The sequence below is a fragment of the Zingiber officinale genome, chromosome 8A (assembly GCF_018446385.1).
Source record: "Zingiber officinale cultivar Zhangliang chromosome 8A, Zo_v1.1, whole genome shotgun sequence".
Lineage (NCBI taxonomy): Eukaryota > Viridiplantae > Streptophyta > Magnoliopsida > Zingiberales > Zingiberaceae > Zingiber > Zingiber officinale.
The window spans coordinates 47,512,196-47,576,715 of NC_056000.1; the positions used below are offsets into that span (position 1 = coordinate 47,512,196).

A 64,520-nucleotide genomic window follows, 5' to 3' on the forward strand; every position below is an offset into this window, starting at 1 on the left:
TGTCGATGCATATAAATTTTAGGTTAAAATTCTTTCAAAGATTAAAAAAAAGAAATAGACTATACTGAAACCTCTAACAATTATAATAAAAAAAACAAGTTTAACAAACAACAATTTACAGGGAATTATTATCTGATCAATACTTTCAGCAGACTATACCGTGGGTCTGTTCATTAGCTCCAATTTGTAGTGCACTATTTTATGAAATGTAGATAGCGATTATAACCAATTCAATAGAAAAGAGGAAAGAGTGTAATTTTCCTTGAGGATTTCTTGGAATAAATTGTCGCATCTTCCTTCAATTTTTTGAGAGATATTCAATCATAATAATAGAGGTATGAGAGATATTCAATCATAATAATAGAGGTTAAAGCGGATCTTTATACTGGTCATGCCTTTTATATGGAAACCATGGCCAAGGAGCCATTCCCTTGACTTGTACTGATGATAATTTGACTCCATGAGAAATTAGCCTATTTCCGTATGAAAACATACCACGTTAATATAACAAACATAAAGGATATGCGGTGTCCATGCCAGGCTTTTATTGACACCTCTAACAATTCACATTGTCATATGATTCATCTATTGTTGTGAAAGACTAAAATTCTGTGTTCATATAGCTCAATAAAGGACGGAAAATAAGAGCAATGTTTCCAGTCTTAAATTGTGAGAATAATAGTGCAAAACTGTATCGATGTAGCAATTGAATTCTGACTTCAGCAAACCTACTGCACACTCACAATTACATAAACAGCTTACTGCTATAACACCTTCCACTACTTGGCTTAAACTGGGCTCTCTTAATGGTCCTTAGGGTATTCTCTTCGCCTAAAATTCTCTGCTCTAGTGTGGCGCCTGAATCTTGATCTATAGATGAAATGCCTCACCGAGGATCACATAGAGTTACTCATTACTCACCAGCAAATTGAAAATTTTAATTTTAAATTTTTTTTGCAAAGGCGAGCTTGATCACTCCCGTTTCCATTGGAAGTGCGAATGTGTATTATGTCTTTGAAAGGTACCCTTCTGTGACAAAGGATAGCATGATTGTGGAGCCTTCATAGCAGGCTGGGTTGGTACTGACCCTGAAGCCATTTCTGTTTTCCGCGATACCTGATCAGAGTACATGGACAGCCATTAACAAAGAGATCCACAGTTGTTCCCTTGATTGTTGCCAGTGTTATAAGATTTAATTCAGTGGAATAACCCATGTACTACTTAAAAATATAGGACGAAAATAACAAAAATATAATATTTTTTTAGCATATTACCGATATATTTTGCCAAAAATGATAGTGATGCAATTTATTCATAGATTTTAATTGGTGGAAGAGAATGAAAGAGTGAAATGGAAATGGTAATGGAAATGGAAATGAAAATGAAAATGAGAACAGAAAACAAATAAAATAATAAGTGAATGATCCTCCATGCTGTGTTGCATTTACGATACTTGGATTGTTCACCTACTTGCCTCCATACTCATCTCATGGACTGCCACTTTAACACTGAGCAAACACTTAATGTCCCTATTAATCGTGTGTTAAAAAAAAATCAAGAAATAGTCATGTCTGGCACTTGGATCCACACTAATATTCAGTATTCATTCCCAAGTAGCATAAGTTGCAATGATGGATAGAATGACAAGTGGAATGATTTATTCTATTACAACTTAGTCAATCTGTGCCACCTGGGCTAATAATCCTAGGTCAATTGCTTGCTGAGCTGACTTGGCTCATCTGGAACAAATTTCCCAATTTGCTCGGCCTACTAGCTTGGTAGAGGTTGCCCATTTGGCTCACCTAATCCACCCAGTCTGCTCAAACCATTGTATTGCTAGGACAATACAGCCCACATGACTGATCCATGGTCCAACACACCCATATTGCACAACCTAGCTTGCTTGAACTGCCTTGCCTGACTACCTATGTTACATCTCGCTTGTTTAGCCTATCTAATTTGTCCATCTTGCCTAGCTTATTTGATCTGCCTATCACACGCGGGTCCACATAATTCCCAAATCTCTAGGTCCATTTGATTTACTCAACTTAGTCATCTTGCTTGTCTAGTTCGGCCTGGACAACCTGTCCATTTTATATAGCTTAATTTCAGACTTCAAAATTTACAAGAAATATTGTAATTGGTAGAGATAGAAAGCTTCATTTCATCATTTAAGCTATTGAATAGATGGAAGAAACATTCCATCTTAAATTGGTCTACCCAATCCAAGAACGGAGTCATAGACAAAATGGTCCATTGCCATCCCATTATGTACCAACTTATAATACACTTCTCCACGTGGGCAATCATGCCACAAGTGTAATAAAGAAGCCCATAGTTCAAGGTTTATAGCATGGCATTTATAGTTTTTATGTGCCAGAAAGAATCACAAAGGTCAACAATAGTTTTCAATTTTCAGAAGAAAACTTAGGAAATGCCATGAAATATCTGATTTAATTGTATGCATTAGTGTAAATGTAGTTTCAACATACCGTCAGTATCCGAGAGAAGAATGAGGTTCCAGTTAATGATATTGCCTTGTCAATTGACTCTTTGTTGGCAAAGACAATATGTGCTTCTCTGGATTAGAAAAACAAGGGTCATTGTTCACTTCAGCATATTCAAATTGATTGATAGAAGATGTAGATCTTTTTAGAACAGGAATCAAAAGATGCAAAGGTTTTACCCTTTTGGATGGTTAGTTAACGCATCAGTTAGTAAGGTAACTTTAACAATAGCACCACACTTTGTAAAATGAGAGAATAGTGCTTCCCTTGATGCTGCAAAATGTACCTGCATCAGAAGCATCAGATACCTGAAGACATGCATTTTTCCCATGAACCTTGTGCTTTTATTCAAGAGCTTCATACCAACATACAAATTGCAACTCAGCCTTATCATCATACAACCATGGCTACTGCCAATATGGCTTATCAAAAAGCTAAATGACAAATTAAAAAAGAAAAAAAAAATCTATCTACAAGCAATCAAAAGATAAAATGAGAAAAATCAACATGTTACGGACATATATATTTCACATTTAAGCAAGTTGAATGAAGTATAATTGAAGGTGTAAAGAAGAAGATAAAGAAAACTAGCTTGATCGTACTTGTTATAAAAAGACTAGTTTAAACTGACTTGAATATTCCTAGTGCTGAACCTTACATAAAAAGATCGATCACAAAATAAGGTCAGTGTAACCAATCTAAAATAATTTGAATACGCAATTGATTTTCATTGTAGTATTGAGCTTAATGACCACTAACAATTTGTGTAAATTATTTTGAACATACTAGTTCTTGTTGTTGTTGTTGTTGTTCTAGCCTGATCATCTTCATGGTCAATGATGTACACTAAAGTCAATGGTCTTGGAAAGTGATTACACTGGAATTTTACAAACAGATTTACCATCCACAAAACCCTTAAGTTCTTTTATTAAAAAGAACAGAAAGGAAGCATGATTAATAAATTGGGGAATTAAATCCTCTACATCCATCAATTTCTCAAATTTGATGCTACACTAGCTGAGAACAGAAACCCAAGTCCATCTGAATCAGACATGCTGAAGAATCCAATGTGATTTGTGCAACAGAATTTCACGTTAATGATTGACAAGATATTTGGCTATTTACCGAATTGAAACTAAGCAATTAGAGAAGAAATATAAAAAGGCTACTTTCTAAATGTTTTGCTGACTTACATTAGAGACAACAACAGTTCTTGGCTCGAAATCTTCCTTTGTGTTATGGTGCTGACCTGCAAAACAAGGAACTCATTCTCAATGTTAGATTCTAAGAGTGACGGATGCCTCTAAGACTAAGAATGACAGATGCCAAGAGCTTAATAGACATCATATTATCATGCTAAGCCTGCCAAGGAGATACCATCAGCTGAATTAGCCAAAGATTCCTTTTGCTATATAGTTCAAAGAATGATGATAACTAAAGAGAAAGTAGTGCCCCATGGTAATCTAATAAGTTATTTTGAGTAAAAGCAATCCACCAAAACAAATCATGTACAAAATTTAAAACGTTAGAATAAACATGTAAAAGTAAGGACATTTAGCAAGAGAAAATATGACTGCTGCAATAACAAATCAGAATTAAAATCATTCGGCACCAAATATTGCCACATGCATAAATGTTGTCATTTTAGAGCGAGATTTTAAATTTGAAAAGGCAAAAACAATTTCAAAAAAAAGTCAAGAACATACAGTATGCCCTCACATAACATTGAAGTGCGATTACAACCAAGAAATAATGAACAGGAAAGTCAGTAAATTATGTAAAATATCAATAAGAATATTTAAAATGTTCACTTGGACTATGCTTGTTGAGTTTTATCACAGATCTATCCATGCGTTCATACAACCACAGACAAGTATGACAACAGCAGTACGGATGTAATGAGGTGCAACATGCATTCACAGAGCAAAACATACTCTGATGATGATGTATCAATACCTAAACAAAATCACTACTGATACTAAGACTTCCATTTGACTAGCACCAAAGCTTGCCAGTAAATCCACATAACATACAGAGAAACATTGATGAGAATAATGACTAGCCTACTGCAATATAAAGTGTGAGCTAATAATTGCAAGTACCTACGGCTTACCGTATCCAAAAAACAAACAACACATGTTATTTCAAGGTTTTAATGAAAGACATTTCATAGTGCATTAATGACCTGCTGGTAACTTGGATTTCGAGTTATTCAAATCTGCTTGTTTTGCCCGGAGCTTTTGCATATCCTTTTCCACTTGCTGCAGTTTTAATTTTACATCAGTTATTTCCTGCATCAGAAAATTTTTTAAAAAAATCAGTAATTTAAAATCTATCGTAAATTTCACATTACATGGTTGATTACTTACATTGTGGATGGGCCTGGATTCACTGTTTCTATTTGTAAACTTCAGGGGTTCAGGTTTATCTGATGTTAAACTATATGGAACTGAATTCTGTGCCATAGTTGTTTCTGAGGTATTCTTCTTTGATGCAGATTGAATTACTTTATCAGACTGTTTGTTCTTCTCATTTAAAGATGATGCTGAAGTACATGTTGGCTCCTTCACGGTATTATTTTTCACACAACGATCACTAAGAATGGGAAAATATTGACATTTAATGGAAACAGAGCCTTTTACCTCTTGTAATGCCTCTTTAGTTTGCAGAAGGCTTTCCTCACTGCCTGCAAATGAGGCATACATATTACCAGAAGTAATATCACCTTGTCTTATCTTTCTTGATTTATCCACCGGTTCAAATGCGTAATGTTTATTGTACTCCTGCACATCTTGTCTTTGAGAACTGTTAGCGGCAAGCCTCCTTTTATGACCTTTATCAAACACAGCACTATTTTCAGTCTTATTGCCACTATAAGTTGCATATGGCTCGACTACAACTAGCTTTGAGTCTTGACTTTCCTCAGTATGAAGGTTTAGTTTTTCTGTTGTAGTGATATAGTGTCTTTCACCTCTTAATAAGGACTCATTTTCTTTGCATTGCTTGCCTAGCCTATCCCAAACATTACCACGAGGCCTTGTGATCTGTGCCTCTATGGCAGCCACATCATTTGCAGAAGGCTCACTTGGAACAGTATTTCTATAGGAAAGAAACTCATGTTTAATATCTTCTGCATGAACAAAAGATAGAAGAACATTGTATAAGATACATATACATGGACAAATAGTTTGCACACACATTTTTTTTACTAAAAATTGTTTATCAAAGCAGAGAAGTGAGAGTTGTCTTAGCTTCTTCAAGAAAAAAAATGAAGGAAAAAGTATTTTAAAAGGAAAAAAGGAAAAGGAAAAGGAAAAAAGACTTGTCTCTACCAATTGGTTGTGAATTCCTCATGACTGTTTCTGTCTTTGGCATATGCAAAGGTTGAGAAGGCGATGCACTTGAGCTATTTTTGGTTATCTGCTCCACCATACGAATGATGAAGTTAGATAGGGGAGGCCCTTTTAGAAAGTAATGTGAGAACTAAGGAGGCATAGCCAATCAACCTTCCAGTGCTGATTCTGTCTTTCTAGGCAATGCTCACCCCCAGAAAAAAATTTAGTAGAGGATATCAGGCTAGCATCCACAAACATTGTGAATCCATTTTGAGTTTGATTAATATCGTCCAGACAGCTGAAGTTATTAATTGCATGTGTTTGTTCTTGTGGCCTATCAGCATGCACTTTGATAGAAGCAATTTCACTAGGACGCCAACCTTTAGGTCTCTCTACATCATCAATGTTGTTTGCATGGCTCAAGCTTTCTTTATCATTTGATGGATCAGAAAAACCACCCTTAGACTGAAATAAAGAATACCAACAATACCTAATTAATTATTGTCAAGTTGTATGATGAATTAAAGTTGAAAAAAAAAAGAGAAAGGGAAAGAGTAGCCTAACACTCCAGACAGTGCCATTATGGACCTATCACCTAACTAGCACCTCTGGGTGGACTGGGCACCTAGACAAAACAGCCCATGGAAAAAGCCTTATGCCAAGTTGTTTCATTGCTTTAAGCTTTATGCAAACTAAAAAATCAGCACTAATAAATGTTGCCATCACCAAACTCTTCCAACTTCTAGCTTTCTATAAGTCTTCATCTTAGGACTCAAATGCTTCTAGAATTTTCTGTAAATATGCAACAAAAGTTTCTTCACTAAACCTTCCTCCCCTGCTTATGTAAAGGCCCATCAGACCCCTTGGGCACAAGCAAGCAAAGGAAGTAAGCAAGAGCTAGAGTGGGTCGTCTTCCACCCATAGTAATCTACAGAATTTATAATACATTTGCTGCTAGAAATCAGTTTTTCCATTTTAATCAATTAGTAATTCATCTACTTGACCATCAAATGCTAACAAGCTTAAGTCTCTAATAGATGGAATATAGAGAAGAGAGATTCCACATTTCAAACAATAAAACTTGTTTGTCCAGCATGACATTTTGATGTTACATGTGAGATTTAGATTTTCCTAAAACAAGTTTAATTTACATGGTACACTGAACCATTATTGCTATGTGGCATTGCCTATCCACATATAATATACCCCAGTTAAGCATAGCTCGCCCCATGTGTTTACCACCGAAACAAGTAGCTCGAATGTCCATGTTTCTTCACCAATAGCTATAACCCAAATTGCAATAGTTATTCCATGACAAGTTATGGAGATTACCTTTGCTGTTTCATCTAAACAGTGAACAGGTGTATTTGAAACATTAGTTTGAAGTGATAGATAATTCCAAAGCCTGCACAAAATCATAGATGAATAAGCAATACCTGCATAAAACATCGATAGATTTGTTTATCAAAAAAATAAAATACCATGTTACAAAGTTTTCACTTTCATTGCCAAGAAATGCCTCCAGTTCATCTCGGGCTTGATTTTGATGTTTCCCATTGCAAACAAGAACAATAATGTATTCCTGGATAGGCAAATAAAACCTTATTCCAACCCACCACACTACAACACTTAGGAAATCAATTACAACAATTACAATAAACAATATGGATGGTTATTAAATGTGATCTAAGAGATCTAATCATCTGGATATTATTAATAAAAGAGCCTTGCAGAGTGAAGCAATCCATGTAGCGAAACCTAAATACTCAGGACAAACATGGCTTGATAATGATGAATCAAATAATCATTATAGTTTCACCAAATTGACAAATAAATGTTACAACTTTAAATCCATGTAGCCAAACCTAAATACTACTGGCAAACATGGCTTGATAATGATGAATCAAATAATCATTATAGTTTCACTTTCACATACTTGACAAAATAAAAGTTACAATTTTAAATTTAGATTGCGATTGAAATTACAGCTGTGAGTGACATTCAATTAGTTCCCACAATCCAGCATACTGATATACTAACGACTACCCTAGAGAAGAGCAACTACAATTCGAATGAGACTGAGGGGGCGTTTGGTTTAGAAGTTTGGGAATGAGGGAATGGATTCATTTCCAAACCTTATGTTTGGTTGATAGGAATGGAATCAAGATTTTGGAATGAAATCCAAAAATTTGAATATGGATGAAACCCACCCCCTCCCTTGGGTTTTGATGGAATGGGAATAAGAATTAATTTTGGACGAAAATACCCTTAGTATATTTGTTCAATTTTTCTTTCATTTCACTCTCTCTCCTTGTTCTCTCTCATCATACTTTCTTTTTCCTCATTCTATCATCACATTTTCTCTTTCAACATACTTTCTCTCTCCTCATTCTCTCTCATCACACATTCTCACCATTTGCTTTCTATATTCTCTCTCATCACACACTCTCTCATTATTTTCTCTCCTCGTTCTCTCCTCATTTTTTCATCATACTTTCTCTCTCATCATATTTTATCTCTCCTCAATCTCTATTACCATACTCTCTCTCCATATTTCCTCTCATCACACTTTCTCTCTCTTCATTCTCTCTCATCATAGATTCTCTACCATTTTCTTTCTGTATTCTCTCTCATCATACACTCTTTAATTATTTTCTCTCTCATCATTCTCTCCTTATTTTTTCATCATACTTTCTCTCTCTTCAATCTCTCTTACCATACTCTCTCTCCATATTTTCTCTCACCACACTTCCTCTCTCTTCATTCTCTTCCATCACATTCTCTCTCCTCATTTTCTCTCATCACACTTTCTCTCTTCATTTTCCCATCACACTTTCTCTCTCATCATATTTTCTCATCATACTTTCTCTCCTCAATCTCTCATTTTCTCTCATCTCACTCTCTCTCTTCATTTTTTCCTATCACTCTTTCTCTCTCAACATACTTCCTCTCTCTTCATACTTTTTCTCTTCTCAATCTCTCCTCTCATGCTCTCTCTCCTCATTTTCTCTCATCACACTTTCCCTCTTTTCATTTTTTTCCTATCACACTTTCTCTCTCATCATACTTTCTCTCTCATCACACTTTCTCTCTCATCATATGTTTCTCTCACATTCAACTTTCTCTTCCATCTAATTTTTTCTCTTATTTTCCTCTAAGGGTAAAAAAGGAAATATAGGTTCATTCTGATTGAAAATATTCAACTAACCAAACATTATTTTTAAGAATGATACCCAAGCTCATACCCATTCCCCCATTTCATAATATTATGATACTCATTCTCATTCCGATTCCTAGGAGAAAACCAAACGCCACCTGAATGACCAATCATATTAAGAGTTATAAGCATCGGAATTGCATTTCTGAACATCTAGATTCATTGTTTGGCCAGAGTAGGAGATGAATCTTAACATGATTGCCAAATTCAGTATGAGTAGCAGAATCGGACAATCAAAAATTTAGGTACTGATCAAATCAGATCAGTAGGATTGGTGAAATCAGAACTCATCAGAAAAAATATTTTGTTTACAAAACAGGAGAAAACAAAATAAAATTTGATGTCTGAGATAATAAAAGATACTTCAGAGTGATATATATTATGTTTCACTAAATACCAGATTTAACAAATAATATGAATATAAATTATATAATTCTAAAACATTAGATTACTAAAATATTGTATAATGTATTGACAAGTATGAAACTGCTATTATTAGCATTGGTTAAAAAAGCTTCCTCCTAAGCCACTTATGTGAATGCATAAGTTTACACAGTGTGGGGACAGCACGACATCTGCTAATAGCTACATATGGATCATTCAGGAAAAAAAGATTGCTAGCTTGTTAAAGTCCAAGTCATACTCAAGTTAAACAAAATGCATTAGGTTAAGCCAGGTTTACCAAATAGAGAAAAAAAACAAGAATATTTATAGCTTAGGAAAGTTTTTAGTATATGGATGATTAAGTTAATTAGTATGAATTGTTACATATTACGTGTTTTGTATCATGTATTTTTTAGATTCATGTATGAAATTATGAATTAGTTTGAATGATTAATTTAACCATTAAATTATAGACTTCAATTTTATTTATGTTCAATGCTTAGATTGAACAATTTAATGCACTAAAAGTAGATGCAAACTCATTTTATATTTGATGTCATACAATATTGTCAGTATAATGAATGTTAGGTTTTTCTTAAAGAAATGAACCACATATAAACCCTCATATATGCCTAAACACTGCACATTTGTTATCTAGTCATTCAACCGTGTGTCGTCTACATAGGCTTTTTAAATCATAATTATCAGACAAATAATATCCAATTATTACTTGATTAAATTGCATTGTAAAATAACTGGAGAATAAATACATTTACATTGTCAGTAGTTAATAAAGATGTTACATTGCCAATACATAATAAAGCAATATATATTAATATATAATTAACAAATACTAAAAGAGATTATGCTAATTAATAAAATCATATTTTATTAATATAAATTACTGAATAATATTGGATTACCAATATGGTGTTTAATAGAACTTGATTAGTGTTTAATTCATTTTATAGAGTCTAGTTGGGCATTAATTACATTCAAAACAATTTTAGAGGATATAGGATTTTGTGATCCTCTTGGTTGAGAGATATTATTGTCCTTTCTCTCAATCAACAATAACTTCTCTCTATCAACAACAAACTAGAGAGATGTGTAGGGTTCTAGGTAAAGCAAGTGGTGGATCACAAGCCACAATGTAGTTGAACAAGCAATAAGATTAATTCAAGAAGGGAGTCAAGCAAACAATGAAGACTCTCTCTCCCATACTTGTTTACTAAGAATCAAGTTGGAACTGATGTTCGTTCTCAAGATTGATCATGCATGTTCCAAATTCTGTTAATTAACCTATATTTTGATTGACCGTGTAATTTTCCTTATTCATTCCTTGCTAATTCTTTTAATAATTCCTTTTAAACTTGTAATCTTTATGAATTGTTCATATTATCTTTATATCTGTGTCAGTATAAAGCAAGACAGTTGAATTGAGTTTGTACAAATTACTATTTGCTTCATTTTACTAAAATAAATTGGATAATGGACAGTAAATGCTTAGAAAATTATCAGTCGAACTGTTGACTCTGATTACCAATAGGCAATAGCATCGATATTGATGTGGTGATTAGGGGGGAAGGCCCCACCCTGTTGCCACGATAGAGGTCAAAGTCAAGAGGGTCAATGAGTGGACGGTGTTGGCCGGTCGGGCGAGGCATATTCCGACCACGGGTTAAGCACCGACCCACTGTCTCCGACACGGAGTAATCAAACCAACGCTCAAGGGACGCGCAGAAGCCGAGCCGAGCGGCTCCTCCGCTTGGCCTAGCAGCAGACTCGACATCAGCTGAGAACGCAGACGGTGAACTATCCACCGAACGGCTATCGCGCTCGGCCCATCAATCGAGCATATGGACAGTGGGCTTCCGGCCGAGCGGCCATCCTGCTCGGCCTGGCAACGAGCGACACTTGAGCAGCGGACTTTTAGCCGACCGGTTATCCCGCTCGATGGGACAGCAGATAGCGTAAGGATAGCAGAATTCCGGTCGAGTGGCCATTCCGCTCGGCCAAGCAACAGACGCAGCGGGGTATCCTTCGACATCCTTTTGGGAGCTAGTACCGCTGACAGGCGGCATGGTCAGACAGAGGATCGTACGGTCGAAGCTTCTACTGTCACTTCAGAGATATGCTCGGCCCGTTAAGGTACTGTGTCAGGGACACTTTACTGACATGTCTTTTCAGGGAAAGCTTTGAAATGCGTGCTCTCCTTGGGAAGCATGCACAAGCGCTTCTGGGGCTCTATATAAAGGGGGGTCCAAGCATCGGCGGAGGTATGCTTTTCTCGCAATTTCTACTATTACGCTACAGTTCTTGCTTGTTTTTGCTTACTTGAGCGTTAGAGGGTCATCGTCGGGGACCCCTTCCCTGGCTCGGCACTGACGCTGCTTGTGTTGTAGGCGGGAGCGACGTCCACCGGAGGTTAGTAAGAGCGTCACGTCCCCAGCATCCGTCTCTTCGACTTTCGGACAAAGTCAGATATAATTGGAGAAGGGAAGAGGGAAGCAATCAGTGAACCACTATGCTACGTGAAGAGAAGAATGGAAAAGAAATTTAATAATATATGCTGATATTTCCCAGTTACCATTGTTTCTAACCTCATTATCATCTTCATGTCTCAATAAGCTTGTTTCAAACCACCCACACACACAAACCTTTCTTTCATCTGCAACTATTTATTTGTTGTGCTACTATTTACCCACCTTTGACTAGAATTTCCATTATTCAATGCACAATAATGAAATACGACACAGATTCTATCTATCCACCGCATCATAACTCAAAAACAAAAGTCAGATTGATGATGATGAAGCTCCAAGAAGAAATTTTGAAATACTGAAGAAAAGGAGTACTTATGCATCAAAGGCAGTAACTCTATGATTATTTGATCTATAAGGAAGTATGAGGCCCGATATTATATGAAGAGAATAGTCCAGAACAAATCCCGTCGCAACCCAACCATGATATCTTCTAGAGCTTGCTTGAAAATTATGATGTAAATAGGAGCTTATGCGGTATACTCTACTTGAAAGAAATCCAAGAATTCAACCAGTTTGATTGAGCATTTCCTAACTGCTCAGCATTAACCCAAACGTATCAAGTATCCTATTTGTTGCTCCGTAATCATGAAATAGTCAAAATCAAAGTTTGTTTCCCACAGGACAGGCGTTAAGATGATCCTTGGCCTCTCTTCGCGCTTGCCCATATTTAGTCATTAAAATAAAGCAACAATCGCTATTTTTAACTGGTAAGCATAATTCAGAACGAATTCCCCAAGATCCCAATTGCGATCTCTCCCAGAACTCGACCGACCAAGGGAAAACTCCCCAACTCAAAACAAAACCCTACCCGGGAAATTTCCATAATAAAGCAAGGCCATTGCCAGACGTACAGTATATACAATATCTAAGAGAAATTATAGAATCTTGTACCGTGAGGACGTCGTCGGAGTAAGCGCCAAGGAAGTCTAGGAGCTTGCGGGAGACGACGTCTCTGAGCGCGGCCGCCTCCGGCGACCTCCGATCCATCCTGAACGACCTCGGCTCATTCAATAATACATCAGCTTCCACCTTGCCCGCCGGAGACGCTTGATCGATTTGGCCTCGCTCCGCCATTTCCCTTCCCGTCCCTCCCCCGAGCCTTCTTGCTTTAACTTCGATTTCTCGGGTAATGGTGGACAGGTATATATCACAATAGTTCTCTTGAAACGGAAATTTTCAAAATGGCCCAAAACTTAGCATCTTTTTACAAAATACTTCTCATAGTTTTATTATTAGCAAAATACTTCACATGGTTTTTTCGCAGCTGCGTGACGAACATTTAGCGAATTATTCTTTTGCCTTCCCATGGTTTTATTATGAACAAAAGGGGTGCTTTTAAAAATACTAGCATTTTTAAAATACCTCCCTAAGTTTTCATTATTGTCAAAATGAATTCAAAGATTATATTTTGTTATTTTTCTTTATGCACTAAGAAAAGTATAACTTGACCAACTATAACAATCCGTTGTAGTCTAGTTGGTTAGGATACTCGGCTCTCACCCGAGAGACCCGGGTTCGAGTCCCGGCAACGGAAGTTTTTATGATTTTGCTTCATTAAAAAAAACTTGCTTATTAAATCACACATCATCTCGTAACTTTCCCATTATTAACAATCCGTTGTAGTCTAGTTGGTTAGGATAGTCGGCTCTCACCCGAGAGACCCGGGTTCGAGTCCCGGCAAAGGAATTTTTTATGATTTTGCTTCATTAAAAAAAACTTGCTTACGATATCACACATCATCTTGTAACTTTACCCTATATAGCAATCCGTTGTAGTCTAGTTGGTTAGGATACTCGGCTCTCACCCGAGAGACCCGGGTTCGAGTCCCGGCAACGGAATTTTTCATGTTTTGCTTCATTGAAAAAAACTTGCTTATCAAATCACGCATCATCTCGTAACTTTACCCATTTGTTAACCAGAATCAGTAACATTATCGGATCGGGTTTTTGTTAGTCCGATAACCGTACCCGGAATCGCTTTTCATTCCCGCGTGCTCCAAAAGAGAATAGATCAATAAAGTAGTGTGCTGAAACGTGAGCCTCTTCCTCCTCGCCGTTTACCTCTTCTCGGACAAGGCAAAACGAGCGGCTAGCGAGTAGCGAGCGCATCGATGGATCTCTTCGAGGCGCAGAGCAAGGTGATCTCGAGCGATCGGTCCGAGGTCGGATCCATGAAGAATTTGGAGGATGGTGCTCCAGATTTCGCCCTCAATGGCTCCGCTGCCGAGACTTGCGTCAGGTATTGAATGCTTGGATTTAGAAGATGATTGAGTTTTGTGTGTTTTTTTTTTACTCGAATTTAGAGAAAATAACTATTTTTGTGGTCAAGTTCATAATTTTGGAGAACTTGGGGAAATTAGGTTATGACTGCCGCTTTGTGGAATTTGTTCGGAAAATTAGGTTATTCCTGCTTCTTTGTGGAATTTGTATGATCCAGATTTCCTTTGGGATAAAGTACGATCGAATTAATGAGGATTTGACTTGTTAATTTGCTGGATCCCACAATTTTATGCGGTGTAGTCAGTAAATTAGTCTTGTTTAGTGCTTGTGCGGTGATGATGTTTACTCAAATATTTAGTTGAATGATTCTTTAGGAACTTTCCGATGATGGTGCCAAAGCAAAAACCACCAGCAGCCTCGCAGTTCATCATGTTTTATGGTGGATCCGTCAATGTATATGACGCTGTCTCTCCAGAAAAAGTAAGCCTTTTTGCTGTATTTATATGTAGACAAGAGTTTTGCACCGCTGCACTTTGCATCAGATTGCCTTGATCTAATTGTGCAGTTGGATTTTGTAACAGGCACAAGCTATCATGCTCATTGCTGCAGCCACAGCAGTGGCCTCAAGGGCTTCTGCCAATAAAGCTGCTTCTGCGTCTGCTTGCACAAAGGCCCCAGCCGTAGTTGGCCCTGGTGCTGTTATTACAGCTGCACCATCACCGGCTGCACCAGTGCTCACAAGAAGTCTGTCATTTCTCAGCTCTTCAGCTTCAGCAGAAGGTGTTCTAGTGAAACAACCTCAGCTTACTTTTAATTCGAGCAGTTCGCTCAGCAAGCTGCAAGATGGTCGGCTTCTTCTTCCTTAGTCAAAGACATTTTTTTTTATATGATTTAAATTAAACATTTGTTTATCAATTCCTTTCATTCTTTTTTAGAGCTCCCTATTGCCAGGAGGCACTCACTTCAGCGCTTCTTGGAGAAGCGTCGTGACAGGTAAAGGATAAAATAGACTGTTTCCTCTTCAAATGAAGACAGGAAATTTTGGAAAACCATTTCTTTTCTTCTTGTTCCTTTCATGCACTATACAAAATGACAGTTTTATCTTGCTTTCCTTCATTTTGTTTTGCTCATTACTTTTACATAAAAGTTTATCATGAAGAATTAGACAAATTTAGTTCAATAAATATGGAATCACTCTCTCATTGATTTAAGATGAATTGTTTGAAGTGCTCTAAGGCTGGTTTCCAACTTTTTCTAGTTAAGGTATTTTTCATATGTACTTCATTTTTTATACTGCTTTGACAATTTTTTATATATTTTGAAATATAGGTTTGGTTTATGGACTAATCAAATATTCTCTCTGAGCAAAGTTGGTAATAATTATTAGTGGATAATGTATCAGTAGACTCCTGCCAGTTTAGTCCCTTAATTGTGACTGTTAGTTAAAGAAATATAACTCAGTGAAAATTCTGATCTTAACTATTAGTTAAAATTTTGATTTTTAACTTTTTTAGGTCTTATTTTCTTCCTTCTTGATGTTTGCCTAATTTACTTGTCTATTTTTGGAACAATGACGGTTGATGCAACAATACCTCTAATGTCGATTCTATATCTCTTATCCTTTTAGATGTTTAACTCCTTTCTTAGGCTTTGCATTTGAAGATATCTTGAAGAGATTATGCATGATTTAGAGAAAACATTTTGAAAAATAATTTTGTAGTTGTTTTATATTCAAATTATTTTGTTTACTTATGAAGCACAATATGAAATTTTATTCGTGTGCACTACACTTCACATTGTCGTATTAAAGTGTGTATTTAATTTATCGCAACACAATAAGATTCCTTCCATATCAGTTGCTACATAGGATGGTCAATCTGCTTATATCTCGTTTTGCCAATGGTCTAGTATGGGACCATCAAAACAATAGGTATTGGTGAATCTTTGTTGGTTTTGAACTAGTGTGATTCACATCGTGCCCAAGCAACCCAATGGCTCAAGATAGATTAGGATGGGTGTTGTGTAACCCAAGAAAACCAAACAAAGTGATATTAAATTAGTATATGTATAAGTAGTAGATTAGTCCAAGCAAAACAAATTTAACAGAACTCATCAGTGCAAGTAGTTATTAGAATTTTGGGGGCATAATTGTAATTGTAAATGTCTAATGTCATCATCTAAATAAGTCATAAATCAATGTGGTTAAATTTAGAATTAATGATTGGCTTAAGGGCTTAATTGTTATGAATATAATAATGTGGATACCATGTGCAATTTGTGATTTATTGAGGGATTAAATTAGAAGTAAGCAAACTTAGGCTGCTATAAATAAGGGTTATGGTCCCAATTTGCAGAGAGACGATTATTTGTATCCCATCGGCAAAACTCTTTGGAGATTCAGAAATTTGCAAATTGAAGATCATTCCCTTAATTCGACTGTAAAACATGGATTCTGGGACGCTTCCGAAATTCTCATCATTATGTCTATTTTTTAAGAATTGAATAGAGTTTAGGATTTTATGTTGAAATTTCTAACTCATTTTCCATCAGTAGTCTCTTCTTATTCTCCGGTGACAACCACCTTTTGCCTCAAGATACCAGATTTGCAAATTCTGGTGGGCCAATTCCAGTGATCTTGTTTTTGAATTGGTCTAGACTGTTCCTTGGTTGTGCAATACACAGAACAAACAAATCTCATCGTGTCTTGGAGATAATTTGATTCCATTTGCACACTATTGGTCTGGATGATTTAAGACTTGAGGAAAACAACTACACATGCTTCAAGATCGTGATTGCTATGAATTGATAAGTCATCATTCCAATTCTAAAAAAGTTGTAAATTTTTTCCTCCATTTTTGAAGTATTTCAAGACCATGTGAGATTTTTGATATCTTTCTAACGCTTGCTCAGGGTGGTGAGCAAAGGCCCTTATACTTCATCGAAGCCTAAGGACACCGCAGAAGTGGCTTCTGAAGGACAGCCTCAGCTCATATGACCACTTTCAAATCCATGTCTACCGCCGACTGGTGTTTATATTGTTGTAATCTGCTGCTGCTGTTTTTAGTCTATCGAAGAACTGTGAATTCGTGCTGTTTCAGTTTGTTGTCTTATTGCTACCGAAAGGCGTAACGTTGTGCTAAAGCTTCTTCAAAACTCGGGTATATTAATTTGCCCCCGAACCTTTTATGTTGTAACATAAAACAACATCAATGTCATCTGCTTGTGGAAAATTCTGTTCATTTGGAGTTGGGAGTTCAGTTTGAGATCTCTAGTTTGTGATTTGTTGTGATAAACTTAGACAAATATTTAAATGCATTTGGGATGGTGTTTAAATCATATTGAGTCTCTAAATCATCTCGAACAATTACTTTTGGCTTCATTCTCTATGATACATCGATTTCGATGGAATGGTCCGGCTTGATCAGTTGGGAATTGGGATGGATCGAATGGTGAAGGGGATGGATTGTCGATTCGAGTAAACCGATGTCAAGATGGGTTGTCGACATGAGTTAGAATTGAGTGGATTATTAGGCTAAATGGCTAATGATATTGAAATAATACATATTTAAAAATATTTTTTAAAATTGTCATATCTATACAATTTTAAAGCTCACGTCCAAATAATCAGATTTGGTCAAATTTAGTCGATATTTTTCTTACCAATAAATATAAATAAACAACGCCGTGCAAGTCAAGGAGCCTCGCTAACTCATTACATTTTATTTTTATTTTTATTTTTTATTATTTTTATAATTTGTCGAGATGCTAAATTATGACGTTAGTTTATTTTCAAATAAAAATAGGCGGATCATTTATTTATTATTATTATAAAATTCGAATTTTGGAAAAAGAAAAACTCGAAAGTCTTGCTCGAAGCGAGAATTGGTAAGCCGAACCGGGCCGGATGGCGTGGCGTTATCCGGCTTATTTTGACCATGGCTGCCGAGTTCCTCATCTCGTTGCCCATCCCTTCTGCTTTTCGTCCTGCGAGGGCGGCGGCGGAGGAAGGGACGCGATGGAGTCGCTTTTGCTCTCCAAGGCGCCGAGCTGCTTCTCTCGCTTCTCAATTCGGCCGAGGAATCACGGTCGCCTCCCTGCGCGGTGACTCTCTCGTTCTTATTTGCTTGGCGGATGCCGGTTCTCGAGGAGATGCCGATTTATTTGCTGTTTTTCGCAGGAAGGAGCGGGAGGTGCGGATGGGGACTTGCGTGAATGCTCAAGGAGTCGCTAGGTGTTCGATGGATGCCGCTCTCGGCGGAGTCGATGGCGGCGGCTATGATTTGCGTAAGCCTAGTTTTAATTTTACTTTGTTATGTAATTTCTGGAGAGAAAAAAGATCAATCTTTAAATTTCCCGTCATAAGTTTACTATAAAATTCCTCTTTCTTTTGCCTGAAATGGATGATTATCTTTGTACTTTAGGCACATTTATCTTTTTCACATTAAAAATGAAGGTATGGAAGAGTAGGGATCGACGATAGTAGAGAGAGGATGGATAATTTTCTATAGTCAACAAGGTTTTAATCAGTTTGTCTATTTGGATGGATGTTATGAAGGATGATGTTCAAATTTATTCCTTCAAAATCCTTCTCCATACTTTATTTGTTGAATGAAACTAGAGATGATTGATCCATTCATTGATTTGTCCCTTGTTTATGATCTGCTTGGCGACTTATCCATTTAATGAAACAGGACCCCACGTAAATAACTCATTTTTTTGCCATGAAGCAAACAATTCATTTTTGTCGATGCCGCTTAAAAGGTGCCAAACTCTGTGAGAAAAGTTTTCAGACAAATATTGGTAGGCATTTTGTTCCCTTAAGCTTTGTTTTTTAAGCTATTTAGCAACTTGGTAAAGTGGATAAATTATAGAGGGCATGTTTTTTCATTCCAAATAAAAAAGAATGCACTTGGTAAATATGTAAACATTGGCATGAAACATGTATATTATAAGAATTCAAGTGTCCATTTTGCACAAATTAGCATTGGCATGAAACTTGTATATTATAGGAATTCGAGTGTCAATTTTGCACAAATTATCAATTACAGGTCACAGCAATGTTTTCATATTGAAGATAATTTAGGACAAATTCTTTTTTTGACTTTCCAAATTATGGGCGATCCTTTAGTGCGAGTAGGCTATCATCTCAGATTACTAGTTTCTTTGAGGCTGTCATCCAGAGCATATGCAGGTAGATAAAGCCAGCAAGTGTAAAAACTATGCCACATAATGTATTGAGCTTTTGAGTTTATGCTTTTCATAATTTGATCTTGATATTTAATATGAAGCCCATGATACCATTTCTCGAGGCATTCGAGTGTGAACTATCGAATCTTCCAGGTTAGAAACCCTCCATTCAATTCTAACAATAGGATCTTCTGTTCAGACCTTCAAACTCTTTCTTAAAAATGCTTACTTTGTAGATCGAATTTTTAAGATTTATATATGCACAAGTATGATCACTAGGTGTTTCAAGACAGATTTTATAAACTTCTGACTTGCATTTCTACTCAAATGTGCAGTATTTTACAAAATATCTAAACTAGATACCTTCTTGCAATTGCCATAAATATTGCATAGACTGAACTGATCATCATTTTGGATTGCAATTTCCTTATGCACACTTGAACCATATTTGTTTCCTGCAGGAAGCATTCCGAAATTTCCTCGAATGAAAGTCTGGGATCCTTATCAACGCCTTGGTGTAACGCGCGATGCTTCAGAAGAAGAAATCCTAGAGGCTCGAAATTTCCTAGCAAATCAATATGCTGGTCATGAGGGCAGTGTTGAGTCTATTGAGGCTGCTTATGAGAGGATACTTATGGCTAGTTTTTGGAAGCGTAAGAAGTCAAAGATCAATCTGAAAAGCAGGTTAAAAAAGCAAGTAGAAGAATCACCCCCATGGATAAAAAGATTACTTGACTATGTTGAAGTACCTGCAACTGATGTGATCCTTCGAAGACTGTTCCTCTTCACTTTCATGGGTGCATGGAGCATAATGAATTCAGTCGAGACTGGACCAGCATTTCAAGTACGTTGATGTTCTGTCTGATACTTTCCACTTGGCTTATTGCTGCTTTTGCTTCAATTTTAGTAGTGGAATTCTTTAACCTGCTAACAACTTTGATTTGTTCAACACATTTTAAGTACCCTTTAATGCAAGCCTGATATCTTCTTAATCTAAGTGTTACAACTCCTGATTCACTGTTGAAATCATTTCCGATGCAACTCCAGTTTATTTTACGAGACATGGTTATTATTCTACACATGCTAGATGCAGATCTTACTAAGAAAATGCTGTTGGTTTCCTGTTCCACAGGTTGCACTCTCACTTTTGTCTTGCATCTATTTCCTAAATGAGAAGATGAAGAGTGTGGTGAGAGCTTCGATAACTGGGTAAGTGGGATTTTTAATGCTTCGAATACTGTTGTGAAATTCTTATTGTCGATCATTCATTAGTTTCCTGTCTTCTACAGATTTGCAGCTCTGGTGATTGGCTGGACAGTTGGTTCCATTGTGGTTCCTGTGATTCCATCAGTTCTTCTTCAGCCAACATGGACACTTGAACTCCTGACCTCATTGATTTCCTATATTTTCTTATTCTTAGCATGTACTTTCCTCAAATGAGTGTGCTATTTTTTATTAGAATAGATGTTATTGTCATAGCATGTAATTGTGGTATAACAATTAACTATCATCCAAATGCTTATTTATTTATTTATTTTTGTTTGTGTTTTTCATCCTTCAAATAACTTTTGTTTCCAGCTTGAGAATTGAAAAAGATGCCTAAACCTTTCTGGATTGGTTTGATTATGTTTGTTTTCCTCATGGCAGAATAAATGTTGGATGATTGGGAAGAGCTATGAAGAAACAAGTGAAATAAAATTATTCTCATGTTGTAGGATAGATTGAAACATTTCCCACAGTTTTTCAAAGGAAAGAAAGAGGGAAAAGCCATTTTATTAATTTATTCTCACAATTAATCATTTGCAAATTCCTCTTTCCTCTCAATTGATGTGGACAAAAGTAACCCGGTAGAATGCAGTTGGGATCTTCTGGACCGCAATCTTTGATCCGTTCTTAGATCAAAGGTTGTTAATAGATGAGATCTCATGGATCTTACCTGTATAACAGGTTGGTCCAATCTTTGATCCGTTTTTAGATCAAAGGTTGTTAATAGATGAGATCTCATGGATTTTACCTGTATAATAGGTATAATAGGTGGGGTCTATGAGATCTTATCTATGAATGAAGTGATCCATTCTCTGAATTGTACTTTGCAGTCCACAAGATCCAGTTATGGTAGAATGGTGTAACGATAGAGTTTTTTTTTTTAAGTATTTAAAGATTAAGTTTTAATTTTGTGTATTAACAGATGAATTTTGGTTAATCTAAAGAAGGTTGTGCTGATTTATTTTAATGGTAAATGAAAATTTTATAGAACCGGTCAAATTCTATCTTTTCAAAGATAAAAAATAGATATTAAGAGAATATAATGAGTTTAATTACGTTAAATTAGGGAATAAAATGAAATTTTTTTCATAAATTACTGAACAGATACTTCAGAAATTCTCGCCCTTTTTTTTTCTATACATGAACGAGACTTATTGTGACGAACTGAAGAGATCTAATATAAATACGTGGATCGACCAACTGAATGAATCAATTCACAATGCATCAACTTATGCAGCAAGCCCTTGGTCTGTCTGATCTTCTTGTTGGATCATCTCCATGGAGCATTTTCAATGTAGGTTCGAATTTACTGCCGCGAAAATCAGAACTACCGAGACTCACAAGGATTCTTGGAGACATTCTTGGGGATTGGAGTAGAAGTAGTCCTCTTCCTTAGGTCTGTCAGGTATCATCACTCTTCTGGTAGGTCTTCCCATGCGATTAGCATGAGTTGCCTTAACTGATGAAGAGAAGTCTTCCCACCCTAGAGTTTCATTAGCATACTGATCGATCAGTTCCATTAAGACCTTTCGATCTATCGTGATGGTCTTCTTGAAGCCTAAGTGTCTGCAAATTGTAAACAGAGAGATCTCTCTTAGGCAAAACAAACTTTGGTTTGAATAACAAGAACAAGGACTTCTCCTTCTGTAAACTCAAGGGGTGAGTTCTCATTCATTCTTTAGGAAAAATAAAGAAATTCAGTAAATTTTCGATATCAAACGCGGTACCTGCGATGACCTTCAACAACTTTAGCCATATTTCCATCATATGTAGGAACAAAAGTATCACTGGCTAAAGAAACCATGTAATCTAATGCTGCCATTTGCGAAGAATGGTTCTGGAAATGTTGAAGATCTGATGGCTCGAGTAAAGTTTCCTTCCTTACCTATTCAATTATTTGAATTTAGAAAATCAAAGTAAGAACACGACTATAAATAAATATGAACATATATGCTCACCAAATTCGGAAAAACATTAGAAAGAGCTCTCATTCTCCGTTCACCACCATATATTTCTCCTGCAGCAATGTATACTTGGGTATGACGATCTACATCGAGGGCTCTTAAAACCAGAGCAGTCTCTTCTGGTGTTAGAGGGCAGAGACCATCCTTCCTTTTGAGTTCAGAATTGATAACTTTCTCTTTCCACCATGGATATGCATATCTGCACCAAATGGATAATAAAACCTAAAAAAGGGGCATTGGAGAAGTGCACAGACTTGCCCAAAAAAAAAAAAACTTGTACCTCATTCTCGTCAGCTCTTCTGCCTCTTCATCAGTGCAACCATGAGTACATCCAGAGAAAGCCAACATGTCCATCTCATATCGTAAATGCAGAACCAAAAAAGGGCCATTCTGTTGCAGAATTCTGATTACCCTTCTACCCAACTCCTCAATCTGAGAAGTAAATCTCAATGCAGCAAAATTCACACGACAACGCAACTTTTGAATCTCTAAAGGTAACCCATTGTTGGCAAGCCGTGTATCTGTTCTGTTGAAATGCACAATCTTATGCTTCTTTATCAAGAACAGAATCTGGTTACAAGGTAAAGATGACTGTTAACACATTCCTCTATTTTTTTCATGATTCGAAAAGCATACTGACCTGATTTTTGTAATACGATATGTCAGACCAGCTAACAGGTGGCATAGTGTACATCATTCCCTTCTCAGCTCTCCATTTTAGTCTAGGCGGTAGTTCTTTTAATATCCGGACCTCATCCCTCAGAGATGTGATAAAATGATCGATGTCAAATATATCTTGGAATTCACTGCCAAGTGAGCAATGACCTTTAGCTTTAAAACATCATGCAAAGTTGGATGTAAGGTCAAATGAGTGAAAAAAGATGTTTTAGAAACCGAGCTTTAAGCATTTAGATTAGAGGTGCGTGCACACCTGGGGTCAGACCAAAATGATGTTTTATCCAACTCTGGTACTATAAGTGTCACATTCAAATATCTTGCAATAGCAACCATATCGCAGATCTGGAAACGAGAGACAAATGTTCCATAAGTATTAAATCAACACAAAAGGAAGAAGGAACTGCTCGTGCCAAAGACCCAAAGATACTTTAAGTTTGATAAAATCCTTACAGCTGCTCGCATCTGGTTGAGCCCACCATTACATGAGACCATCATATACCCATTGTTCCTGTAGATCCCTAAAAGTAAAACACAATAAATTTTTCATATCAAAACTCAGGTTAGCGAATAAGACAAAGTCTCAATCAAGTAGCACAGATTTAAATTGGAATTGGGGCAGATGTTTCAAAGCCTATACAGAAGAATCTTGATCATATAGCAGCAAGAAAATTGAACAACCAGGAAGCTATTTAGTTTTGTCATATCTAGGACGATGATGTTGATACGCTAGATGAACATCAACTAAATAACAATGACACTGAAAATGCAGCACGAATTAGCCAAATTTCATTGAGGTCAATTAATCACAAGGGTGTCCTCCCAATCTATTTGATTCACAAGGAAGATTATACCTCAAAAAGGATTTAAACATGAACAATAAATCCTATCAAGCGACCAGGAATCGGTATTACACTTATTGATGAATCAACTTAAAGTAGAAAATGGAAATAGATACCACATCAGTGCCTTATATGGGCCAATTAGTGACAAAAGTAAGACACCAAATTATTAACAATGATCAAGCAACCTGAGTAATTGAAAGGTCATGCATTGCGCAAACAGCTAAGAGCAAACTCAAATAAGATAGTTCTAACTGCAACTGCATGGTCTCAAATAGTATCTTAGCAAAGAAAACTCAAAGGAACTATGTTTCCTCCAGCATATTCAACTACAGTGATAAAAGAACCCAAGTAATTAAAATTCAAGCAAAAAAAAAAAAGGGGGTCTAAAAATCCATAAAAGTTGAAAGAATACTCACTCTTGGGTGGAAGAACGGTCTTGTTAATGAAGATAGAGGTGGACTGTTTCCCATGGATTGGTACATCAGCGGGGGGTGGGCAAGATGACCAGCCACTCCAGACACTCGGCGCCCACGTCTGCCCCAGCGCCGTGAGCTGGAGGAGGCACGTCCAGAGCAGCACCGTAGTCGTCGTCCGGATCATCCACACCTTGAACTTGGATCTGCTCTTTAACCTCTCCGCCTTCGCCTCAGCATGAGGTTTCAGGCCGTGATGCCTCTCTCCTCTCCACTCAGATCCCATCGCCCTCTCAGGAAGGCGCAATCGATGAATCCAGATTGTGCCGCCACGGCCCCAAGAGCAACAGCAAACCGCCTCTGGTGCCAAACCCCAGTAATCCAGATAACAGACACACAAGCAATCTCCGATTTTCACTAAATGCAGCTTGGCACAAGGAATCACCAACCAAGAAACATCTAATAGACCTTTGAAGAAGCCCTAAGTTTCCATCTCAGGTTCAGAAATCAGGATCTAGACAGCTAATCCTCCAAAGTTGCATACCTTCCAGAATTAATTTTTTTTTTTTAAAAAAAAGGCAAAATGCGATCTTTCCCCACTTTAAGCCACCGCTCACGCAGCAAACATCAACCTTGGCCGCCAAAGGAAACCTCCTTCAACAAGAAGCCACGCTCGCCGCGGAGAGGTGGCCAAAAAGATCAAAATGTTTGGCAATTACGCGCCTGAACTCGGAGTGGTTCACAATGCGCGTCCGGCGGCGCCGCCCGGAGATTGCGAGGAAGAATGCGAGGAAGACGGAGAAGCGGAGGCGTTTTCTAGAGAATAAAAGCAGCAGCGGAGGAAGAATGCCTGAGACGAGTGACGTAAGAAAACAAAGAGATAAATTTTAAAAAGATAATTAATTCACAACAACAAAAAAAAAAAAAAAAAAAAAAAAAAAGATAATTACTGTAAAAAAAACTCTATTTATTTGTTAAATTTCTATTTTAATCAATTTGGTTTATACCACATTTTTCATGATTTGTTAATAACTTTTAGGATGTGTTTGATTGGAGGTTATACTTGATAACCTTAGTTATCCATCCAAGGTTATCAACAAAAACTCTGTTTGATTTAGGTAATCGATGATTCCCGAGTAATGTTTCATGTCCGACAAAAGAGACATACAACCAGGAATCGAAAAACCTCATAAAACTGAAGTTTTTTTTTATTCCAGGGTTATCCAATTTTTTTACTAAAATATCCTCGGATAAAAAAAAATTGTAAAGAAAAAAATGAAAAATATAAAAAATAAAATAAAATAATTTTAAAAATCGTAAAAAAAAATGGTAAAAAAACTTTTAAAAAATAGAAAAACCATTAAAAAATACAAAAAATATTAAAAAATTAGACAAAATGTAAAAAATTTTAAAAAGTAAAAAAATAATAAAAAAATGTTAAAAAACATTAAAAAATTTTAAAATAAAAAAATATTAAAAACCCTAAAAAATTAAAAATTAAAAATTAAAAAAAACATGAAAATATAGTAAAATATAATAGAGTTTAAATAATAATAATAATAATAATAATAATATTATTATTATTATTATTATTATTATTATTATTATATATAGTTGGTTCGTAACTAAACTAGGTTATTCATTAATAAGGGTAATCTAGTAAAATATTAAATTAGGTTATTCATTATTAAAAAATATTAAAAAAATTTTAAAATAAAAAATATTAAAAACCCTACAAAATTAAAAATTTTAAAAAAACATGAAAATATAGAAAAATATAATAGAGTTTAAATAATAATAATAATAATAATAATATTATTATTATTATTATTATTATTATTATTATTATGTATAGTTAGTTTGTAACTAAACTAGGTTATTCATTAATAAGGGTAATCTAGTAAAATACTAAACTAGGTTATTCATTAAAATCTTCAAATAAACATATTTTTATTGCATTATCTAGATTTAATCAAACAACATTTGGTTATATTTTATTTTTCATAACCTTGGTTATATATTTTTTTAATAATATACTTTATTTTTTTAATATTTTTTTTTCTCTCCTATGTCTTATTTTCCCGATAGTGAAATTAAAAAGACGAATTACAGACATTCTCCTCTTACTTATTAAAAAAATTAAATCTGTCTGTGAATTTTTATTTTTTTTTTATTTTTTTGTCGGTTTAAAATTTGTTAGACTACCATTATATATATTTTTTAATAATTTACGCATCGAGATTTCAAGATATGGATAATCTACGTGGTCCTATAAGGATTTCTCATCTGGCTATCCGAATAAATTTAAAAATATAAATGACAGTGATAATTATTCAGCCAAAAATTAAAAGATATAATTCTTATGATTAATCTAGTTAATTTTATTAATTATCTCTAGGCGGATTAGTTTGATCCAATAAATTTTTTTCAATTTTTTTCATTGGTTATTAAAATAAATTAATAAAAAAAAAATATTGATCATTAAAATAAATCGAAAAGTACATATCATAATCAATTTAGAAATGTAGCATCATTTGATTGTACTTTTATTTAGAGAAAAAAAATTTATAAACATGTCATAATTAAAAATCTAAATACTTGAATAACAATTTAAATATCTTATCGTGATATCGTAACCGCGAGACCATGAGAAGTCTTAAGAAATTATTAATTAAGTTGGGTAACATCGAACCTGGGATAACCGGCCCAACCCATGAAAGTTTTCCATAGATCATCAAAATAAATCAGGAAGCGTTCACAACGAATAATCTAGGAGCTCAATATCTTTTAGTTTTACTACCACATCATAGCGCTAAGGGCTATGTGGTCAACATTGTTTATTTGTCAGGCACTCAGAGTTTAGCGAAAAAAAGTGAGGTAAATTTCAGAGAGCCAATGTAATATTTAAGAACGTCAGGGGGCTAAACTATAATTGCACACACATAAATGTATTGTTTATTGCTTTATTTAACTTGGCCGTTGAAAATTTTCAAATCCCTTATTTTTCCGCCAATTCTGCTTCGTTCTCGATTAGGGTTTCGCCTTCCCAAATCCTCGCCGTCTCGTTCTCGATCTGCGCGGTGCGGCCGCCGGTCATGTAGAGGTGGAGAACAATCGGAATGACTCCAATGTCTCCGTCGTTGATCCCAGCGTCGTCTCGTTAGGGGTTCAAAGCTTGCATCTGTTCCCGATCTGCTGGATCTGAGGCCGAGATGGCGCCAATAGAGCAGCTATTCAAGAAGATCTTCGATAGGAAGTGCCAGATCGAGTCCCAGCTGAAGCAGCAGAGAGAGTCGTATGCTGAATCCCTCGTCTATAGCCTTCTCGCTGACGGCAAGCAGCCTCCTTCTTGGCTTTTGGAATCCCAGAATGGTAAATCCTTCTTTCACTGTCCAATTTTGGATGATATCTAATTTCGTGAGAAAAAGTATAAGTTAATCCAGTTATCCCAGCATAATTATAAATGATCTTATGAAAAAGGAAAAATGCCAACTGACTAAGGTAGTTGCCTTTGTCGTTGTTCCATGTTCAATTGATAACTATAGATTTGTAACATGTTCAGCTATTTGGAAAAAATTGGAATATTCACTTAATTTTTCGGAACAAGTCAAATTTGATTTGATACATTTATAATTTTGTTGGTCAAACTGATTGTCTTGGTAATTTGTTGATTCTTATGCTTTCAGACCGTTAATACCAACTCTGACTATAAATCTTCAAGATTGCTGCAGGGTAGTTATGGGCTACCAGAGCTCCAGAAATAGGTGAGGTATACTGGTGAAGATGGATAGGTACTGTAACCTTGTAAGGACATTTACTGTAAGAGAGAATTCTAGGAAGAGAATAATGTGATCCAAGGAGGTGGAGATGTAATAGGAGTATATATCATCAGTAGCAACTAGGCCATCCGGTTCCCATCTAGAGTCATCACTTTAAACTTCAGTAGTATCTGTAATCTTCTCAATTCTCAATTCTGTTGGTGCAATTAGCTTTCAGGGTTTTAATGTTTGACAATGTACCTAAGTCTGATCACTCTGAGCAAGGGTTGATCTAAATAAGACTTGATATTTAGAAGAGAAAAATTCAGGGTTTTAATGTTTGACAATGTACCTAAGTCTGATCACTCTGAGCAAGGGTTGATCTAAATAGGACTTGATATTTAGAAGAGAAAAATTTAGGCAGGACTAGATAGCTAGTAAGGAAAAGTCCTAATTGGAGGTTAGGCAATGGAAGCCCTAGTGAATGAAGCTAGGCCCTAATTAGTGAATATAGGTGGTGGAAGTCCTGATGAGTGAAGTCAGACAGTGGAAGTCTTAGTGAGTGAAGCTAGTTCCTAATGAGTGAAGCTAGACAATGGAAAATTCTAGGGGAAGGTAAGCCTAGGTAATGGAAAGTCTTAGAGGAGTGAACTTCAAGCATGAAGCATAGTAGGTTGGGTTGACTTACAGGAGTACAACTTGATCCTAAGGGATTGACCTTTAGGTGGTAGACTTGGAGGAGGGACCTCCAAGCAAAAGGTAAGCCTAGTAGGTCAGGTAGATTTACAGGAGTGCGCTTTGATTCCAAGGGATTGACTCTTAGGTGGTAGACTTGGAGGAGGGAACTCCAAGTAAAAGATAAGCCTAGTAGGTCAAGTAGACTTACAGATATAGGCTAGGTTACTTGTTTGTGTTTTGTATGGTTATTTTGCAGAAATTTGGATTTGGAAGCAAAATAGAGAGCAGACAAACGTAAATGGGTGAACCAGACTTGACTCGGGTTGAACTGGACCCAAACCTGTTCAGTAGACCGAACCAGCAGTTTGGTAGACTGATTGTGTTCGGTCCAAATTGTTGAGTTGTAAAATGTTGGCATGGAAGATGATGTGGCAAAATATCTAGTTCATCTTTATGATTTGGATGGAGAAAAGGATAAGTCAGATGATGTGGATAAAGATAAGGCTTGATCCAGATAAGGCTTGATCTAGATATGACTTCATCCTGATATGGCTTAATCCAGATAAGAGTTGATCCGGATAAAGATCTGATCTAACTCTATAAAAGGAGACAAAGGCTCTACGTTTAAGCAATCCATTCTTTATCCTACTGTTCATCTTTGCGCTCAGACGAACGTGTTACGAACTTTTGCGACCAGGGAAGCTCCAGGAAGGGTGTGCTGCGCTCAAGACTTCCAGATCGGCCATAATAATTCGTTTGTATTTTCTGTTTACAAGTTACGCTTATTTTTTATATCTTATTTGTGCTTGTACTCTAAACTGTAAGACGGCTTTCTCCGCCTCCGGAAAGTTCCGGAAAGAAGACCATTAGTGGACGGGCACTTCTCGTGATTAGGCCTTGGATGTACTGATCCTGGGGGGTTGGGAACCAAGTAAATCCCACGTGTTTTGTCTTATTATTTTATATATTCTGCTGCATATTAACTCTAATAGAACAAACACACGACGAAATGAAAAGAAAGCAATGAATCGAGATTCACCCTCCCTCTCTCGACCGCACCGATTGTACAAATTCGTGTTCAGTCTCTTCTCATAAATCTGTCATACGGTAGATGTGTACTACTTTCAGAGCAAATATTGTAAAGTTGCACATCAGACACATCAAATCACTCTCCATCTTTATGCCCTCATTTTAAATTACTGCTCATCCTTTTTTTCCTGGGCATGGCAAAATGTACAAAAATGGTGTAAAATTTGGGCAACTTATTTGGTTGTTTCTTAACCTCGGCACTTGTTTATTCCTCTACCAGTTTTCATCCTGTTGTTAGCATCAGGCTGCTTATTTCCACATTGAATAGAGAAGTTTATGGTTGTGGTATTCTGTTTTGGACTAAACTTTTGGAATATCATTAAGATTCTTAAACAACGGCACTGTGTGAAAGTAAGGTTTTATTCCTTTTAATCAATTTCATATTACAGTATTTTACAACTTCATATATTTCAGCTTTCAGTTTACCCTTTTCAGTAACTGGTTAGCAGGCCTGTCAATCCTACCTGTCAAACCTTTGGGAATAGATATATTTCTTGATGTCACTTTTTATTTTAGGAAAAGGCAAACTTGAGGATGCAATTTATAGGAAATTTCCCAGTTCACTTTGACTGAAAAGTATTGAAATATTTCGTCTTTTCATTGTCATGCAGATACCATATGTTGTGATTGACACAAATGCAATACTTGAATGGGCTCTTGGCATTTATGCGGTGATTGGTTCAGACCATGTATATTCATCTAGTTAAAGCCACATGGATTTTTACCTAGTAGTCTGTTTGGTGATGCACTAGCTTGAATGTTTTGTAATGCACCAACTTGAATGAGCTCTTGACATTAAGCATTGAGTTATCTGTTTGTAATTAACTTACGTAAGTACTTTTGTTTTGATACAGAGTTGAGCAGCAAGCATATTGCTCCAGGAATCTCATGTCCACTTCCCACTCCATCGGCAAGTGAAATTTGCATTTCTGAGTATATTCATAAAGAACATGCTAATGTGGCTACAATTATGGGTCACCAAAAAGATGATCAAAGAGATTGTAACATTATATGCTCTGATGTTGTTGAGGACTCACCAGTGTCTGACTCTGTTGTAAGAATCCAATGTGGCAAATCAAAGCAACAGGACCCTGATGGGTATTTTAATGTAACAGAACAGATTGCTAATTTTGGAGATGAGGTGATTGTTGAAGGAAACGCTAGGAGATTAACTAGATCAGTGGTTACACCTTTAATGTCTGATCATTCTATAGAGCCATCATTTACTAGGAACTTGCTTGATCTTCATAATAAAGTTGATGATAAAGCAGCTTCACCTGGATTACCTACAGAATGCAATCCACATAGAATAACTAGGTCAAAGCAAAAGGGATCTGAGGAATATCTTAACAGAACAAAACAGATTTCTAATTTTGGAGATGAGGTGACTGTTAAATGCAACTCTAGGAGAATAACTAGGTCAATGGCTAGATCTTTAGTGCCTGATCAAGCCATCGATCAGTCATTTACTAGGAACTCTCTTGCTCTTCATAGTAAAGTTGGTGATAAAGCAGCTTCATCTGGATCGTATGCAGAACACAATCCATGTAGCATAACTACGGCATTGGATTCATCTTTGATGTCTGATCATGCTCAAGATCCATTAGTCACTAGGAACTCGTTTGGTCTTCAAAATAAAGTTGCAGATGAAGTGTCTTCATCTAGATCACTTGATTGTATCAGGAACATACTACAACTATCAAGTCCTTCAGAAACTTTAAGTGCAAATCCTCATAATCATGAGGAAAAGATTCATTCTAGATCTTGTGAAACTTCACATGATCTGGTCATGGTTTCCTGTGGAACGGCATGCACTAGTGATTCTCGTTTGAAACAATCTGCTAGAAGCTTAATGAAGCACACAAGAGAAGAAAATTGCAAGACAATGACAGTGGATGAATCTGCCTGCAGCCTTAATCCAGCACTGCATGATCTTCAGATTGATAATTCTGTAAATACTTGCCCAGAATCTGAACAGACAGACTTTGCTGCACCTGCACCTAATCTTGGGAGTAGAACAGTTGCCAACTCCCCTTTGATTGTGCATGATACAGGAAATGTTACTGCAGGAAGGTTGACTTCAATTTCTGGCTCAACTCAACCAGAATCTGGTGTTCAATTGAAAAATCATTCATCAGAATCTAGATACTCACTAAGAAGCTTGAGTAGAAACAGCAAGGGACTTTCTTATTCAGGCCCTGATGGGACTAGTAACATAACTAGTTCAAAAAGATCAAGAAATTTAACAGCAAAAGTGTGTGAAATATCATGGCCAAAAAGGAGAAAATTGAATTGCTATTCAGACAGTATCCTGGCTACTACTCCAAGAATACGGCTTAATCAGTTTAGGCCTGCACAGGAGGGTAATTGTTGTAGCAGCAAGAGATGTTTAGAAAGTGCTTCTTTTGAAGAAATACAGAAGATATCTCCCTCTAGATCCATGTTGAATTGTGCAGTAGCAAAGGTTGTCACAGGCAGTCACTCAGAAGAACTTCATCAAAGGCAAAATCAGTGTGGGAGAGAGGTACTGAAATGTCCTTTTATAATACATAAACTAGAAAAACTCAAGTCTAAGTTATACTAATTATAATTTATTAGTGCAATAGTTTGTAGCTTAAGAGAAATTAGGGAGATCCAGAATCACTTATAAGAATAATCTTGTATGATTAATATCTGTTTGAATTTTTTTCTTAATCTACCAAAGCTTTTGCATGCTTAAAACTCTTCATTGGCTCTCTGGCTTGGGCTTCATATTTTATTTGATAAAATAAGTTCAATTAGACAGCTCCTTCCTAGCAATTTTTGCAACAACTAGTTGTAAATTTATAAAATTCATGATCATATCCTTGTTGCAGGCTTTCCATTTATGACTTCTCTTATTCTTCTTACATATTTAACCTTGTCAGGTGAACTCTTGCTCTCAAAATACAGACCAAGTCTCAGATACTAGTTTGCCGAATCAGTGCACAAATATTTTTCCTTCTCTGAATCTGGCAGATGAATCCAGTACTTTTAGGACAAATGAAATTTGCAACAGTGGATCACCACTCTGTGTATTAGAAGAACCAGGACCTTCTAGAAATGATACCTATGATGAATTGGATTGTTCAACAACTAATGTTGATTCCTGCAATCTACATACATATTCAAGTGTTAGGTATGATATGGAGGATATACATGAGTTCATGCCAGAATTTGAAGGATTTAGCATAGGCACATCCCCTACACTGGAAAATGATGTTTACTCCAATTCTGGGTTTCCACCTCTCTCTTTAAATGTTCAAAGAAGTAGTTTAATAAGTCTGGTTACACCTACAACCGCTGTGATAGGAAACTATAAAATCAATAAGCTTCCTGATGTTCTTCATTCATTGCCTGATGGATTCTTGGAGAATGTGAAATTAAATGATCCCCTTTATATTCATAATGATTATGGAGAGCAAGTTAGGACAAACGAACGTGCCAAAGCATCTCTACACAGTAGTTCAGAATCTGCTTTTGACTTTTCATTCATGGAGAGTTCTTATTCTCAGAGTGCACTGTCGTCTAGTGATTCATTTGATTGGGCATCCAGTAAACCTCCTCTAACACCACCAATTGGAAAGTTGAGCTCAAGAAGAGTTACAGGGAAAAGTGCTTCTAGTTCACAAAAATTGGCTACTAATCCTGAACTTGTGTGCTTCCGGATTGATGAGGATTCTACCACTTTGGAGGACAATGAGTGTTCAGATGAATTAGGCATTTCTGGTCATGGGACTTGCTCAAAACAAGTTAAAGCTCTTGATGATCGAGAGCCACTTAAAGATGTCTCTTCAAGATATAGAAATGCACAAAATTCCTGTCCTCTTAGCAAGTTTATTGCAGGAAGCACAAGTGTTCAATCCTTAGATACAAAATTCTCTTGTGCAACTGAAATTAATGTTCAATCATCCCTGGGAAGCTCTTATACTAGCAGCATGGATCAGATGGGAGACATTGAGAATCAATGTTTTTCAGTAAATGGAGATATAGATAGGAACATGGCTAAATCCTTAAGCAACAGGTCTAGTGAACCTGAAATTAACACTAAAAAAGGTGGGAGAAATCTAAGCCAGGCAAGCATTCAGAAGGGATATAAGCCAAGTAATATTGTCTCCAATGTATCCTCTTTCATCCCAATGATTAAGAAAAAGCAGCAAGCCACAACAACAAAAGGTAATCTTTCTATCTCTTTTTTTTTCTAGCTCTTGAATTGTTTATGTTCTAGCATCGCTAGACAATTTGTTTGGTATATGGTTGTGTATTTTTTACTATTTTAATAATCTTCTTAGATAAAATAAGTGAATATTGGGAGAGTCATGCCCCTATAACGGAGGGCTCTTTTAATACACTTGCTACAACTACCGAAAATGATGGTTTGAAATGTCTTGGTAAAAGTGTCTGTATTGGTATTGCATCAACTTCTTGAAATTATGCAAAACCGATTTATACAAGCAACAGCAATTACAACTTTTTATATTGTACATTGACGGTTTTGTGTGTTTAGAATAACGATTTGTGTGGGCAAGTGCAATGGTAACAATATACTAGATTTTGTGTACACATAGTACTGACCAGAGAATTCAAACACTGTGCTTTTAATAGTTATTAGTGCGCTATCATTTCTGTAATCATGCATCGGTAGAATAAGGTTATTTTGTTGAGCCCTAAGGAGAATAATAGATGAAGAAGTTACCATAAGGAAGAATTTTCCCAATGCTAAGCCTTAGTTTCATTGGTTGTAGAAAGGACAAAACTTCCTTTGTTGAGCCCTAGCTTTGCTAGTCAAAGGAAGAAGTACTAGGGATCTGTGTCTTGAGACAGGGTAGAGGAAGACAATGGAGTCTTGTCCCAGAACTAAGTGAAGAAAAAAAAATAGGAGAAAGGGCAGGACTGAAAATAACTGAAACCTTCGAGTTTTAATAATTCAGTAGTTTCTTTGGCGAATCTATGATACATTTTTCGTGCATGGGAGCCATGTGATTGCATTGCATATGCATTTGTTCAAGCCAGTTCCTCTGAGTTTAAGATAACTTGCAAACAATATACTGACACTGATGAGTTGTTCACTTTTGCCTCCTATTCCATGGGAGCTTCTTAAGAAAATTACTTATGTTTTTGGTATGAAAAGGCAATTGTTGAGAATTATTTTCTTTACCTATTTCGTTATATTATTTTGGCTAGCTCTTAGTAGGTAAGGTTATATTCCTAGATGGGCCAAGAAAAATTGTTCATAGTAGATTCTTTCAATTCTGTATTAAAAACAGTGATTGACATACATGCCAATACAATATACACATTATCCACATTTCTTTTGTCTGTGCTTTATTGAACAGAAGACCCTTCTCCTTGATGCTGCTATTACTCTCTGTAGGAAAGAAAGAAATTAAAGTGAAAGCGTTAGAGGCTGCTGAGGCTGCAAAGCGTCTTGAAGAAAAAAGGCAAAATGAACGGGAAGTAAGAAAAGCAGCAGCAAAGCTTGAGCGCGAAAGATTAGAGCACGAGAAGCAACTCAAGCAAAAACAACTGGAGGAAAAAAGAAGAAAGGAAGCAGAAAGGTTAGAGCACGAGAAGCAACTCAAGCAAAAACAAGAGGAGGAAAAAAGAAGAAAAGAATCAGAAAGGTTAGAGCACGAGAAACAAGTCAAGCAAAAACAAGAGGAGGAAAAAAGAAGAAAAGAAGCAGAAAGGGTGGAGCACGAGAAACAACTCAAGCAAAAACAAGAGGAGGAAAAAAGAAGAAAAGAAGCAGAGAGGTTGGAGCACGAGAAACAACTCAAGCAAAAACAAGAGGAAGAAAAAAGAAGAAAGGAGGCAGAAGTTGCAGCTAGGAAGAGGCAACGAGAAGAAGATCAAAAGGAAAAGGACAGAAAAAGAAGATGCAATGAAGAAGCTCGGAAGTTGCAGAGAGAGGAGGACGAAAAGTTACGTGCAAAGAAAGAGGAAAAAGAACTTCGATCAAAAGCCCCAGTAAGTTTTTTTTTTATTCAATGCTATGGTTGACTAGATTTTCCTGACAGATAGGTTGTTTTGTACTAAATTGTGTCATCGTCGTAGGTTGATGATGGAAAGAAGAAAGGTCTAACACAAGATGCCAAGCAGCCTTTGCCATTGAAGGAAGCTGCTGGGTCTAGAAAAACCAATGAAGTGGAAACAGCTGCCGCAAAGGTAATGCTTGAATAGAAATTTTCTTCAGTTAAACAATTGCAACATGATAATCCTTCAATTGAAATTTTAACATGCCTGGAAGTTGAAACCCATAATTCTCTTAACCTCGTGCTACTTATTCCCTAGAAAGTGTTTACCTATATATTTCAGTTTATGTTGCCTGATTTGTTGTTTTTTGTTTTTTTGGGTGAGAGATTGAAGGTACTTTAAGATAGTGAATTGGTACTTTGATTTTCCATAAAACTAAAAGTAGTTGGGATTCGGAAGCAATTTTCATATGATTAATAATGCTGCAAAATTTCTATTTCTCATATGCCGTACTATTCAAGCAACCACCCCTAGTTTTTCCTTTTTTCTCTATCGGGCTACTAGACTACTGAATAGAGTATCCAGCGTCTCATTAATTTGAGATATCTGACATTTTATCACTATTTCTTCCCACTTATTTCATCTAAATCATTTTATTGCAGGTAGCTGCTGCCAGTGCAGACATCATTAAAGGACTAATTCAAGATAGGTTGTCTACTAACAGAGAAAATCAAGATTTTGATTCATATGAAATATCCCCCTATAAGGATTCTGATGATGACGAGGATGGAGCAGATGAAAGCCTGCGGAGGAGGAAGAAGTACATTCCATCTTGGGCCAGGTAAGTAGTTAGTATAAAGTTTTAAATATAGTATGATAAAGAGAAAAATGTTGGCAAAGAGTTCACATAGCATGTAGGGAACCATGAGAACAGCAGCAATTCAAACTACTAATCTGGTTAAATTAGACAATGCTAAAAACCAACTCTCATGAGATGTAAAAATGGTGATGCAGATGCTACAACGTTTTTCTTTGCAGATCTGCTAGTTTTTTCATTTAGCCTTATATTGTGTATGTTGTTTTTTAAAACATGTGTTGCTGAAATAAATTCAAACTATCAACTTGATTGTTGCAGAGGAGAACCCCTTGAAAAAAATCTGCTCGGGCAACAAGATATAAATCCATTCGACATTTTTTCTCGTAAGAATTCCTTCAGCTTAAATCAAGGTAAAAAATTAGATGATCCTGCCTTAGCCAATGTCATAAAGTGAGTTTAAGCTAACTTGTGATATTGAATTTTACCTTATGCAGTCCTATGCCCTCCTGTTGCTCGACGGTGGCCTATGTGACGTAGAATATGATACATTCTTCACTTTGGTGAACAGAAAAATGATTCAAGTGTTGATGTACCTGGATGTAAACATTTCGACAAGAAATATTCTTAAAATGATAGATTGGTTAAAATTTATCTTGTAGTATCACATAGATTTATATAGATCTTTTATGTCAACTAAGCATGAGTTGACAATTTACCATTGATGAGTTTAAAAATACTGAATGGCACACTCATGGTGTAGTTAAAAAAATAGATTGTTTTGCTTTTTTTAAAAATAAAAAAAGATGTTTTTTTTTCTTAGATAAGCATTGATTAAAATATCACTTGAAATTTACATCAAAGGAAATATAAGATTGGTTAATTGTAATTCTACAAATTTAAATGATAAATCTTAAGATTACTAGATTTGTTACATTAATACGACCTATAGTTTATATCGATCTTCACTTATTGGAACTATCGGGTGTCGAAGAGTGGCCTTCGGATCCAACTCTTAGCTTCTGGAGTTGATGTGGTGGTGGAAGTTCGTTATTTGCTCCAAGATCTTTTTCTCCTTGACGGCTCGCTTCTCCCTTGGCAAAAAGAGTTAAAACCCTTATATAGCCTTAGGATTTGGCCGCGACGGCACGGTCGTGTAAGGGCGGCACGGCCGTGTAAGGGCGGCATGGCCGTGCCCTTCTTCGGTTCGGTGCGTGGCTACACGGCCGTGTAGCCCTTGGGCTCTGTCTTCTGGGGCACGGCCGTGCAAGGATGTACGGCCGTGCAAGTCTCCTTCTCCCCTGCACGGTCGTGCAAGTCTCCTTCTCTGTCTGGGGTGGCACAACCGTTTAGGGTTGCACGGTCATATGTTGACTGACTACTGTTGTGATCGCACGATCGTACAGGGTTGTACGATCTTATGCTCTTAATCTCCTATTTGACCACATGATCGTGCAAATCTTACCTTTTTTATTGTCCATGACTTTTCATTTTATTTGTTATACTTTATCATGAACTCATAGAAATTATTATTTTATTTTTATTTCTACCATTTATTTAATTAGTTAATTATTTACTTTTCATGGGTTTGTCCCCATTGTGGATTCTCTTTCCAACTTTATGGAACATCTTACTGGATCTGGGAAGTAGATTCTCTTAAACCTATTAAAAATCCACGACAGTTGGACTTAACAACTTCACCCCCTCAATTTCTTGAAATTCATTTCCCTTCCCCATATCACAAATTATGCATTCATTTATTATAAAAAAAATCCCCATAAAAGGGAGGAAGAGGCCTTCCTTTTTTCTAAAGAAGTAAGAATCAAAGAAGTTGATGGATAGAGAATGAATGATGCGCAAGGAGCTCCATAGTCAAACAATCCATTGAATTTGGGTGTTCCAAGCAACAACACTGGTGGAGGAGATGAGGCAAACGGTTGGCCTTCTTGGAGGATTGATACGATGTCAAGCGTCAATTTTTAGGTAGCATGGCGATCTCTAGCACTTGTAGGTGCAGCTTCGTATGAGTATAATAGCAGTGTGAGTTGGCAGGTGTGGTTGATGCAAATGAACATGAAACAACAGGAAGTCTTGAGGCACGGGGTTGAACAAGAACAATTGCGAGATCATAAGAAAGAGTGCTAGGAGGGTTCCATAAAGAGAGCAATAGAGTGAATCATTATGGTAACAGGCGAATATGTTCGTCCCAACATCTCTGTCAACTCATCCCAAGGTCAATACGGAGGAGATAAATCACGGACGACTACTAGCCTTTAGAATAGTGACTAGCACATAAGGAAGATATTTACTTTGATTTTATCGAGATTCGAACCCCACACCTGATTGTGGCAACACTTCATGCAGTAGCCACTAGATCCATCTGAGGGGACTGCAATAGAGTGAATCATGAAGTCAGATCTAGCTGCTTGATGAAGAAAACAAACTAAGGGAATTTAACTCTGGTATCACTAGTAGAAAATAAGGCCTAAATATCCCTTCCGCATAGTAATAGGTCCTCTATATCGAAAGTTGGCAAATATTCAATTCAGCTGAGAAGACAATAATATAAGCATGAATATCAACTTTTTTTTTTCACAATTAAAGAGAACATTAAGGTTTTTAAAGGAGTGCTCAAATGCCCTCAGTAAAAATTCTCAGCATATTTAGTTTGTGTAGGAAGTGACATTAGAGGAATCAAATTAATAGGTTGAAGTCTTATGGTTTAGAAGTGTAAATGGAGACATTAAATTATTGTCACAATTTTATCAATTGGTAAATATGAATTTCCAATTCCTAATTTCTCTTATCAAATCAACATAAAGGCAAATAGTAATGCAACTTTCGCTTTTACCCATTAATAAAATTGTTTTAACAAATCTATTAATATATCTGTGAGTGTTTGTTCATTACTTTGAAGTTAAAGTTTAATATTTACTCTGCAATCTATCAAGGTAAGTGCTCTACTACGTGAATAAGTCAATAAGAGACACGCATATGGATATTAGAAGCATTGCATTAATTACTTTTATAAAGAATATATACCCTTTAGGTTAAAAGAGCACACCATACCGATTAATTATGATTAGCCCAAGTCATCCTGGTGACTCCTGAATTTGCACCTTTCTTGTTGTGAGAAAACTGGTTCAGGGAGGCGCTTCGGGGGCCGCAGTGGAGCCCTGTGGGCGACCTGTTGGGCGCTGAGGTGGAGGAGCTGAGGCTGCGGGAACTCGACTTGTTGCAGAGTGCGTTGGAGTGGGTGCGAGCGGAGGCATTGAGCAGGATTAAGATAGCGGATCTACCTTTTTTAAAAGTGATTATCGGAAAAGAGACGAGCAGCGGAGGCTTTGCCGTCTATTCTGTCTCTGCAGCTGTACCGACCTCTATGTCGGATTTTAGCGTCAATTCTAACCGGAAAATACCTAATTTGTATTTTGATAGTTCATTTATTTTATTTTATTTTTGAACACGTAATTAAATAAAACATTAGCAGTTTTTTTTTATTCAAATGGACTGGGGGCTTTGACGGATCTGACTCATCTTGTATTTTTTGGGATAGCTCGTATTATCACTTTTCAAATTATGAGTGAGCAAAAGTTCGGTTAAACCGAAAAACCCGATTAAATCGATCGAATTTAAAAATTCGGTTCGGTTTATTCGAAAATTCAATTTTTTGTTTCCAAAATATCGGTTAATTCAGTTCGGGTTCGGTTTTGAATTTTTTTTATTTGGTTAAATTGAATAGACCGAATAAATCAAATTTTTTAACCAAATCAATTTTTTAGATTATAAATTTTAGACTGAATCAAATTTTTATTAAGTCAAACTAAATTTTTAAAAAAATCCATTAATTCGATTTGTTCGGCTCAATTTATTCGATTTTATTAAAAATTCGGTTCAATTCAATTTTATTGTTTTGGTGCAAATGGATAGGAAGTAGAACAGTTTCTTGTTGAATACAACACAACACTGAAGCTACACATTTTTCTTTTTATTCAATGACAACCTCCCATTATAAATCTGCTACTCTTTGTGTGGATGTTTCGTAAATATTATAAATTATGCTGATACAATTCATTGCTGTCCTTCCTCCTCCATTATTATTATTATTATTATTATTATTATTATTATTATTATTATTGATCTGGCGATTAGAACAGAGGACTCCCATTCTGAAGGGTCGATGTCATGTGGAGGTCAAAGGGTCAGGTAGTCCGTCGAAGAAGGGTGAGCCGACCGGAGAGGGGTCAATGCCACGCTGTAGCCGTCCGGCCAAGTGGCCGACCGGAGAAGGAGAGGCCGACCTCCCAACCGATCCCGGCAGACCGATCGGTGAATAGCCAAGGGCAATAGGCACCCCGACTGAAGTCGGGGTTCTGACGCTCAATAGAACAGTAGCAAGGAGCCGAGCGGAAGGCCTAAGAGAAGGTGATACTGCTAACAGGCCCTACATAGTACCCTACCGAAAATCTCCCCAGCATATCGATGCATATGGCAGGCCGGCGAGATGGGAATTCCGTCCGGCTGTCGCATAAAATGAGGGCCATCCGGACGTCACTCCTGTTGGTTGCTACTCGGAAAACCTAGAGGTTCCACTGTACAAAAATTTTGTACAAAGGTCTGAACCTTTTCCTAGCTACCATGTGTTCTTTTAAATTAAATTTTGGATCGCCTGCGGAACTTAACACGTTTGATCCAAAACTTAATCTATTTGTTCTTTTAGGTTTTGACTTGGATCTCCTGCGGAACTTAACACGTTCGACCCAAATCACCTTAAGTTATTAATTCCATTAAATATTAATTTCCATAATTGGTTCTCAGTACTGACGTGGCGAGGCACACGACTTTCTTGGATATGGGAGCAACCACCACCGACTTGACAAAACCTTTTATAGAAAGCTAATATTTAATTTCCTAAAATAACTTTAGGTTAACCGAAAAGAACAATCAAATGACAAGGAAAAGAAAAAACAAAAGAACACAACATCGAAAAACATATTCGAAATTCTAGAATCGTAAGCCTCTTGTATTTGGTATTATTTCCATAAATAACTAGTATGATGCGGAAAGAAAAATTACTAGTTATACCTTGTAGAAAAACCTCTTGATCTTCTACCGTATTCCTCTTCTAACCTCGGACGTTGTGTGGACAACGATCTTCTGAGATGAGAACCACCAAGCACCTTCTTCTTCCTTACAAGTTTCGGCCACCACAATTCTCCAAGAGAAGTAGAGGTCCGGCCACCACCACCAAGCTCCAAGGGATGCAAGAAACAAAACCACCTTTCTCTCCTTCTTCTCCTAGCTAGAACCGGCCACCATCAAGAGCTCCAAAAGAGAGGTTGTCGCTGGCCATAAGAAGAAGAGAAGAGGAAGAAGCTAGGGCCGGCCACCAAGGAGGAAAAGAGAGGAGAAGAAATAATAGAGGTTGATCTTTTTGAAGCCTTCTCTACCCCCTCTTTTATAATCCTTGGTCTTGGCAAATAAGGAAATTTAATTAAAAACTTCCTTAATTATTTTGCCATGAAAAAGAAAATTTTATTTAATTAAAAATAATTTCCTTTTTACAAATACAATGGCCGGCCACACCATTCCACAAATCAAGGAAATTTTAATTCACACAAGAATTAAAACTTCCTAATTTGCTTTCAGAAATTTATAAAAATTTCTCAAATAATTTTTCCCTTCATGGTGGTTAATAAAAAGGAAATTTTATAAATTAAAATATTTCTTTTAAACATGTGGATAAAAAGAAAGTTATCTCTAAAAATTAAAATCTCTTTTAATCTACAAATAAAGAAAGATATCAAATCTTTTCTTAATCTTTTGTAGAAACTTATAAAAGAGAATATTTAATTTTAAACTCTCTTTTAAATCATGAACATGATTAAAATTGAAAGTTTTCTTAAAATTTAAAATCCTCCTTTAATCAACAAATAAGGAAAGATTTCAAATTTTAAACTCTCTTTTAAACATGTAGATGATTTACAAATAAGGAAAGTTTTTACCAAAAATTAAAACCATCCTTTAATCTACAAATAAGGAAAGAGATTAATCTCTTCTCTTAATCTTTTGTAGAAAGTTATGAAAGGAAATTATTAATTTTTTAAACTCTCTTTTAAAATCATGATATCCACATAAGAAATAATTTTAATAAAAATCCTTTTTAATATTCTAGTGGCCGGCCACCTAAGCTTGGGACCCAAGCTTTGGCCGGCCACCTACATGGCTCATCCACTTGGACTTGGCCGGCCCTAGCTTGGGTTCCAAGCTAGCTTGGCCGACCCCATTGGATGGGTAAGAAGGTGGGTATGCGGTGGGTATAAATCTCTATATACTAGAGGCTACGATAGGGACCGAGAGGAGGAATTGGTTTTGGTCTCCCGATGAAATTAAGCATCCCGTATCGCCCCGAACACACAACTTAATTTCATCAATAATAATTCATTCCACTAAAGAACTATTATTGAACTACCGCACCAATCCCAAATTACATTTTGGGCTCCTTCTTATTATGAGTGTGTTAGTCTCCCTGTGTTTAAGATAACAAATGTCCACTAATTAAGTAAGTTACTGACAACTCACTTAATTAATATCTAGCTCCAAGAGTAGTACCACTCAACTTCATCGTCATGTCGGACTATGTCCACCTGCAGGGTTTAACATGACAATCCTTATGAGCTCCTCTTGGGGACATTCTCAACCTAGATCACTAGGACACAGTTTCCTTCTATAATCAACAACACACACTAAAAGTGATATCATTTCCCAACTTATCGGGTTTATTGATTCATCGAACTAAATCTCACCCATTGATAAATTAAAGAAATAAATATCAAATATATGTGCTTGTTATTATATTAGGATTAAGAGCACACACTTCCATAATAACTGAGGTCTTTGTTTCTTTATAAAGTCAGTATAAAAGAAACGACCTCTAATGGTCCTACTCAATACACTCTAAGTGTACTAGTATAATTATATAGTTAAGATAAACTAATATCTAATTACACTACGACCTTCCAATGGTTTGTTCCTTTCCATTATGGTCGTGAGCTACTGTTTATAATTTATAAGGAAACCGATAACATGATCTTCTGTGTGTGACACCACACACCATGTTATCTACAATATAAATTAATTGAACAACTACATTTATCATAAATGTAGATATTTGACCAATGTGATTCTTATTTCTAGATAAATGTTTATACCAAAAGCTAGGCTTTTTAGTATACACTCTAACAACTCCTCGTCCGGACGGACGTACCGGCCTGTGGGGTAGGGAAGGGCAAGGACATCTTCTGACAGCTGTCAAGTCCTATGACTAGGCCATACTCTAAGTCTGACAGTTAGGTGTTCTATTGTCCCATCGAAGACGTGCTTGGACTGTAGCAGTATGGCGTCAGGTAAGTTTTCTGACAAACACATACCGAGGTATGGGCTGCAGACACGTAGGCGCCTCAGTGGATGTGCAGGAGCTCTTTCACCGCTCTATATAAAGAGCCTCATACTTCGCCGGAGGTACGCGTTCAAGACCTTTGGAGCTACTTTTTTCGCCATCTGCTTACCTGACTTGAGCGTCGGAGGGTCACCGCCGGGAACCCCTTCCCGGCCCGACTTCTGTGCAGGTTCGCCGGAGCTTCGTGCCACCAGTCGAAGATCCACGTCAGCAGTCGAAGAGCGCCCCGTGCCCAGCGTCCGTTGATTCAGCATTCGGGCAGGATCAATTTGGCGCCATCTGTGGGAACGCTCCTGCATCCGAACGGAAACAATGGACGAGGCTGGATGACAACACACGGTGACGCTTTCGACGGAGGAACTCGACGCTCTGATCGAGATAAGGGCCGCCAAGCTTGTGGAGCAAAAACAGAAAGCCACGGCCGAGCGGCCGGAGCAGCAAGCAACGTCAGCGTCTGGTGGTCGAGCGGAAGCACCGCCGGCCACCGTCGCATTTCATCGAGCACTATTCCGCACCCCTGAAGCCGCAGCAGCTCGTAGAGATCGGGGATCTTCTTCGGACGAAATGCCTAGACGAGATGACAGAAAAGGAAAAGCCCCTCGAGCGGACGCATCGCCCGAGAGGATTAATTGCCAATTTTCAGAGGCTATTCTACGAGATCCTCTGCCGAAGCACTACGTGCCTCCGACGATCGGCGAATATAATGGGACAACCGACCCAGATGATCATTTGGGTAAGTTTGATAACACAGCTACACTCCATCAATACACAGATGGAGTAAAATGCCGAGTTTTTCTTACCACTCTCTCGGGATCGGCTCAACGGTGGTTTCGGAGGCTGCCGGACAGATCCATCACAAGCTTCAAGGACTTCCGAACGGCCTTCCTCCATCATTTTGCAAGCAGTCGGCGCTATCAAAAAACCAGCGTTAGTCTGTTCACCATCAAACAAGAAGCCCGTGAATCGCTCCGAGCTTACATCCAGCGGTTCAACAAAGTGGCCATGGATATTCCAACGGCCACCTCGGAGACCATGATGAATGCCTTCACACAAGGCCTAGTGGATAGGGATTTCTTCCGATCGCTCATCTGAAAGCCGCCCCGAGACTACGATCACATGCTACATCGGGCCAACGAATACATCAACGTGGAGGAAGCGCAAGCGGCCAGGAAAAAAGAAATTCCAACCGAACGGGCTCCTCCTTCTGAGCGGAAACAGCACGCCGCCCATCAGCCGCCCAGAGGACCGAGGGCCGAAGCAATCCGCTCCCCCCATGCCAGGTCTCACGTGTAAGAGGTAGCCGCCGCCCGGCCCAAGCCAAAGAAGAAATGGACCCCGATGTTCTGCTCCTTCCACCGGACGGATACGCACAACACAAGGGATTGTCGAAGTCTTCCCTGGCTCATTCCCCGGAATGACGGCCGACGGTCTCCCTCACGACAGGCGACAGAGAACTAATGAGGCCGATTGGACGAGAGCGGCAACAACAGACTCCGATCGGCATCGTTCTCCAAGGCGAGACAATCGGTGAACGTCAAGAGAACGGTCCCGACCGTCCGCGGGAAGAAGAAAATAGAAGCAATACTTCCGAGGCGAGATCAACATCATAGCTGGTGGGCCAACCGAGAAAACTCCAACCGAGCGTAAAGCGAGGGTCGTCCGGATCATGCTGTAGCCGAGAACGAGCGGAGGGACCCGAAATCAGTTTCGGGCTCGGGGACTTGGAAGGAGTTGAAGTACCCCACGACGACGCTCTGCTCATCAAAGCGGTAATAGCCAACTACACTATTCACCGCGTATTTATTGACACAGGAAGCTCGGTCAACATCGTATTTAAGAAGGCGTTCGATCAACTACAAATTGACCGAGTCGAGCTGCTGCCCATGACAACCCCGCTCTACGGGTTTACGGGCAATGAAGTCCTGCCGGTCAGGAAAATCCGGCTAGCTATCTCGCTGGGAGAAGAGCCGCTCAGGAGGACGAGGACAGCAAACTTCGTGGTGGTTGACTCCCCTTCGTCCTACAACGTCATTTTGGGACGACCGGCGCTCAGCGAGTTCCGAGCGGCCGTCTCAACCTTCCACCAGAAGATCAAGTTCCCCGTCGAAGACAAAGTAGCTAGGAGAGGTACGGGGAGACCAACTGGCAGCTCGGCGATGCTACATTGAAATGGTCCGAGCAGAAGCAAGTTCCGCTCGGAAATCGCCACGGATCGAGGTGAATGCTATAACTGAAAAGCCTCCCTCTTCAGTTTACGAAGAAAAGGAGGAAGTACAGATACACCCCACCCAATCGGAGGCTACAACATTCATCGCGTCCGATCTGGAGGCCAACCAGAAAGAGGAGGTGATCCAATGTCTCAGGAGAAACCATGACGTCTTCGTCTGGTCGACACATGAGCTGCCCGGAATTTCACCAAGTATAGCGTAGCATGAACTACACGTCCGACCGGACGCACGGCCAGTAAAGCAGAAAAAGAGAGATTTCAGCGCCGAGCAGAATTCCATAATCCGAGCGGAGGTGGAAAAACTCTTGGAGGCCGGCCATATCCGCGAGGTGCAGTTCCCGAGCTAGCTGGCGAACGTAGTATTAGTCTCCAAGCCGGGGAACAAGTGGAGAGTATGCATAGAGTTTCGAGATCTCAACAAAGCTTGCCCGAAAGACTTTTATCCTCTGCCTCGGATAGATCAGCTAGTGGACTCTACGGCCGGCTGCGAATTAATATGTATGCTCGACGCTTACCAAGGCTATCATCAAGTGCCGCTCGCCCGTGAAGATCAAGAAAAAGTCAGCTTCGTGACGGCCGACGGCACATATTGCTATAATGTGATGCCGTTCGGATTGAAGAATGCGGGAGCCACCTATCAGCACTTGATGAATAAAGTATTCAGAGAACAGTGTATGTGGATGACATTCTCATCAAGACCGTCCGAGCGGCCGATCTCTTCAAAGACATGGAGGAAACCTTCCGAACGCGCAAATAGGAGTCAAGCTAAATCCCGTAAGTGCCTGCTCGAGCAAAAGGAGGGTATTTTCGGATACATAGTGACCGAGCGGGAATTCAAGCACAGCAAGATGAAAGCTCTACAAGACATGCCGCCTCAAGAAATACAAGGGAAGTGCAACGTTTGGCCGGTCGGATAACTGCTCTGTCCATCATCTGTCCGGAGCCTCCCTTTCTTCAAAATCTTGCGCAAGGCCACTAAGTTTCACTGGGATGAAGAATGTGATCGGGCGTTCGAAGACTTAAAGGCATATCTGAACTCTCTCCCGGTATTGGCCAAGCCGGCTGCGGGTGAGCCACTTTGTATTTACTTGTCTTCAACCTAGCAAGCAATCGGCTCGGCATTAGTGAGGGCGAGCGGAGAAGTGTAAAATACTGGAAATAGAGAAATATTAATAAGGGAATTTTCCGGAATTTTTGAAAATTTTTCGGGAATTTTTCGGAGCTCGTACGAACGAGTTAACGGGGATGGAAACGGGGCCGGGAAAAGCCTGTTTTGGGCTACCCATTTAAGTGAGGAATTGTTTATATTTATAATTCCTTTTTTTTCCGTTTCTTTTTCTTTTTATTTTTTTTTATTTCTTCTCTTCCTCGCCGAAAACCTGCGAGCCCGAGCCCTTTTCTCCCCGACGCCGCCCGCGCCCTCTCCGAGCCCTAACCGCCGGCTGTGGCGGTTTCTCTCTTCATCTCCTCCTCTTCTCGGTGAAGCCGAAACCCTAATCTCCCTGCCCTAGCCACCCGGCGCCGCTCGATCGCCGACTACCGCAACCGTCGCCGGCCATTTCTTCATCTTTTCTCCTTTTCTTCCTCCCGAGCCGCACCCCTCGGTGCCCTAGCCGAGCTCACCGACGCCGCTGCCTCCCTCTTCCCTCTCTGGATCACGGCCAACAGGGGCCCACTGACGCCGGCCATCTTCCTCTTCATCATTTCTTCCGAGCCGCACACCGCCGGCCGCTTATCCTCAGCAAAACAGCATCGCCACACCTTTGCCAGTGCCAAGCTGTCCAATTCTGTGCCTATTTTGGGTTCACAGTCGGCCCGATCACTGCCGACCTCGCGCATCACAGCAGAACAATCCCTCACTGGTCTCTTTTGATCTGCCCTCTTCTGTGCTTAGTTTGGATCCACCTGGTCGCTGGTGCCGATCACCAGCAGAGCCAGCACAAGGAATTGGGTAAGACATTTTGATTTTTTTTATATAAGTTTGTTGAGGTTTGGATGCAAAGTGTGTACATTAAGTGAGGATTGACTCAATTACAGGATTGGGGCTGTTTAATCTGTGCAGCTTGAGTAGTGAATGATTAGTTGTTTGTTTCAGGTGATGGATCATGATTTGAGTTTTATGCTCAAGGGTTAATGTGTTGATTTTGATCCAGAGTGCAGATTTGGGAAATCAACATCTTCACCTTGTCAGTTTGCAACGACCGGCATCACACTCTTCGGCTGTGAGTCATTAGAAGTGGCTGTGAATTGAGGTAAGAAGTAGAGGGTTGTATTCGTGTTGTAGATTGAGTTGGAATTAAGAATAGATTGTTATGTGTTGATTAGGGTTCATTAATTGTGTTGGAAGGATTAGTTGGATCCAATTTAGAATGTCTTTAATTGGATTAGAATGTAGTTTGGCTAATTGTGGTATTATAGAAATAGCTAAACTAGACATTATGTTTGATATACAGGACCTTGACGCGAGACGAGTATCTCGACGTCGGATTTGGACTGATTGGACTTTTCCTATTGGAGGCGGGTACTTTTGACTTATGTCATTTGATATGCTTAGTAATTAAATTAACATGTTGCATTAATTGTGTTTCTTATCTATTTCGGTTAATCACTACCCAAATCTTACATGCTTGATTGATTGATTGGTTTTGCATCTCAGGTATATTTTACCTGTTTGTACATGCTTATAGGGGTAGTGATATGCCATGCTTGACCATGTTCAGGACCTAGGTTTTTATACCTTCTGTGTACCTTTGATTCGATATGATTCGTTGACCTAGGGTGCACTTTTCTATATATATGGATTAGGTCAGGATGTTTATATGGTTATTGCCATGCATCATTTGCATGATTGCATGTTGTGCCGCTCCATTATTGTTGAGCACATCGCCAGTTACATGGATCTGCCCACACCACCACTCATGGGTTAGTGGTCGATTCAGGATGAGTGTGTTGCAGCAGGGACTCTGTTAGGCACCGTTGGTCCGCTCATGGGTAGTGTGACACAACGTGTTATCCGGCAGGGATTCCTCCCCGTCTTTGAGTACCGGGAGTTGAGAGCATTGCGCTCCCCCATCTATGATTTGGGGTAGGAGGATAGGTGTACTCCGACAGCATCCCGTCCACTCGGTCACTCATCAGGAGTAGTGACGACAGAGTGCACGGTTGTCACAGCCCTACCCACTCGGCCTCACTTTGGTATGAGATGATCGACTGGCGTCAGGGGTGACCAGGACGCATCATTGGCATCATATGCATGATGCATTTATTGCTTGTGTTTGTGTTTGCTGCATTTATATGCTGCATATTGTTTGGATACCTATGTTTGACATGCATACAGGATTCCTTATCCCTCGGACTGTTTGACCTTATACTCAGGACCTGGTTAATACAGTATTCTCCTGTTTATTTCAGATGCATTCTTATCTTTCTTATCAGGAGACTGTACGCATGATTAGTGCTAGGTGTTGTTTCTTTACTTTGCATATCAACTGTACCTGCTGAGTGTTGGACTCACCCCGCCTCCATTGTTGTTATTTTCAGGTTGATGCTGTCAGGAGGGAGTTCCAGTCGCTAGTCCCCACTGCACGTAGTGCTACTCTGCTGCTGGTTTTCTGAGTTGTTTCATTTTAGCTTTTCGCTATCAGAGTTTATTTTAGTTTTGTTTTGGACTTACATATGGATATTGTATGGAATCTTTCCGTTGGATGAACTTTTCGTATGATTTGGATTTACTCTACTACATACCTGCCTGAACGGCAGAAGAGGTAAGAAAAATCGGATTTGGGCTTTACGAGTGTAGTTGAGTATTATTACTGCGTGGTTGTGTCAGCCAGAGGCTGAATATATATATATAAACTGCGTGGTGATTGATTTTTATTACTGTTGTTATTCCAGCCGCCTGTGGCTGAGTATTTAGTGCTTGTAGAAAATTTTGATTGTCCGCCGTACAGGGGAGATGTTGTCGAAATTTTCTCGGACAGGGACTCTTCTGGGGGCGTGACAAGAAGAGCCCGTGTATTTCCTTAGTCATATTTTAAAAGATGCTGAATCTCGCTACACTGGGCTCGAGAAGCTGGCTTTCGCTCTGGTCCTCGCCGCTCGGCGCCTTCGCCCATACTTTCTACCAATAGCCCGCTCGGGCGTGTATTACTGAATCCCGAAGCGTCCGGGCGGCTCATTAAATGGACGACGGAGTTAAGTGAATTTGACATCCAATACCAGCCCCGCTCGGCGATAAAAGCGCAGTCCTTGGCGGATTTCGTTACTGAAGTACAAAGGCCGGAGCCCGAAGCCATGTGGAAGATATTTGTGGATGGATCATCCACTAGGCTCGGGAGCGGTATTGGTGTATTATTGTTGTCTCCCCAAGAAGAAAAGATGCATCTATCTGTCCGGCTTGATTATAGAGCTACAAATAATGAGGCAGAGTATGAGGTCCTTATAGCCGGCTTACAGGCCGCCCAGCATGTAGGTGCCGGTCGAGTAATGCTGCATTCAGACTCTCAATTGGCCGCTCAGCAGCTCACAGGCGCCTTCGAGATTAACAACGCTCGGCTCAAACTGTATGCCGAGGCCTTCGAAAAACTCAAGGTCGACTTCAGAGAGGTAATTATCCAAAAGATACCCCGAGCCGAGAATCAAGCGGCAGATGAATTAGCTAAACTGGCGAGCTCAATAACGGCGATCGGCATCCAACAGCCAATTGAACAAGTATCCTTGGTGGCGCATGTCGACCGGATGAAAGGCCTCACGTTGCCAAGCGACTGGAGAACACCCATCACTGAGTTTCTGCGCTCGGGAGCCGCACCGTCCGATCGGAGCGAAGCCCAGCTGTTAAGGAGGAGAGACGGTCGGTTCACACTCATCGGCGATCAGCTTTACAAGAAGGCTTTCTCACGCCCGCTGTTGAAATGCGTGAGCTCGGAGGACTCGGCTTACATCCTCCAAGAAGTACATCAAGGATCGTGCGGAGGACATCCAGGCGGACGATCACTAGCTAAGAAGATCCTGCTAGCTGGGTACTTTTGGCCAACCTTACAAGCAGACGCCGCGCGGACCGTGTCGACGTGCCTATCTTGCCAAAAGTATCACAATGTCTCCCACCGATCGGCAGAGGAAATGAAGGCATCAATAGTTTCGTGTCCGTTCGATCAATGGGGAATGGATATTGTTGGTCCATTTCCAATGGCGACCGGGCAGCGGAAATTTCTATTAGTGGCGGTTGATTATTTTTCCAAGTGGGTGGAGGCTGAGCCGCTAGCCAAAATCACCGAGCAGATGGTCAAGAAATTTATTTGGCAGAACATCATCTGTCGGTTCGGCATCCCCCGTCGACTTATCTTCGATAATGGGCGGCAATTCACAGGAAAGTTGCTCGAAGATTGGTGCCAAAGCTATGACATCGAGCAACATTTCACGTCCGTGGCCTACCCCCAAAGTAACGGTCAAGCCGAGGTAGCCAATCGGGAAATTCTTCGCATTCTGCGCGCTCGGCTCGATCACTTGGGAGGAAGCTGGGTAGATGAAGTGCCGAGCATCTTATAGGTCATCCGAACAACTCCAAAGGAAGGGACGGGCGTCACGCCTTTCCACTTGGTGTATGGCGGCGAAGCGGTCATTCCTGTTGAAGTCGGCGTCGAGTCCGCTCGGATCCAAAATTACGATGAGGACAACGCCGAGCGGAGGAACATGGAGCTGGATTTGGTCGAGGAAGAAAGAGGCAAGGCGTCTGTTTGGCTGATGGCGTATCGGCAGTGGATGAAGCAAAACTACAACCGTCGCGTAATCCCCAGATCATTTCAGGTCGGCGATCTTGTCTGGAAGAAAGTCAAGCTGGTCGGCGACGTTGGCAAGCTAGAGGCACCGTGGGCGGGCCCCTTCAAGGTTATTGAAAAGCTCTGCTCGGACGCTTATTATTTAGAGGATGAAGACGGGCGTCAACTGGACCGGCCGTGGAGCGCGAATCATCTCCAGCCTTATCGGGTTGGGTGAAAGGTGCACTAATGTAACTTATTTTTGCATATATTTTGGTCGCCCGTACCCTTGTAATGCAGGAAGCAAAATTAATTCAAAGGATGGCCAATGGGTTTGCCGAGCGGCTGTATTGAAGTTAGCCTTAAAAAAGACCGTCGAGCTCCGACGTTAAATATCGAGAGACGAGCCGGCGTCTATAAACGTCCGAGCGGAAGACCGTCGAGCTCCGACGTTAAATATCGAGAGACGAGCCGGCGTCTATAAACGTCCGAGCGGAAGACCGTCGAGCTCCGACGTTAAATATCGAGAGACGAGCCGGCGTCTATAAACCACCACGTAATACAATCCGGCGGTAAGAGCCAACCGACGACAGAGCCTGTTCCTTAAGGACAACACCCGGCCGAGCGGCTCGCTTAGCAAAATCCCGTTGAGGTAAGGTGCAAATCGAAGGATGGTTAATAAGAATTAAAGAGGTGAGCACGTGAACGAGTGGCGTTCGCGTGCCGAGCGGCTACACAGTCGCATGACGAAAGGACGTTTTTTTTAAGACAATCGGCTTGAATATGTGTTAAAGTATGACGCCGAGCGGAGGAGTTTTAAAGAACACTTAATGTGATGAAAGAAAAATTTCTTGTCAAAACAAAAGTTGCAAGAACGGGAAGACGATCCATTTACACTAAACGCTGGGGTAGCAAGAGTTACAGCGAAAATAAGTTGCACCGAACGGCGAGGATACAAAAAAGTTGATAAAAAATACTCCTCACGCATCAAAGTCAAAAAGAGCATCGGGAATGGCGCCCATCACGATAGACAGATCCTCTGGGGGGATGGTCAGCTCGGCAGGAAGGTGGCTTTTAGTCTTCAAGTAATCTACCGCCGCCTTAATCGCTTCTTCAAAAGTGAGGGAAATCTTGTCGGTGAATTTCTCTCCGAAATCGTCCGAGCGGACAAACGCCTTCCTCACTTCGTCAGAACGAGCCGACTCCCCATCCTGATACTCTTTGAGCGCGGCTTGGGAAGCATCGTTGGCAGCCTGGAGATCCTTTAAATCCCCTTCAAATTTGAGTAGATTGGCCGAGCGGCCCTCCTTCTCGGTGGCCAGAAGGGCATCCAGATCCTTGATGCGTTGCTCTAGCCCTCTGATCTCCACCTTCATTCGGTCCATGTCGTCGATGGCCTTGCGCTTCCGAGTGGTCGTCGTCTGGATCTCTTTATCCCGTTTTTGACCATAGCTTCAAGCCGAGCAACCTCGGCTGCCAGATCGGAAGCGCGTTTTCGTTCGGCTTCTAAGAGCTTTTTGCTCTTCTCTAGAGCAGCCGTGGATTGCCCTTGGTTCGCCTCCGAGAGCTTGAGTTTTTTCATTTCTTCCTCCAACTCGGCCAGTCAATTGCTGACCGCAATCTGCTCCACCCAACTCTGCGAACGAAGGCAGTTAAGCTAAAAGCTAAAAGCTAAAACAAAAAATATCAGTAAAGCATAAAGGCATACCCCGGTCGCCTGCTGCAAGTTACTGTCCCCTAGCTGGCTAGGGGACATAAGCGCGACGCGTACGCGCGCGTCCTCCCAAACTTTGGCGAGCGGACCGGTGAGGGTGATCTGTTGTTCGGGAGCCGATGGCCGATCGACGGCCAGTAGATATTCCTCCGATGGAAATCTTAGTACGGTTTTAATCACCCTCGGGCCGCTCGAATCATCTTGAGATGCAGCAGCCGGCCCAGAAGACTCGCCGATCGGACCCGGGTGGTCGCCCAGTCGCCTAAGGCGACGTAAAGTTCGAGAGGTGGAAGGTTGAGCCTCAACGATGGTTGGCGGCGAGTCAAGTTGAGTTGGAGTATGCTCTGAGGAGACCGCCTCAAAAATCGCAGGAGCATCAGCGCTCCGTTCGGAAAGTTGTTCCCTTTGTGAAGGCTGTGAAGCAGCTTGCTCTAGCCGACGGCGCTTTCGAGTCACCAAAGGTGTCTCGTCGGCCGAACGGCCTTCCTCCTCGCCCTGGGCGGATGTTGTGATATTGATCGCGGCCTCGTCAGTGAAGGCACGGGCAGCCGATGCCTCGGGAGCAACTTGAGTTCCCTCGCTCCCTTCAGTTGCAGAGCCGGTCGGAACCAAACCCCGTTCGGCAACCTCTTTGTCCTTTACCACCTCAATATTGGCGGCTTTCAACTTAAGCTTTTCGGTTGCCCTAGCACGCCACATAACTTCAGCTGCAGAAACAGAGAACAAATCAGTTAGCACAAAAGAAAAAGGGGGGATAAGAATCGCTTACTCATGCTACAAGGCAGATCGGCTTGGATGGAAGACAAGCCAAATATGTACATTACTCCGGGAAGGAGCAACTTGTTGATATCGTAGCGTTGGCCGACCAGCTGGTTCGCCGCATGAAGATACGCCGGATGGCTCTTGAATTTGCCAAGACCCGGCTGATTCGGCACCGCCGTCTGCCACTTCGTGCGGAAGGTCGGCCGCTCGGGTAGACGCATAAAAAAGAAATGCTCCTTCCAATGCTTATTGGAGCTCGGCATGTTGGTAAATAGGACGAAACCCGACCTAAATTGAAATATGAAGGTCCCCCACTCGGATTATTTTGGGTAGAAGAAATAGTGGAAGATTTGGGGGTCCAAGGGGATATCATTCAACTTGAAAAGGACTATCACCCCGCTCAGCAACCTAATCGAGTTCGGGACTAATTGGCCAAGTGGGACGCGAAAGTGGTTGCATATTTTGATGATGAATGGATGTGGAGAAAAGCGCAGCCCGACCAAAAATTGATCACGGAAGAAGCAAATGGTACCGGGCGGCGGATCATTGGGCCGATCGGAAGGAGTGGCTACAACTATTTCGTGGTCGGCTGGAATTTCGTATGTTCGAATGAGACGCAGTGCGTCTTCTTCATCGAATCGGCTCTCCATAGTCGTGTACCAGAGACCAGGAGAGCCGACGGTAGGCGTAGAGGTACTCGCCATGGTCGAAACAGAAACGATAATCGACAGAAAAACTAAAAGAAAATGCCGACAGAATGCAAAAGGAAGCAATACAGGAGGCGGGTAGCTGGAAAGGAAGGCTTACGGGTACAAGGAAGATCGAGGAAAGGAAGAAGATGGCGAGCGCACCAAACAGGCGGTGAATAAGGATGCCGGAGCAGAAAGAGCAGCGTAAAGACGAAGGAGGATGAGGCAACAGTGCGGCGGAAAATGAGTCGGGGGCTTTATATTGCCGCCCGGGAGCAACCTCCACCGTCCGATCCAGGTCGTAAAAAATGAGGCCATCATCCAGTTGTCCATTTCAAACGACGGTTGTCCCATCGAAAGTGACGCCACCGCCATATGCTGACAAACGCACGATCGCCACGTGTCAACAGGATACTGGTTGCATTTAATGAGCGCCCCTTACCGTACGCAGCACACGTGAGGGGCAGTAGAGGAGAGAATTGGGCATGGATTCCAAGAGAATACAAGGCACGGACAAGATACCGCCGAACGGAGGAGCATTCCTAAGCCTGGACGAGCGGACTGATGTGGCGGTCGTTACTCAGTCAGATCGGCAGTCCAGTCAGTCGGACTTCGCCTCCTTCGACTAGACTTGAGGGGGAGGCAAGTGATCCGGCGGTTAGAACAGAGGACTCCCATTCTGAGGGGTCAATGCCACGTGGAGGTCAAAGGGCCAGGTGATCCGTCAAAGAAGGGTGAGCCGACCGGAGAGGGGTCAATGCCACGCTGTAGCCGTCCGGCCAAGTGGCCGACCGGAGAAGGAGAGGCCGACCTCCCGACCGGTCCCGGCAGACCGATCGGTGAATAGCCAAGGGCAATAGGCGCCCCCACTGAAGTCGGGGTTCCGACGCTCAATAGAACAGTAGCAAGGAGCCGAGAGGAAGGCCTAAGAGAAGATGATACTACTAACAGGCCCTACATAGTACCCTACCAAAAATCTGTTGGGTTTGGAGCACAGCGGAAGACATATAATGAATCATGGATCTTTCGTGGTACATATAGTTTTGCACAAAATTATATAAAACATACCTCGAGTCCTCGATAGGTGTGAATAATATCACGGACAAATAAGACAGATAAGAGCCCCACGTGTGACTCCTCTAGCGGTATCCACGCGCACTAGATCACGAACTTGACACGATCCGTTAGGTGCTAGCCACTTGGATCGACAAAGTCTTGGAAGCACTACTGATCTCTTCCGATGGAAGACGAAGTTGACGAAGGAGAAACGGAGAGAATGAAATCCTTACATTGATTCTTTCCGAGGATGGCTATTTATAGCTTCCAAGGAATACGAAGAGTTAAGTCTTCAATTAATTCATCATTTATGATCTTCATTAATAAGGAAGATGAAGAGTTATAGGCTCCATAAATTCTTCATTTATAACCTTCATTATGATAACTCTTCAAATTCTTCATTAATTATCATTATGATGACTTTTCGAATTCTCCATTAATCATCATGATTATGGCTATTTGAATTCTCTCTTCTTTGTATCAAATAAATCCATATTTGATCTTGATCTCGACTCGCTTCCGATACTCTTGTTCATGTCTACGTGCTATGTGTGCGACCCTCTAAGTTTTATACACGAAGGCAGTGCAAATCCATACACAGACTAAGGTAACCGTCTAGCAACAGTTTTTAGCCACCTAACGTGATAAAATTAATATCAGTCATAAACTGTAAACCACTATGAACCGATTACTGTGTAATTCAATCTCTTCATCTAAAGCCTACATCCCAATTAATTCGATACATTATGCATCATTACCAAATTAATTGTTTTACTTGATTTCCAAGATATAATAGACTCCTCTTGAATGATAAATCATTCCACCCATGGCCATGGATTTTGAGTCACTAATATCTCTATCAAGCGGCCAGGATGTTAACTCCTAATCCAAGAGAGCGATGAATCCTCTATTGACTCAACACTATTCTCTCTACATTTTGTCATACACCCAACTACCGTATTAATCACAATCCGATTAAAGACTGCTTTTAACGGCGTCAAAGCACATAACTCCACGCATAGAATAAATGAAGGTCTCAAGTCAAAAGATCAGTTACACTCGTTCATAAGAGGAATAACCAATGATGCTTAATATGTGGTCTCCTCTTGAGCGGGTCGTGTCCAGTGTACCTCTAAACTCAAGGCACCCCCAAGTACAACTTGGATATTCATCCCTCCGGTCTATCTCGACCTAGTCATACTCAGCGTTGATCTAGATATCCATGTCCCCTCTAGATATCTATCTGATCAAGGACTATTTTCATATTAATATACTCATTAATCTGTGGGACTTTATCATTAATCATATACGTACAAAAAAGTAATTAATTAATGATAAATTCTTGCCTTTATTAAATAATTATCCACAAAATACATAAAGAGTGTCTTGGCACATAAGTGCACACACTAACAATCTCCCACTTGCACTATTGCCAAACACTACGGACTCTCAGTCCTAAGCTCCTCATATGGGTCTCATGTTTCTGTAGAGGTAAGGCCTTTGTGAGTGGGTCTGCGATATTCTCGCTGGTATCTACTCTGCTAACCAACACATCACCCCTATGAACAATCTCCCTAAGGAGGTGATATTTCCTTAGTACATGCTTGGATCGTTGGTGAGACCTTGGCTCCTTTGCCTGTGCTATGGCCGCATTATTGTCACAGTATAGCACAACTGGATCAACAATGCTAGGAACCACTTCAAGCTCCGCTATGAAGTTCTTGATCCACACAACTTCCTTTGCTGCCTCTGAAGCTGCTATGTACTCGGACTCAACTGTTGAATCTGCAACTGTCTCCTGCTTGGAACTCCTCCAGCAAACAGCTGCACCATTCAGACAAAACACATATCCTTGTTGCGATTTCAGATCATCCTGATCTGTCTGAAAACTTGCGTCAGTATATCCTCTGACGACTAATTTCTCGTCTCCTCCAAAAATTAAGAACATGTTCTTTGTTCTTCTAAGATACTTGAGGATAGTCTTTACCACAGTCCAATAACCCTCTCCAGGATCTGACTAATATCTACTCGTCGTGCTTAATGCATACGAGACATCTGGTCGAGTGCATATCATAGCATACATTATGGACCCTATAGCCGAAGCATAAGGTATCTTGTCCATTCTAATTCTTTCCTCTTGTGTTCCTGGACACATAGCTTTGGAAAGATGCACACCATGTGATACTGGTAAATATCCTCTTTTGGAGTCCTGCATACCGAATCTATTCAGCATTTTATCAATGTATACACCTTGACTCAACCCTAGTAACCTACTTTGTCTATCTCGGTATATTCTAATACCTAAGACATAGGTTGCATCTCCAAGATTTTTCATTGAGAAACACTCTCCCAACCAAGTCTTGGTAGATTCTAGGCTAGGGATGTCATTGCCTATAAGAAGTATGTCATCAACATACAACACTAGGAACGTAATCTTGCTCCCACTAACCTTCTTATAAACGCAAGGTTCTTCTGGATTCTTGACAAAAGAAAAATCTTTAATGGCTTCGTCAAATCGCAGATTCCAACTCCGAGATGCTTGCTTTAGTTCATAAATGGACTTCTTGAGCTTACATACTTTATTGGCGTTCTCGGATTTTATAAAACCGGGAGGTTGTACCATATATACTTCCTCCTGTAACCTTCCATTTAGGAAAGCAGTTTTAACATCCATTTGCCAAATCTCGTAGTCCTTGTAAGCTGCTATAGCTAGCAAAATTCTAATGGACTTAAGCATTGCAACGGACGAAAATGTTTCATCATAGTCAATTCCATGACGTTGATTGAAACCCTTTGCCACAAGCCTAGCTTTATAGGTACTTATGTTCCCATCTATGTCAATCTTTTTCTTGAAGATCCATTTGTACCCTATGGGTTTTACCCCAACTGGCACATCAACCAACTCCCAAACTTCGTTGGTGTACATGGAGTCCATTTCAGATTTCATGGCTTCCAGCCATTTCTCAGAATCATTTGAAGCAACTGCTTCCTCGTAAGTCGACGGTTCATCATCTTCGATGAGTAACACTTCCTCATCTTGGGTTACCAGCCAACCATATCTGTTTGGCTCTCGGTGTATTCTTGTAGACTTACGTTGATCTTGCGTTTCTTGAGCAGTCCCGGATGAAGGAGACACTTGTGCTTGTGGCACTGTCTTATTGTCCAACTGTTCATCTTCCAACCTGTTTGTAGAGTCTATAATTTCTTCAAGACTTACTTTACTCCCACTATTTTCTTTAGAAATAAATTCTTTTTCCAAGAAAGTAGCATACCGAGCAACAATAACTTTATGCTCACTTAGGAGATAAAAATAATATCCCATTATAGCTTTGGGATAACCTACAAACATACATTTTATGGATCTTGCTGCAAGCTTATTAGAATTTTCATTCTTCACATAAGCATCACAACCCTATATCTTTAGATAAGACAAATTTGGTTTCTTTCCAAACCATAACTCATAAGGAGTCTTATCTACTGTCTTGGTAGGAACTTGGTTAAGTGTGTATGCTGCTGTTTCTAAGGCATAGCCCCAAAATGACATTGGAAGACTTGCATGACTCATCATTGATCTAACCATATCCATGAGTGTGTGATTTCTCCTTTCCGAAACACCATTCCACTCTGGCGTCCTAGGAGGTGTAAGTTGGGAAATTATCCCACACTCTTTTAGGTAATCAATGAACTCTTGGCTTAGATACTCGCCACCTCGATCACTCCGAAGGACCTTAATCTTCTTACCAAGTTGATTTTCTACCTCATTCTTGAACTCCTTAAACTTGTCTAGAGTTTCAGACTTATGTCTCATTAAGTAGACATATCCATATCTACTTAAATCGTCAGTAAAAGTCACGAAGTAGGTATACGCTCCTCTAGCCTGAACTTGCAATGGTCCACAAATATCACTATGTATGAGTTCTAGTGGTTCCTTTGCCCGTTCACCTATCTTGGTGAATGGCTTCTTGGTCATTTTTCCTTGTAAACACGCTTCGCATGTATCTATGGGCTCTAATTCAAAAGAGTCCAAATATCCATTATTGAGTAATCTAGCGATGTGTTTCTGGGTTATATGACCAAGTCTACAGTGCCAGAGATACGTTAAGTTTGAGTCATGTAATTTCTATTTCTTACTATCAATACAATAGATCGGTTCATCTAAGTTAAGAACATAAAGACCATTATTCAATGAACCATTCCCATAAAATACATTATTCAAATAAAAGGAACATAACTTGTCCTTGAATTGAAATACAAATCCCTTGGTGTCTAAACTTGACACCGAAATGATATTCTTTGAGAAACTATGAAAAAAATAACAGTTTTCTAAATTCAAAACAAGTCCACTAGGCAAATTTATTGAATATGTTCCTATAGCTAACGCAGCAACTCTCGCTCCATTAGCTACTCGTAGGTCCATTTCGCCCTTGGACAACCGTCTGCAGTCACTTAGACCCTGCATGTTCGCACAAATGTGAGAACTACTTCCAGAATCTATGACCCATGATGAAGAAACAGAAAGATTGCACTCTATCATAAAGATACCTGAAGCATCCGCTCCACTGGCATTCTTCTTCATGAAAATATAACAGTTTTTCTTCCAGTGATCTTTCTTGCCACAATGGAAGCATATTGCCTCCTTCTCATCAGATTGGGGTACTTGCATCCCTTTCTTAAGCTTCTTCTGAACTTGATATTTAGGATTCTTCACTGTATTAGCCTTGGGATTGAATTTCCCGGTGCTTGGACGCTTGTTGGTCTTTCTGACCATCATTGCATGCAGTGAAGGATTTACCTTCATATCCTTCTCAGCAGTTTTCAACATTACCATCAAATCAGTCAAACTCTTGTCCATGCTGTTCATGTTGAAGTTCAACACAAACTGAGAAAATGATGGAGGTAGTGACGATAAGACTAGGTCAACAGCCAAGTCCTGGTCTAACTTGGAACCTAAGCTCTCGAGCCTCTCTATGTACCCGATCATCTTGAGTACATGAGGCCCAACTTGGTTTTCTTCCTCCAGCATGGTACGAAACAGTGCTCGAGAGGTTTCATACCTCTCTACTCTCGCACAATCTTGGAAGAGCTCACGCAAGTGCTGATCAATCTCCCTAGCACTCATGTTCTCATGCTGTCTCTGTAACTCGGGAGACATAGAAGACAGCATGATGCATTGCACATCCAGTGCATCTTCCATATACTGAGAATAATATGACTGATCTTCCTCTGAAGCATCGGGTGTAGGCTCTTTCAGTGGTTCGTCTTCAAGCACATAAATTTTTCTCTCATGTCTTAAGACGATTTTCAGCTTCCTATACCAATCTAGGTAGTTGGAACCGAGGAGGATATTCTCTTTCTCGAGAATGCTTCGCAGAGATAAGGTACTTGTGTTTGACATCTAAAATTTAAAGCAGAGTTTTAGTATTTGTGGAATTATTTAATAAAGGTCTTTTATAACTCCTATTATTTTATTCAAGTCCAACAGCCCTCACTGTCAGAATCGGGAATTAGTTGGTAATAATTCCTAATAGGACGGAAACCCTGAATCATATAGAATGCACACAGCTGAGCTGTACCTACATGCTACATTCATCAAGTAGGCCTTAACTTGCCAATCACAAATCTATGTGACTTTCGGTATATTTTTGTCGAGCCTTATATTCTCAACTCTCGCCCCTCAAATCAGTTAACCTTAGCTGAGCTAAACAAGTCAACGAATTTGAGTTAAGTCGACCCACTAATAATTATGATAAATTATAGATGTTTTGACACAAGCCCACAGCTGAGCTGTACCGACTTATGTAAAAACTCTAACTATCATCATAGTTATTAGTGGAGGGCATTTAACAAATCTTGACTTTAATATATTTAAGGAATTTTTTGTAATTGTTAAAATGTCTCACCATAATTAACTACTTGTGCATTTGCACAATCTCATTACGGGATTTATCTCCATTATTCCTTATAGTCTTTTAAGACAAATAGGTCTCGGAGATTTTTAACATGTTAATCTACTTATGCCACAAGGAATTTATATCTAAATTACAACATGTATTACTTCCCATGTTATTAGATAAAATTAATTTCTATCATGAAATGCTACGGCATATAACTTGAAATAAAGAAATTAAGATTTCTTTGAAATCTCTCGAAACACTGATTCCTCAAATAAATTTTGAAGAATCGGTTTCGTACTATATGATCCGACCACGAATTTGCTCTGATACCACTGTTGGGTTTGGAGCACAGCGGAAGACATATAATGAATCATGGATCTTTCGTGGTACATATAGTTTTGCACAAAATTATATAAAACATACCTCGAGTCCTCGATAGGTGTGAATAATATCACGGACAAATAAGACAGATAAGAGCCCCACGTGTGACTCCTCTAGCGGTATCCACGCGCACTAGATCACGAACTTGACACAATCCGTTAGGTGCTAGCAACTTGGATCGACAAAGTCTTGGAAGCACTATTGATCTCTTCCGATGGAAGACGAAGTTGACGAAGGAGAAACGGAGAGAATGAAATCCTTACATTGATTCTTTCCGAGGATGGCTATTTATAGATTCCAAGGAATACGAAGAGTTAAGTCTTCAATTAATTCATCATTTATGATTTTCATTAATAAGGAAGATGAAGAGTTATAGGCTCCATAAATTCTTCATTTATAACCTTCATTATGATAACTCTTCAAATTCTTCATTAATTATCATTATGATGACTTTTCGAATTCTCCATTAATCATCATGATTATGGCTATTCGAATTCTCTCTTCTTTGTATCAAATAAATCCATATTTGATCTTGATCTCGACTCGCTTCCGATACTCTTGTTCATGTCTACGTGCTATGCGTGCGACCCTCTAGGTTTTATACACGAAGGCAGTGTAAATCCATACACAGACTAAGGTAACCGTCTAGCAACAGTTTTTAGCCACCCAACGTGATAAAATTAATATCACTATAAAATAAACCACTATGAACCGATTACTGTGTAATTCAATCTCTTCATCTAAAGCCTACATCCCAATTAATTCGATACATTATGCATCATTACCAAATTAATTGTTTTACTTGATTTCCAAGATATAATAGACTCCTCTTGAATGATAAATCATTCCTCCCATGGCCATGGATTTTGAGTCACTAATATCTCTATCAAGCGGCCAGGATGTTAACTCCTAATCCAAGAGAGCGATGAATCCTCTATTGACTCAACACTATTCTCTCTACATTTTGTCATACACTCAACTACCGTATTAATCACAATCCGATTAAAGACTGCTTTTAACGGCGTCAAAGCACATAACTCCACGCATAGAATAAATGAAGGTCTCAAGTCAAAAGATCAGTTACACTCGTTCATAAGAGGAATAACCAATGATGCTTAATATGTGGTCTCCTCTTGAGCGGGTCGTGTCCAGTGTACCTCTAAACTCAAGGCACCCCCAAGTACAACTTGGATATCCATCCCTCCGGTCTATCTCGACCTAGTCATACTCAGCGTTGATCTAGATATCCATGTCCCCTCTAGATATCTATCTGATCAAGGACTATTTTCAGATTAATATACTCATTAATCTGTGGGACTTTATCATTAATCATATACGTACAGAAAAGTAATTAATTAATGATAAATTCTTGCCTTTATTAAATAATTATCCACAAAATACATAAGGAGTGTCTTGGCACATAAGTGCACACACTAACAAAATCTCCCCAGCATATCGATGCATACGGCAGGCCGACGAGATGGGAATTCCGTCCGGCTGTCGCATAAAATGAGGGACATCCGGACGTCACTCCTCGTCCGGACGGACGTACCGGCCTGTGGGGTAGGGAAGGGCAAGGACATCTTCTGACAACTGTCAAGTCCTATGACTAGGTCATACTCTAAGTCTGACAGCTAGGTGTTCTATTGTCCCATCGAAGACGTGCTTGGACTGTAGTAGTATGGCGTCAGGTA

General features: G+C 39.4%; 5 protein-coding genes and 3 non-coding genes across 11 annotated transcripts; 6 read left to right on the plus strand and 2 right to left on the minus strand.

Moving 5' to 3' along the window:
- Positions 1 to 642: 642 nt before the first annotated feature.
- Positions 643 to 13,099, minus strand: LOC122008869. 2 transcript variants are annotated; one of them, XM_042564763.1, is made up of 12 exons: positions 12,881 to 13,099; positions 7,324 to 7,424; positions 7,175 to 7,247; positions 6,014 to 6,307; positions 5,840 to 5,927; positions 5,150 to 5,637; positions 4,877 to 5,071; positions 4,693 to 4,798; positions 3,701 to 3,756; positions 2,687 to 2,793; positions 2,493 to 2,580; positions 643 to 1,116 (listed from the first exon to the last, which is right to left on the minus strand). In XM_042564763.1, exons 1-12 carry the CDS (start codon positions 13,061 to 13,063, stop codon positions 973 to 975), a joined length of 1,923 nt encoding a protein of 640 aa, XP_042420697.1. In that variant the 5' UTR covers positions 13,064 to 13,099; the 3' UTR covers positions 643 to 972. The 2 variants fall into 2 exon arrangements, with proteins under 2 accessions (XP_042420697.1, XP_042420696.1); XM_042564762.1 differs by having other exon boundaries at positions 4,877 to 5,637.
- A 351-nt stretch (positions 13,100 to 13,450) lies between these two features.
- Positions 13,451 to 13,523, plus strand: TRNAE-CUC. Its single transcript has one exon. It is a non-coding gene; the product is annotated as a tRNA-Glu (tRNA).
- Positions 13,524 to 13,602: 79 nt separating this feature from the next.
- TRNAE-CUC lies at positions 13,603 to 13,675 on the plus strand. Its single transcript has one exon. It is a non-coding gene; the product is annotated as a tRNA-Glu (tRNA).
- A 79-nt stretch (positions 13,676 to 13,754) lies between these two features.
- Positions 13,755 to 13,827, plus strand: TRNAE-CUC. Its single transcript has one exon. It is a non-coding gene; the product is annotated as a tRNA-Glu (tRNA).
- Positions 13,828 to 14,002: 175 nt separating this feature from the next.
- LOC122008871 (protein TIFY 3-like) lies at positions 14,003 to 17,447 on the plus strand. 2 transcript variants are annotated; one of them, XM_042564764.1, is made up of 5 exons: positions 14,003 to 14,227; positions 14,583 to 14,688; positions 14,790 to 15,054; positions 15,144 to 15,201; positions 16,762 to 17,447. In XM_042564764.1, exons 1-5 carry the CDS (start codon positions 14,100 to 14,102, stop codon positions 16,925 to 16,927), a joined length of 723 nt encoding a protein of 240 aa, XP_042420698.1. In that variant the 5' UTR covers positions 14,003 to 14,099; the 3' UTR covers positions 16,928 to 17,447. The 2 variants fall into 2 exon arrangements, with proteins under 2 accessions (XP_042420698.1, XP_042420699.1); XM_042564765.1 differs by having other exon boundaries at positions 14,007 to 14,227; positions 17,119 to 17,447.
- Positions 17,448 to 18,091: 644 nt separating this feature from the next.
- On the plus strand, positions 18,092 to 21,021 carry LOC122008872 (protein CHAPERONE-LIKE PROTEIN OF POR1, chloroplastic-like). The gene is made up of 5 exons (XM_042564766.1): positions 18,092 to 18,309; positions 18,386 to 18,492; positions 19,857 to 20,239; positions 20,528 to 20,604; positions 20,685 to 21,021. The coding sequence occupies exons 1-5, from the start codon at positions 18,113 to 18,115 to the stop codon at positions 20,833 to 20,835; spliced, it is 915 nt and encodes a 304-aa protein (XP_042420700.1). The 5' UTR covers positions 18,092 to 18,112; the 3' UTR covers positions 20,836 to 21,021.
- Positions 21,022 to 21,731: 710 nt separating this feature from the next.
- LOC122008873 (rhamnogalacturonan I rhamnosyltransferase 1-like) lies at positions 21,732 to 25,409 on the minus strand. Its single transcript, XM_042564767.1, has 8 exons — positions 24,562 to 25,409; positions 23,754 to 23,821; positions 23,557 to 23,645; positions 23,266 to 23,431; positions 22,906 to 23,195; positions 22,620 to 22,824; positions 22,389 to 22,546; positions 21,732 to 22,227 (listed from the first exon to the last, which is right to left on the minus strand). Exons 1-8 carry the CDS (start codon positions 24,842 to 24,844, stop codon positions 21,999 to 22,001), a joined length of 1,488 nt encoding a protein of 495 aa, XP_042420701.1. The 5' UTR covers positions 24,845 to 25,409; the 3' UTR covers positions 21,732 to 21,998.
- Positions 25,410 to 27,541: 2,132 nt separating this feature from the next.
- On the plus strand, positions 27,542 to 37,545 carry LOC122008874. Of its 2 annotated transcripts, none has more exons than XM_042564769.1 (8): positions 27,542 to 27,930; positions 30,938 to 32,607; positions 32,990 to 34,277; positions 35,476 to 36,071; positions 36,159 to 36,269; positions 36,740 to 36,918; positions 37,213 to 37,304; positions 37,389 to 37,545. In XM_042564769.1, exons 1-8 carry the CDS (start codon positions 27,771 to 27,773, stop codon positions 37,424 to 37,426), a joined length of 4,134 nt encoding a protein of 1,377 aa, XP_042420703.1. In that variant the 5' UTR covers positions 27,542 to 27,770; the 3' UTR covers positions 37,427 to 37,545. The 2 variants fall into 2 exon arrangements, with proteins under 2 accessions (XP_042420703.1, XP_042420704.1); XM_042564770.1 differs by lacking the exon at positions 27,542 to 27,930 and adding an exon at positions 30,713 to 30,847.
- The last annotated feature ends 26,975 nt before the right edge of the window (positions 37,546 to 64,520 follow it).

What these genes read in the sequence shown, in the direction of transcription:
- LOC122008872 (XM_042564766.1), top strand. Translation starts at nt 18,113, where the DNA reads ATGGCGTGGCGTTATCCGGCTTATTTTGACCATGGCTGCCGAGTTCCT. An exon ending in CACGGTCGCCTCCCTGCGCG is followed by an intron (nt 18,310 to 18,385) that starts GTGACTCTCTCG and finishes TGTTTTTCGCAG; the next exon opens with GAAGGAGCGGGAGGTGCGGA. An exon ending in AGACTGGACCAGCATTTCAA is followed by an intron (nt 20,240 to 20,527) that starts GTACGTTGATGT and finishes CCTGTTCCACAG; the next exon opens with GTTGCACTCTCACTTTTGTC.
- LOC122008873 (XM_042564767.1), bottom strand. Translation starts at nt 24,844, where the DNA reads ATGGGATCTGAGTGGAGAGGAGAGAGGCATCACGGCCTGAAACCTCAT. An exon ending in GAAGAGCTGACGAGAATGAG is followed by an intron (nt 22,825 to 22,905) that starts GTACAAGTTTTT and finishes CATTTGGTGCAG; the next exon opens with ATATGCATATCCATGGTGGA. An exon ending in GTTGTTGAAGGTCATCGCAG is followed by an intron (nt 22,228 to 22,388) that starts GTACCGCGTTTG and finishes TACAATTTGCAG; the next exon opens with ACACTTAGGCTTCAAGAAGA.
- LOC122008874 (XM_042564769.1), top strand. Translation starts at nt 27,771, where the DNA reads ATGGCGCCAATAGAGCAGCTATTCAAGAAGATCTTCGATAGGAAGTGC. An exon ending in TGGAAACAGCTGCCGCAAAG is followed by an intron (nt 36,270 to 36,739) that starts GTAATGCTTGAA and finishes ATTTTATTGCAG; the next exon opens with GTAGCTGCTGCCAGTGCAGA. An exon ending in TACATTCCATCTTGGGCCAG is followed by an intron (nt 36,919 to 37,212) that starts GTAAGTAGTTAG and finishes TGATTGTTGCAG; the next exon opens with AGGAGAACCCCTTGAAAAAA.
- LOC122008869 (XM_042564762.1), bottom strand. Translation starts at nt 13,063, where the DNA reads ATGGCGGAGCGAGGCCAAATCGATCAAGCGTCTCCGGCGGGCAAGGTG. An exon ending in AATCCAGGCCCATCCACAAT is followed by an intron (nt 4,799 to 4,876) that starts GTAAGTAATCAA and finishes TTTCTGATGCAG; the next exon opens with GAAATAACTGATGTAAAATT. An exon ending in GAACTGTTGTTGTCTCTAAT is followed by an intron (nt 2,794 to 3,700) that starts GTAAGTCAGCAA and finishes CTTCTGATGCAG; the next exon opens with GTACATTTTGCAGCATCAAG.
- LOC122008871 (XM_042564764.1), top strand. Translation starts at nt 14,100, where the DNA reads ATGGATCTCTTCGAGGCGCAGAGCAAGGTGATCTCGAGCGATCGGTCC. An exon ending in ACGCTGTCTCTCCAGAAAAA is followed by an intron (nt 14,689 to 14,789) that starts GTAAGCCTTTTT and finishes ATTTTGTAACAG; the next exon opens with GCACAAGCTATCATGCTCAT. An exon ending in TTGGAGAAGCGTCGTGACAG is followed by an intron (nt 15,202 to 16,761) that starts GTAAAGGATAAA and finishes TTCCATCAGTAG; the next exon opens with TCTCTTCTTATTCTCCGGTG.